The sequence below is a fragment of the Solanum lycopersicum genome, chromosome 11 (genome assembly GCF_036512215.1).
Source record: "Solanum lycopersicum chromosome 11, SLM_r2.1".
Classification (NCBI taxonomy): domain Eukaryota; kingdom Viridiplantae; phylum Streptophyta; class Magnoliopsida; order Solanales; family Solanaceae; genus Solanum; species Solanum lycopersicum.
In genome coordinates, this window is record NC_090810.1 from 9,355,195 (window position 1) to 9,427,283 (window position 72,089).

Below are 72,089 nucleotides of genomic sequence, written 5' to 3' on the forward strand. Positions count from 1 at the left end.
CTAGTACTCCAAGATTTATTATTTCGAGAGATTTTCTCTAATTTTTCAGCAATCTCAACACAAGGACACTCTCCATAAGATCCACCTGCTATAGTGTCCAACACTGCTTTATTATTATCATCCTGTCTCCGATAGAAGTATTCCTTCAGTGACTCATCATCTATACGGTGATTTGGAAAAGTTCTCAAGAATGAGATGAATCTATCCCAAGAACTACTAACTGACTCTCCTGGTAGTGCCACAAAGTTATTCACTCTGTCTTTGTGGTTTAGTTTCTTGGAGACTGGATAGTAGCGTGCTAATAAAACATCCTTTAGTTGGTTCCAAGTGAAGATTGAGTTGTATGGGAGCTCAGTGAACCATATAGCAGCCTCTCCCATCAGTGAGAGAGGAAACACTCTAAGCCCTATTACATCTAAGTCCAAGTCAGGCCTCCCTACACAACTTTTACACACTGCCCTTACCTTAGCTATATGGGCATGTGGATCCTCAGAAGATAGCCCTGAAAACAAACCTCTGGCAGTGAGCATTTGCATCAGGCTACTAGTTACCACAAAAGTATGGCCTGTGGATAGAGCAGGCAAAACAAGTGGCCCATCGGAGTCTGCTATGTTATCATATTGTCCCCTCTGTTGGTGTTCACCCGGAGCATCGGGTAACAACTGACCATGAACATCAACCGGAGCTGGGATGTTCTAGTTTGGATCATCATCATTGATTTCCAAGTTTCGATTCATATTGCATAGTGTACGCTCTAATTCGTGATCGTAGGGAAACAAGGGTTCTCTTCCTCTCCGTGAATTTGGCATACAAGGAGGATAGTTCTAAAAAAATCAAAAGCAATTAAACAGGGTAAATCAAGAAAATATCAACTAAACTATAGTAATAAGTTCAAGTTAATCTAAAAGCAATATTCCCCGGCAACAGCGCCAAAATTTGATACGCTCAAACTTACTTCTCAAATAAGAAGTAAAGCGGTTGTGTCAAGTAAATAACCCAACTAGTGAGGTTGGGATCGTTCCCACGAGGAAAATAGTCTAGACTTAAGTTCAATCTATTATTACTTTTGTTTAGTCAATTACTTCCTTGGAAAGTAAAAACAATAAAAGGGGGTTATGAATGAAAATAACTACCTAAATTGAAAGAGACACTTAACAGCTTCGAATGTTGGATTTTAATCAATTAATCAAAGTAACTAGGGTTTACGTGTTCCCCACAAGTTCATAACTTGATAATTCTAACTATAACAATTTTTTCCTAGTATCTTGCATGCAAAGTGATAAGTTATGTATTTCTAAATCCTTGGTCCGGCATCTAGAAAATCTCACTTCGCACCTTGGTCCGGCTACGTGTGTTGCTATCCTAACCCTTATCTTTACCTCATATTAAGCATCGTATTCGATATTTGACTAAGTTATTATCTCGTACCGATCAATACTAGTCTATTAGATAGTATACACTAAATCTATGTTGATAATTCTTTTCCTATTATCTACCTCCTTGGTCCGGCAAGTAGCATTAAGGCGAGTTCTAACGTTGGCCATCCATTAAAAAGTCTTCTAAGCGAAAGAATTATTAATACATGCAAGACACTATTCTAGAATTGTTATTTTAGTTAGGTTTTATCTCATTATTTGTCTATGGTTCCCACAACCCTAGTTATGGAGTTTAGTTACTCATAGTCATAATCACAATATTTAAATATATTAAATAAGAATTAATGTACTTACTTCAATGAGAAAGAGTAAAATCCAAAAGTTTGCTTGATTATTCACCAATAATCACTTGCAAGAATCTCAAAGTAATCAATAATCTCACAAAAAAGTCTAATGATAATCCAGAATCTAACACTAATACACAGAGTCTAATAATGATCCAGAGTCTAACGATACGGAGTCTAACCTCAAAAACGAGGTTTTTTGAATTATTTATAAAAAATAAAAACCTAATTAAACAAGGACTCTATTTGCTGGAAATCTGCCAAAACGCGGCTGGGTCGACGGACCTCGCGACGGATCGTCGTGGTCACGACGAACCGTCATGGACTCCGTCATCCCATACTTATGCAATTTCTTCTGCTTCTCTCTTCATTACCCTCGATGGCAAGTATGACGGACCGTCATAGGCATAACGGTCCGTCGAGGGTCTTCGTTCCACGGTATATCACAAGTCAACATGCATATCAACATAATTGAGTGCATAATCAAGACAACTCTATCATCAAGTTGTAATATCAACAAGTATGTATAAGAGTTCATAACATAATAACCAAAACAAGACCATCACTCATACACCCCTATTAAGTTCGATAGTGCAATGTCCAAGTAAGGCCCCATAACCTCACTCAACCAAGTATACTCAGCAAGAACCATAAGCAACACCCAACTTCACATATCGTATCATTAAGACTAAACATCACCATACTTTGACAATAGAGACTAACCACATGTTCATAAGTGAAACCAATATAATGGCATTAACATGTTGTATCAACATATACACATCATTTACATTTATAAGCATATAATCATATAGGAACATCCTTTTAAGACTCCCTTCAAGGATAACTAGTGCAATGTATAGGTAGAGTCCCATACCCCTACCTAGACTAAGTCAAACCCTTCAAGTCATCCTAGTTAGAATTCACTTTATTACTTCATTTTACTTTTGGGAACATCTTGCCTTAAACTGACATAGGCCATATGAGCCAATGTGGAATTCGGTGTCGTGAAACCCTACACCAAAGGAAGGTAGATTACTTGTCAAGGTAGTATCAAAACATGAACATAGCACATATGTGGATCCACTAGCTAGTTTTCCTATGTGGACAATATAGTTCAAGAACTAGGAGATATAGTTGGGACCCTCTTTATGCTACATGCATTATAGTCTCCAATCTCATAAGTACATTAGTTTTCCTATCTTACCTATGTGGGAAGAGATGCTCCTCACAGCTAGTTCACTCGGTTCTAAGTTAGAGTCCCTTTTGAAATGTCTTTCATTAATAATCATAACTTAGTTTAGGTCATAGGGTCTACTCCTTATATAGTCATAGTCATAGCTCAAAAGGAATTGCATGAGAACACCTTTCATTACAACCCTCATATGTGAGATTAGCACATTAACGTCATTATATCATACTAAGGCACATAGGTACTTCATCACCAACCTTATATCACTACATCTTAAGCATAATCTAACAATCACATAATCAAGACATTCTAATTCAACAGCATACCAACCCTAATCAATCTTATCATAAGGTATACTTCAATATAACTTCATCACTAAACACAAGTAATCATCTCCTTCACAAGCAATCATCAAGGTCTTACAATCAACCATCCAATTCAACTCAACAATGGGTGTAATATCATCACACAATAGTAATTAACACAATAATAAAGTCAATTGAATCACTACACAATAATTCATCACTAGTTCATAGCCTAGGGTTACGAACTTAGGTCAAATTCATGATCTACATCACAACCTAGGTTAATTAATCAATAATTAGCATAATTGATTACAATACATCATAATATACTCATAATTATTCAAATAAATCGTAAACAAAGCCAATTAGAGGATCAATTTCGTAATAGAAGAAAACCCATCTAAAACTCTTCTTTTCGAAATCAATTTGAAGGAACCCTTTTGGAAAAGAAATTCCAAAGGTGAAAGGAATATCATACCATACTAATTGATGAATTTTGATGGAAAATAGCCTCCTTCTTGCAGCCCTAGAACCCTCCTTTGTTTGGTTTTCTATGGAGTTTCTTTGGGAGAGTGAAAGAAGAGAGAAGGAAGAACAATTGGGTTTTTGGAATTACGAGAGTTAGGTTTAGTTTAATTAGGTTTGGGGTCTTTATAGGAGTCACTACTAACTTAATTAGGCTTCCCTTAACCCCCAACTAATTAAATAACCACTTAATTTACAAAATCTCTTTCCTATTATACGTGCTTTTTTCCACAATTGATATGACTTTTGTCTCCCTTAAACCTCAATTTTTCAACATTAATTCTTAACTCTCCAATGAAAATATTCAAATCTATGTCGAATTGAAGTCTATTGATTTAAGATTTTTGTTGACAGTGAATAAGATTTTAGAATTAATACAAAATTTGTTGGTAGTACAAATTGAGATTGAAACACAAAGTGATCATAAAAAAAGTTTAAAAATTGTTAGCATACATTTAGAATTAATACTAAATAAAAACGAAATACAAAACTTGTTGATATACAAAGTGAGCTTGAAATACAAAGTGAACATAAAAAATCTAAAACTTGTTGGAATACACTTAGAGTTAATACAAAATAAAAAAGAAATACAACACTTGTTTGGCATACAGAATGAGCATAAAAAATACGAAACTTGTTGGAATATAGTTAGAATATATACAAAAAAAAATTAAAATTGTATGAAGCCTATTTAGAATAGCATACAAAGTTTGTAAAACTATTTATCTAATACAAAGTTAAACATATACATAATTTGAAATGAATCCCATCTACAAAATAAATACAAGTTACACCTAAAAAATTCAACTTTTAGCAAGATATACATAAAATTTTTAATGAATACAAAATGAAACCAACAATAAAAACAGTAAAGAATACAATTTGATAGTTTATATACAAAAAGCAACATGTCATAAAGTTATTTTTCATCACCATGATCTTCAACAATTGTATCAATTTTTCAAATATTGACATTCGAAAATAAAACTTCTTCACCTGACACATCTACCATATCCATTTCAATACTTTTGAGCAATTTATCCTAATATTGACACATCAAAAATGATACTTCTTCACCTGATACTTCTTCCAGATCCAGATCCAACATACAAAATATATAAATACTTTTGTATCTCAATATTTCGACAAAAGTTGAAATCTTTTGAATGATTTATTAGATTTCTTAGAAAAATGGAGGATTTTGATTTAAGAAATTAAAGACAAGGATTATATTATTTGAGGATATGGAATAATGAAAGAAATCTTTAGAGAGAAAAAGAGAAATGATAAAATTTGGGTAAAAATATTTAGAGAGTGAAAAGTGGGTAATGTAATCTATTATTTTTAGTCAAAAAGTAGGCCAAATTTAAGAAATAAAAGGAAGGTAAATTAATTATATTAGGATAACTGTATTTGTCGAAATATTGTCATTGACATTTTAAATAAATTTTTTAAAGTGTTTTATTTTGACTAAATATATTAGGTATTATGACTAAATTGCTAATTTTCCCTTTTTAGACTTATATTGTTAAAGTTGGGCTAAAGTGTTGGACTTCAGAAAATAATAAAGTTAAAAGACTTAATTTAATTAAAATTTGACAAAGTGGCACAACATAACACCTCATAGACTAAATTAGCAATTAATAGTCCACTTTTAATTTTTTAGGAAAAAAAAATTCTTTGTTTTATTTATTTGACATAGAATAGTTATTTTTCTTTTTTTTAAAAAGATACTATATTTTTGTTCTCCTTATTTTTCTCAAACACGTTCTCAAAAATTATTGTTTTATCATTCTTATTGTACCTTCTTTTTTTTATTTTGTCAACAATTTTAAAATAGAGTTCTTTTTTTGGTCTCCTTTTTCTTTTTCCAAAATCCTTTTCATACTTCCATATGTAATTCTCTTTCTAATTTCAACTCTTCCCCTTAATTCAATTTGTTTATGAAAATCAGATATAGCAACATGTTTTTTCATGGATACTTCAAAAAATCATCCTTATATATAATTTTGTTCTTGTCAAATTAATTGTTGAATTTCATGATTTGTAGAATTGAAATTCTTTTCAAATTTATTTTTGTGAATTAGGTTATTCGATCTTCTTTTGTTTTCTTTCTAAAATTCTTTTCATATGTAAATTTGATTCTCTTCTAAATTTTCTCTTGTTCTCCTAAATTTACAATGTCTATGCAAATCAAATATAACTGAATATTTATTGATTGATCCTTCCAATAATTTGTTTTAGTAGATAATTATGTAGCATTTCTTGTCCCATTAATTTTGAAATTTCGTCATTTGTAGAATTAAAGTTTTTAAAACTTTTTTTTACGAATATTCAGGTAATAGCTTTTTGGAATTTTTGTTCTCAATTTTATGGTAAGAAAGATTTTCGTAAAAGATCACAATGATGATTTTGATGAATAAAATCAATGAATTCCAATCTCAATTTAAATTAAAGTATACTAGTTTATTATGTGAATACAAATCACTGAATACACGATGAATACGAACTAATGTAACATAGTCCAGTTATCGTATACATAAACAAAACTGAACAAAATTTATATATGTGTTATATTAATATCATTCATGTATTCATTATAGTAATACGTATAATTGATGGTAATATTCTTATGTATACAATATAAGTTTATGTCTACATGCTACAATTATTGTATACATCAATAAAATTTACACGTTTATTTTTATTAATATTTTTGTGTATACATATTCTTTTTTATGTATATATTATGTAATCACAACTTTAATTATTTTATAATTTATGCATATGTATCGTTTCAATTTCTAATAAAATGTAATTTAATATTATTTGATTGATTACTATTGATTATGTGATAATTAATACGCGTTAGAGCAATAATCATACATTTTCTTACCTTAAAAGTAGTCACAATCTTTTAATAAGTTATTTAATGAATTTTAAATAATTTATTCCTTAAAAGTTTGTATAACCTTTTTTTTGGGGAATTTTTTAAAACAATAATATTTTGATATTTAATAGGATCCTTTAGCAATACTTTTAATATTTATTAAAAATGACAATATTTTAGTTTGTTATAAGTTGATTTATGTATTTTGTTTTCTTTATTTTATTTAACATGATATTATTTAAAAAACTAGAAAAAATCAAGGGAGGAAAAATATTTCAAATAAAATTAAATTGCTGAAAATCATTATTACTTTCCTTACAAAAGATTATGAGACCTAAAATAGGTGATCTCTTCCTTCTTCCTAAAGGTCATTATTTGTCCTTATCTTTCAAAACTAGTTATTATATTAAATTTTATAATAATATCTTAGAGTTTTATCTATTAAAAAAATTATTTTCTTAAAATTTACAGATTTAAACACCTATAGTTTGATATGTCATTTGACATACTTTTCTCACAGTGTATTTATTTTATTTACCAGAATTTTGTATCCTTTATTAAATTGAATTCATTCCAATATGTATGTCTTTTGTATTTGTATTCATTCTAGTTTTCATATTGTATTTTTATATGTTATTTGACATACTTTTCTCACAATGTATTTATTTTATCTACCAGAATTTTGTATCCTTCTTAAACTATATTCATTTCAATATGCATGTTATTTGTATTTGTATTCATTCTAGTTTTCATGTTGTATTTTGTATAATTAAACTTGTATTTCTTTATTAGTTCGTATTCATTCCAATAGGTATGTCAAATGAATCTTTAGTTATTTAAGAAACATCTTTGTTTTCATTTTATTTTTTTTATTGTGTATTTTATTTTTCTCTTCAAATATATGTTTCCTTTCCTAAATCGTATTCATTCTAATAGATATATTATTTGTATTTGTATTCATTCTAGTTTTTATATTATATTTTGTATAATGATATAAATGTATTCAACATCATGTTAAAAATTTGTATTTAAATATTAAAATTTATTCAACATCAAACAAAATAAAAATATATATAAATTTCTAGAATCTAAAAAATCTGAAAATTAAAAGAAAATCACAAAAAAATGAAAATTATAAATATATGATGAATATTTAAACAAAATCACATGAAAATTAAAAGATTCGACTGGAAATTTGTAATGCGTGTAATCATTGCTTTAAATATCCAATAAAAAAATAAATTGAGATGATGAATATTATCTTGCCAATCGAGAAATTTGCTTGAATTAATAAATCGTTTTAGTTTAACAATAAAGAATTTCTTTGTGAGCAAAATATTTAGCACCTTGAACTGCAGAGGCGGATCTAAGATTTGGAGGTCGGGGGTGACACAACATTCAACTAAGATAAAGGATCGGTTGCTTTAATTTTGGGTTATAATTCGAATTTTTTATTTATTTATTTTATAAACAAATCGATCAAATATGCATGTTAATAGTATTTTTATAAGACATTTTGTGATTAGAGATAACTAAACAATTCAATTTGTATTTCCTTTTTGAAATTAGATGTCTTATTCGCTCAAACTTTGACGGGGGGGGGGGGGGGGGGATTTTTCACATTAACATTTGAGCTTGTATAAACCATCTAATAGCATTAACATAATATATTCATCTTTCATTGACTTTATGTGTTGTTGGAGATACATAGTAGGAAAAGAATAAAAATTCTGGTACTAACGTAATCATCTTATACTTAGCAAGAACGTCGATGATGATCGAAATAACCTTTAAATTAAAAATAAATCTAACTATAATATTCATTATTTTTTAAGACATGTTTTTTTAAAACTACCATTTAAATATATTCGCAATAATATCTATTTGACGCTCATAAATTTAGTACTCACTAATTGATAAAAAAAAGTTGTGCTACACATATATCAAGAGATTAATTATTAGTGCAAAAGGAAGTAAAAATAACTAAAAATTAATTATGAAAAGGGGTCAATTTGAATTAATAAAAATAGTAAATAAATAAGAATAAATGGAGAAAAAGAAAAGAGAAGAAAAAAAGGAACAAGCAAAAAAGTAGATGTTGTTGGTGAGGTTCAAACCATGGTTGGCTAGGTGTCAGACCATCTCCTTTGCCAATTGAGTTATTCCGCATTATGGGTATTGGGTGGCAAAGGTGATATCTATTCAACTATTATACATCTATACATATATATACATGTTTTTTTCCGAGATCACTGGCGGACCCCCACCTGTCCACGTAGATCCGCCCCTGCTTTGAAAGAATATAAACTTGAAAGGTGAGATATGGTGAAGAAACATGAAATGTGGGGAAGAAAGGTGAATGGTAATGAAAAAGGTAGATTGTATTAGTTTATTTTTTTAGTTTAAGACGTTATTAGTGTGTATTTTAGTCCAATAAATAACTCTTTTCATAAATAAAATTAATTCAAAATACGACGATATGAATACATATTATTTTATAAAAATCTTATCATTCTACCATTTTGAATAAATAATTTAAATTGTTGTTATTTTGACTAATTATGTTAGTAATTATGACTTAATTGCTAATTTATTCTTTTTTAATAGGTTAATTAATAAATATATATATTTCACTTCTTAAAAGTAGGCAATTGATTTTCTAATAAACTAATTATTATTGTTTGGTTAAAAAAGAATAATCATAAAATTGCAATAGACGGTTACCATTTTTTTTAATAGACCGTTAAATAAAGTTGAGTTTGAGAATTTAAAGAAATTGAAAAGTTAACTTCCTTAAAAATAGGAGTTAAAAATAAGGAGAAAAAAGAATTTCACATCTCCTTAATTAATGAGGGTTGATTGCATTAAAAGAAAAAAACTATAAAAAGTTGATTTTTTTGAAGGCTAATACGCGCTAATTTTGTTTTAGACTATTAGTTGTTAATTATTATTTGGCTACATATTGTAAGTCATATATAATGTTGTATGTTTGTGTCAATTCCTCAAAATGAATAATATATAAATAATTATGAAATTTATATATCTAATTTATCAGTTCGATTTGATTATTTTAGTGATTCTTTTTTAGTAAAATCAAAATCAAATTAAATAGTATCGATTTTTTAGTATTTAAAATCAAACCTAATCAAATGAAACCAAATATCAATTTTTTTAAATCAATTTGATTTAATTTTTTTAATCATAACAATAAATCACCCTACTTATAAGTATGGTAATTAAAATTTTAAATTTCCTTCTATTAATAGCACAACTCAATATTATATTTGCTCATGTTATGGTTGTTTATTGTCTTTTACTTCTTTCCTTCTTTATAGTTTTTGAATTTTTATTTCTCATATCATTTCTTTACTTTACTAACTGAAATAAAAGATTGTTTTGGTTTAACCAAAAAAAATGGGTTCAACAGTTAGTGGTTGTTTGGTAGTGTATTTGAAAAAATTAATACGTGTATCATTTATTAATATCTTATTTGATGCTTTTTTCGTCCTTTAAGGATAAAGATTTTGGTCAAGTAATATTAGATCAAGTAATGTTTAATGACCTAATAGATTCATGTCATGTGTATTAAATAATACACATGACATGAATTTATAAGGCGATTTAATATTACTTGACTAATTATACTTGATCAGATCTTTATAGGGAAAGAACTCGAAGATATACTCAAACTTTCATTTTGTGATTGACCTTACCTTTAATATCAAGTTATTCATACTCTTATCCTTTTCATTAATATCAAGTTACTCATACTCCTAAGGGCTGTTCAAAATCGAACTGAAACCAATAAGCTGAATCGATAAAAAAGTTATTGATTTATATTATTGGGTTATTGGTTTAGTGGTTTTGATGACGGTTTTGATTTTTTTTTGTTATCGAATTATCGGTTCTTAATGGTTTAAAGTTTTTTTTTAACGGGTTAACCGATAACCCGATAGTAAATTAAATAATAATATTTATACCATTTTGTATATAAAGTCCTTGACTTAGAGTTTAATTTCCTACTTTTATTTTTGGTTGTCTCAAATACTTGATTATTCTACAATGTAAAAGTGTTTGTTTTTTAGCAAGATATAACTTGTGAACTTAAGTACATGGTTTATTTGGTTAGTCACCTTGTTTCTAAGTGATTTTCAGTGTTTTTTCTTTTGTGTCAAATCTTAACGGTTAAACCGATAACGATCAAAAACCGATAAACCAATAATCGATAATCCAATATCTTAATGGTTCTAAAACGATTTAGCATCTCTACAAACCGATAATCAATAAACCAACCCGATAAACTTTAAAACCGAACCAAACTGGCCGATACACAACCCTACATACTCCTATCAGTAAGAAACTTTATAACCATACCCTCCGAACTAAAATAACGATTTCTCCAGAATTGACTTCAAATCCCCAATTTCAACTCCAATTACCTAATTTCTTTCTTTAATTTAACTCTTTTTTTTGGACTTTCATCAATGAACATTTCCTAAAAATTTAAAATTAAAATCGTTCCTTGATTCCTCCTAACTAACAAGAGTAACAAAATAAAATTTCTCCAACAAGATTTTCACGTAGTTATGATCATTTTATAATATTTTTCATTTCATAAAATCAATGATGCATAAATTATCATATTGTTTCGTATTTACCCTTGTGAGTTACTAATGTTGAAAAATTTATATTTGATCAACTTAGAAATTTAAGTTAATGATTGTTCATTGGTTAAATTAATTAATCAAAATAAATTAATTCATATTCATTGATTGAAAACTGGAATTCAAAAAAAATTAAATAAGGGTAGAAGGTTAAATTTACATTTATTTTGTAATGCAAGTAAAAAGTATAAATATAACATATAAATTGAGACGGAGAGAATATTATATAAGTTTTTCCCATACAATGGAAAGCTTTAGAGATTTCTTAACAAAATTAACTTGTACGATATATTTATATATAGATGAAAGCAAATTAAAAGTGATATTAACTAAATTTTCTTAGGTCACAAGTTTTGAAATTTTTGAACTAAACTAAAAATAAAATAAAATTGATCATTAAAAAGCGAGAAAATAGTCAACTACGGCAAGTAATGGAGGATTCACAAGCCGGCAATTTCTTTTTTAATGAATAACATAAGTTTTTCAAAATATTTTCAATATATAAAATTGAGATTAAAGAACATTAAAAGTATAGACAACTTAAATATATATATATATATATATATATATATATATATATATATATATATATATATATATAATATAAATAAGTAAAAGTAATTTTAGAGGGAAAGACTTTCACTATTCAATATAAAAGTAAAATATGAGTGTATGTCTCCTAATTGCCATTTTCCTCTTCCCCATTTTTTGTGAAACTGTTAAAAATTTTGAAATTCAAACTGTTTAAGTTTAACTGATATTTAAGCATGAAATATTTAAGTTTTTTAAATAATTCTTTTATGTTTTAATATTGTAACACAATAGTTTACAATTCAAAATATTTAATAGATATATGAAAAAAATTATGTTTAAGATAAATTTATTTGAATATCAAAATTTCAAAAATGATTTTACAAAATTACACATGTAAACATAACAAACATATGATGTCATGAGTTTAGGTCACAAACGTAATTTCCTTTTATAACACTGAAATACACGTCTAAAGTTCCTCCTATATATAAACTTGCCTTATCAAAAAAAAAATTGTGTCTCTCATTACTCCTTGCTAAAAAAATTATAAAAAGAAATTGTGTCTCTCATTACTCCTTGCTAAAAAAATTATAAAATTTTAAGAGAAATAATTATAAAGGAAAATGAAAATACAGTTGATGTGGCGGAACACGGCGACATTAATAGTGGTGATGATGATGGTGATGGTGATGATGACCGTCGCGGTAAACGTTACGTATGATGGAAGGTCGTTGATAATTGATGGCCAAAGAAAAATGTTATTTTCTGGTTCTATTCATTATCCAAGAAGCACTCCTGATGTATGTATTTCTCTCTATCTTTTACATAGTTATATGCTTTAAATTTCGTCGTTAAATTACTTTTATTTATTAAAATATTTTGATAATTCATCACTAAATGAATGAGTATTAGTACTGATAGGAGTTTTCGCCCTTAACCGGCAATGCGCAATCTGAATTTAGTCGAACCTTTAATGTGGACTCCGAACACCGAGTGAAAAACTAAAAAAAAAATAACGTTAGTTATTTAAGACTTTATATTTACTCAGAAATGAATTCAGAGCTTTATTGGACGCATAATGTTTATAATAATTCTGTTTATATGAGATATTTATCAATTTTGTTTAATATATTTATAGTAATAGGTAATTTACCATCTAACAAAATTACATGTAATATACTTCCTCTAGTCCGTAATAATAGAACACACCATTTAAGAAAAAAAAATTAAGGACATAAATTAAAACAAATCCCAGCAATTTTTGTAAACTTAAACCAATTTACTTATTTTAAACTATGAAAAAACTTTCAATAATTCAGTTATATGAAACAAAAACGGTAATTAGTTATCTAATTTAATTGACTCTTAATTATAAAAACTGTAACTCTCATCTGCTGCATTTAAGTTTGTTAAAATTATACTTAGTGTAGTATTGTTTAATAATAATTGTTCACTATTGACTTGTCATAGTGTTTAAGAAACAATGAATGATATGAGTAATATTACTATATCATCTTTTGATTTTATTAAAATTTAATGTTTTGAGAAATATGTTAGATGATAAATAATATTTAATAGCACAGGTAAAATAGACGATACAAAAAAATTATATGTTTATTTTTAAAAAATTAAATAAGTATTATAGATAACTATTTTTAGTATAATGAATAACTATTATTGGACTGAGTCAATATTAATTGACTACGTCGCTTATTTGGGTTTTGTGTATCAACATTTAATTAAAAAAAATAACATGTAGATAAATTATAATAAACAAGTTCTTGCTTTTCTAAATTATTGAATATATTTGAATAAGTATATATAAATTACATCGTTGGAAGAATTCATTTGTAAATGTAACAAACAAACAAAATTAATGAATTGTTTTTTTTAAGAGACTTAATAATAAGGAATTTATATTTGGCTCTGCCGTTTGATATTCAAAGTCTCTGGTGATAATTACAAAGAAAACAATAAAGATTTTACTAGTTATCTTAATTAACATAAAAAAAAATCTCTAAATTATTAAATATATTTGAATAAGTATCTTAAAGTTACAATGGAAGAATCCATTTGTAAAATGTAACAAACAAACGAAATAATTTAATAGTTTTTTGAATGAGTGTCAATTAATTAATAAATTTATATTAAATATTGCCGTTTGATATTTAAAGTTCACTAAAAAAAATACAAATTATATGGAGATTTTCTTGTAAATTTCCAAATCAATTTTTGGAAAATTCCCTTTTAATTTCACACTTTTGTTGGAGTGGTCTCTAATGATAATTACAAGAAACACAACAAATTAGACACTACAAATTATCTTATTAAACATCTTAAAATTGATATGTTTTCAAAGTTTCTAATCAATCACAAAACAATCACCATTTCTTTTTACAATTTCTTTATTTTTCAATATTGCAGAATTACAAAATAAATATATATGTGATATTGTTTAATTGGATATAAAATTTAAAAGTACTATTGTTTCAATGCAATCAACTTTAATAACTAATTATATAAAAGGTAACTACCTCAGTCCCAATAAGTGCAAAATATATGTAGGTAATTTCTTTTATTTGTTTAGGATTGAATTTTATATATGTTTTGAGTTATCTTTGAGACATCTTAGAAATAAGAGAAGGGTCGTTTATGGAAAACAAATTAAATTATCTTAATCATTTAAAAATAAATAAATTATATTTATTTAAATATTAAAAATAAATTAAATTATCTTAATCATTTAATTTTCAGATCTAGAAATAACATCTGAATCATTTGAAACCAATTTTACCAACACACTTTGATCACATTCAGTAAATTCGATCAAATTTTATAAACTTTTAATCATATTAATTCAACAGAAATATCCGCAAGTTATTCTAAACAACATTTTCATTATAAAAAATAAATATATGATTGCAAAAAAAAAAAAATATTGAGATCATTCCTTTATCCTCCCAACTAACAAGAATAACAAAACAATTCTTTTCCAACAAAATTTTCATGTCGTCATAATCGCCGCTATTATAGTTATTTTTTTTTCTTTTGTTTGATTCCTTAGAAAAACTTGTACGTCTTTCCAACTTAATTATAAGAACTAAAAAAATATATATTTCTCATTAAATAATAATTAATTTTTATTCTTTCTATATATTGTATTTTTTGTATATTTAACTAGTAATTATAATTATTTTTATTGAACAATCGAAAATGTTAAAATTTATTTTAAAATCCCAAACAAACATTCCGGGCAAATAAACTTTAATTTGGGAGAGGGATTATTTCCTCTTTAATTTAGCCCATATTCAACTATTCGAATCATTTTCATTGTTACATAAATTACTTAACTCTTCATATTAATAAATAAAAATTTTACTACATCGAGTAACATCTTATTAATTAGAATTAATCTTTTGTATTAAAAACAATAAGGATGTAAAATAAAAATGACAATTGAAAATTATTTCTTATATGTATATGCATATGTACATATTATTATATATTTTTTAAAATAAATAAAATCAAACATACAAGTTCAACTAACCGGTACGATACAATCTTGATTCCTTCCAAGTCCCAACTAATGGCAACAAAATAATATTTCTCCAACTAGATTTTCATGTAGTCATGGTTACCGCTATTATAGTTTTAAAAAATTTCTTTTGTTTGGTTAATAGAAAAAATGTATGCTTTTTTAACTTAATTATAACAACTATATATCAAAAAAAAAAAAGAAGATATTTACATGGTATAATTGCTCGTTAAAATAAGCAAAAATGCACAAATATCATCCTAAACTACGATTGAAATCGCAGAGATATATCTTAACTATTTTAAGGTACTATTACCTCGGAACTTATTTTTTTGTAATTTTGTGCACCTTTTTTATTTACGTGGCATCTAAATATCTCTCACGCACCTCAATTGTGTGGAGTGCATGGAGTGTTCCACGTAAAACAAAAGGTGTATAAAATTTTAAAAAAAATAAGTTCATGGGGTAATAGAACATTAGTTTAATTAAGGTGTGTCTCTGGGATTTTGGTCATAGTCTAGGGATACTTGTGTATTTTCCCTTAAAATAATATATATATATATATATATATAAACATATATATTTTTATATATTTAAGTAGCAAATATAATTATTTTGACTGGTTAATTAAATATTTTAAAACCTTTAATTTAGTCCGTATTTAACTTGTTTGAATTTTTTTTATTAAGTGATGCAATATTAAAAGCCAACTTATTAAAAATACACTTGACATAAAAGAACATACATTTTAACAAAATATTTTGCGAGATATTTTTTTTAATGTTTAGTTATTGAATGATTATTTCTTTAACCACCTATATAATCATTTCTCTCAAGTTTATAATAATTAAAATGAAATAGATTTTTATTGAATGATTATTTCTTTAACCACCTATATAATCATTTCTCTCAAGTTTATAATAATTAAAATGAAATAGATTTATCTTACCCTATTTATTTTGTATATAATTTGTAACACTCAAGAAAAAAGGTAATAATTTCTTAATTTGTGATGAGATTTTTTTTTGTATGTTCAAGAGATTGATTGAGAGTGGGGTTTGTTGGGTACTTCATATTTGAAGTGTTGTGGTTAATATTTGAAGCTAATTGATGAATAATTTAAATTCATAAAAAACGAAATCTTTATTTCTTGTAAGTATGTAGAATATAACATTGTATAGTATCATTGTATACTCTGATGTATAAAAAGTTGTATGAAAGTACTTAGGTGTAATGTTTATATTAAATTTAAACTAATCATTATTTTTAGAGAAGTATCGAAAAACACTTCTAAACTTGACGTTAATTATTATTTTCATCCGTTAGCTTTATGACTCACTCGCATTAATATTATTTTGGTTTAATATTTAACACTAACTAAATTCTAATTCTAATTGGATAAGTGGAAAAGTTAGTTACATGTGTGGAGAAGTTACTCCAACTATCCATTAAGTCTTTCACTTTACCAATTACCTCTTCAGCATGATTGAAAGGTGAGAACGATCACTGTTATTTAAAGGATCCTCTCTCTGCCATAAAGAAATAATCTTATGCATCAAAGTTATTCATAAAATATAAAGTAAGAGACAGAAACAACTTCTTAAGAACCAAAAGAAAAGACTTCCGCTCAATAAGTACAGAATTATAATGGAATGGCTGATTTAGGTATATATTCTTGACTGAATTATCATAGTAATACATTTATGTGAAAATCATATAGTTCTACGATCCTGAATTAATTGATATGATTTCTGAATGCTTAGATTGTATATGTTTTCACAATCATTAAAATCCTTACATCATCTCCAAACTATTGACAACCTTAAAAACACTCTTTTACTTGACTAATTGAAGCTAAATACACCCCCGATCTTGCAATATTAGTTAAATATACCCCTAAATTCTCATCAAGTTCAGGGGTGTTTTCAACACTACTCTCAATTTTTATTAAAAACTTCATGCTCCTACAAGAGTTTGAGACCACTTGCTATGTCATGTTGCATATTGAGAGTATATTAAGAGTGTATTTAAGTTTATTATCAAGTACGTATGTTGTTTTTAAGGTTGTCAATAATTCAAATTTGAAACTAACAATTTTCGCCAAATTTAGAGTTATTTTTATACTTCTTTATTTATTTTTAATTTCGCATTGTTTGACTATCATTTTTAATTTTTGTGACATTCAATAAAGACAAAATGTCATATGTAACAAAATGTGTAATGTGATAACTAACTTTCTCTTTTCGAATTTGCTTTTTCATATTTTATGATAGATGTGGCCATCTTTAATATCGAAAGCTAAAGAAGGTGGAATAGATGTGATTGAGACTTATGTATTTTGGAACCTTCATGAACCGCAACCTGGACAGGTATTAGATAAAATGCTGTCATTAATATTATTTTTTCGAATCATTCGTATACGCTAAATATTTTGTGCACTGACTTATTATTATTATTGTTTTTTCATGTGATGTCAAGTATGATTTTAGTGGAAGACGTGATATAGTAGCATTTATAAAGCAAATTCAAGCACAAGGTCTCTATGCTTGCCTTCGTATTGGACCTTATATTGAGGCTGAATGGACTTATGGGTAATAAAAAAACACTTAAATATCAATTATTCGGGAAAAAGGTTCGAAATATATTGAAATTTTGATCAAAGTTATTGCAATAGTCTCAAACTAAGATTCCTGCACTATCTGATAGTCTATTTTAAAGATATATAGGTGTCAGTCATAAATATTACATCATTATAAATAGGAATTTGGCCAAAATTTGGAATTGTTATAAAAATTTTGATCAAAGTCCAAATATATTTCAAGACTTTTTCCCTATTTTTTTTGTTAATCCAAAAAATATTCATTTGTTATATTTTGACCTCTTTTCATTGTATTTGGATAAATTTTTGTTGAATTTTTAGGGGCTTCCCATTTTGGTTACATGATGTTCCTGGCATTGTTTATCGATCTGATAACGAACCATTTAAGGTACGTAACAATACTTTTACCTTTAATTATTTTTGTTGGGTAATGTCAAATTGTCAATATCCTGCCTATAGCAAAGCCTGTGAACGGTTGGGTATTTCAAATCGGAGTCATGATCAAACATGGTATTTACTTGGATTTAGTTAAGAAATAAAATTGCAAATTTGCTATGAGCTATAACTTCTGGCACGATACTAAGTGTTTGATCATAACAAGTGGTACCGAGGCAGGTTTAGGGAGTGAGATTGTTTGTCTGATGGTTTTAGTTAAAAAATAAAGTTTTAACATGATGGTAAGCTCTTGATTCTAATAACATTACTGTTAAATTTGTGACTCGACCACTTTTTTATTTGTTTATTTATTTATTTATTTTTGTTTGAATTGGTAGGAAAATTAACATTTTTTTTTTTTTGGATAGTTTTATATGCAAAACTTCACAACAAAGATAGTGAACTTGATGAAGTCAGAAGGGTTATATGCGTCACAAGGAGGTCCAATTATACTCTCACAGGTTAAATAACATGTTAATTACTAGTTACGTTTTGCTTCACGAGATTTAATTCGAATAATCTTTTAATTTATACAGATAGAAAATGAATATCAAAATAAAGAGAAATCATTTGGAGAAAAAGGACCCCCTTATGTTCGTTGGGCAGCAAAAATGGCTGTGGAACTTGATACTGGTGTACCTTGGATCATGTGTAAACAAGATGATGCGCCTGATCCTGTTGTATGTTTCATTTTCTCTTCTTATTTTTATCATAAAATAATAGGTAAATTGTTTTATTTTTTAAGATCTATAGTCTCACGTAATTTGACCTCATAACGTAAAATAGTTACATAATTTCAGTGTATGGAAATTAAACTCATTATTTATTCATCATGTCAAGTTTTTGCACCACTAATTTTTAAATATGTTTGTGTGTAGATTAACACATGCAATGGAAGGACTTGTGGAGAAACATTTAAAGGGCCTAATTCACCAAATAAGCCTTCAATTTGGACAGAAAATTGGACTAGCTTGTAAGAACTTTCAAACTCTACAAAATTTAACCACTTCGAGCCAAAATTACATATGTATTTTATTTGAGTTGAAGTGTTTAACTTACTTTTTTTGAAGACAAATTAAAAGAATGATTTTGAATAATAGTACAAATAAAAAAAGTTAAACTTTTTTTTACTTTTGAAGCCTTGATAAAGCACGAATTCCTAATTTAATATTGTAAAAACTATTTTTCGAATTAATTAGTCAGATACAAACGACTACTTTACAAAAGTAAAACTTTGCTGAATTTTTTTAAAAAAATTTGTAGCTATCAAGTGTATGGGAAAAATGCAGTAAAGAGATCAGCAGAAGAAATGGCCTATCAAGTTGCTCTATTTATTGCTAGGAAGAATGGGACCTACATAAACTATTATATGGTAATTTTTTATGATAAAATATATTGATTATATTAATTCTATATTACTTGTTCGTCATAAGAATTCAATATTAATTTATTTAAAATTGAGGCGTTATTTCCGTTTTGCGTTCTTTCATGAGCAGTATCATGGAGGCACAAATTTTGGCAGAAGTGCTGCAGAATTTATGATTACAAGTTATTATGATCTGGCCCCACTTGACGAGTATGGTAAGCTATAATCAAATTAATTAAATTACATAGATAAAATTTTACTTTGTGATAGCAAATTATTTACTATTTGTATCGAATCACATATTACTAATATTATGTGCATCGTTCTATGCACCTTTGTTATGCAGGTCTAATCAGTCAACCAAAATATGGTCATTTCAAGGAATTACATGCAGCTATAAAGTTTTGCTCTGAAAACATACTTTCTACTTTTCCCACAATGCATTCTTTAGGTCCACTACAGGAGGTAATACATTACACGAGACTTGCTTCGTCTGATCGAATTTACTGTTTACTTTTTTTCTTTCTTAATCGTATATAAAAATTATACATTAGGTTTATGTATACGGCGAAGATTCAGGAACTAAATGCTCAGCATTACTGGTGAACACAGATCACAGTAATAAGAATATAACAGTAAAATTTCGAGATTTGACATATCAATTACCTCCAAAATCTATTAGCATATTGCCTGACTGTAAAACTGTAGTCTTCAATACAGCCAAGGTACGTACATAGATTTATTTTGAAAGTCAATTTTTGAATGAATTTCATGTATACTATAACACGAAAGTAACAGAGTGATTTTCATGCGTGATATTATTAGGTAAGTACACAATTCAACACGAGAAGTCCGACTACAGTATTCAAGTTTGATAGAGCTGAGAAATGGGAACAATTCCATGAGATAATTCCGCAATTTGATGCAACAACAGTTAGATCAGAGACATTGTTGGAGCAAACAAATACTACAAAAGATGTCTCTGACTATCTTTGGTACACTGCTAGGTAATCAAAATTCAAATAACCATAGTAATATATATTAGTTAACTTGCTTCAATAGGATTAATTTTCGTATCAAATTTAACGAAAATAACTTCATATATTATTATTATTATTATTAGAAATGTCAATAAATTTATCAACTAATTTAAGCTAGAATTGATGTGATATTTAGTTTGGAGCAGGAATCAGAGGAGGAGCAAGTTAAACTAAGTGTGAAGTCATTAGGACATGTTTTGCATGTTTTTGTCAATGGACATCTTGTGGGTGAGTATTTTTCGATAATAAATATTAATTTCACTGGTATGTTATTGTTATAGTTATCGATTTGTTAATTTTCATGTGTTTTTTTTTTGTAGGATATGGTCATGGACAATTTAGAAAAGCATCATTTTTAGTAGAAAGCACGGTTTCTCTACAAAAAGGAAAAAATCAAATCTCATTTCTGAGTGCAACAGTTGGTTTACCGGTTTGTACTTAAATCTTTAATTTTATTTTTTTCTCAAGAAAATATTCACTAAGCTAAAAATAGATCACAAATTTCCTCTTCTTTACTATATATATGCAGAATTCAGGGGCATTTCTTGAGCGTAGGTCTCTAGGTGTACATTCAGTTATGATTCAATTAGACAATAGAGTTCTCAAAAACTTCACTGATTTTTCATGGGGTTATCAGGTAATAACCGCATTGAACTTAACTTATATACACTGACTTACAGCGTAAATATAATAAATAAACATCCATGACTTGTGATTTAAAACAGAGGATCTCTTATCTTAATTTTCAAGTGAATTTTATTTTAATTACATAATATTATAAGGTTGGATTGTTGGGAGAAAAGTTACAAATTTACTCATCAGAACGTACAAAGAGTGGTAATTGGAGCAGATTAGGCTCTTCTAAACAACAACTTACATGGTACAAGGTAAGTAAATGTACATATGCATATAAATTATGTATTTCTATAAACTTTATATGTGTTGTTTTAACTCACATTGCAATTATGCAGTCCATTTTCGATGCACCAAAAGGCGATGATCCTGTTACTCTAAATCTTGGATCGATGGGGAAAGGTGAAGTTTGGGTTAATGGCCAAAGTATTGGAAGATTTTGGCTCTCCTTTCACACACCTCAAGGGGTTCCTTCACAAACTTGGTATGTAACACTTACTATGTACAACAATATTATACATATTAATTATTAGTAGACAGAACTTAATGTTCCAAATGTGTATTGTATTTATAGGTACAATGTTCCAAGGTCATTTCTCAAACCTAAAGACAATGTATTGGTGTTATTTGAGGAGGAAATAGGCAATCCTCTTGGCATAACCATTGACACAATTTCAATAACCAAAGTATGCGCGCACGTCGCAGATTCAAATCCACCACCAGTAATAAACTCTTGGAGAAAACATGGTAGAAGACCTAAAGTGCAACTTAGTTGTCCTCAAGGAAGAAAAATTTCCAAGATTTTGTTTGCAAGCTTTGGAAATCCAATTGGTGATTGTGATGATTATGACATTGGACTATGTCACTCCTCTAACTCTAAAGCCATTGTGGAAAAGGTACATTATATTCTTTACCTGTTTCTAAGAGTTGTTAGAATTAGCTCATAAAAATATGATTGATTAACTCGTTTTAATCTGAATTGCGTAGGCTTGTTTAGGGAAGAGCAAATGTACCATTGCTCATTCAAGTAAGAAGTTTGGTGGTGATCCATGTCCTGGAATTTCTAAGTCTTTGTTGGTTGATGTTCAATGTAAATGACACCACAATTAATCATCTCATTATATATATGTTTTTTCATTAACGATGGAATATTTTTTAAAAAAATAATTAAAGTAAGGTATAGAGTACATTCATTGTTATGCATGTGTACATTTATATAATTACAAATTTTATTTGTTCTCTAGACGAAAATGTCAACTTTGGAGAATAATTATTGAAATTAATTCATTATACTCAATATGTTATAGAAGTGTCGTATAATTTTTTTAGTACGTAATATAAAAATTCATGTAAGATTTAATTTACTCTTTAGGATGTGATAAAAATTAGTATAAAAGTTATTTTTTCTTAATAAAATTTAAAATTTGATGACTTTTATGTGACAAAAATAAAAATATGTGATAAACTTTATGAATATCTTTTATATGACAAATACTAGACAATATCAAATTCAAACAATTTACAACTGAATAGAAGAAGACTGAGTCCAAGAGGGACAAAAAGTTTTGAAACTGTGTTGGCGGTAGTGATGAGAGTCCATTATACTACTCCTTCATTTCAAAAAGAATAGTCTAATTTGACATGAAATAAAATGTAAGAAAAGAAAAAAGTTTTTTAGTTTTGTGATTGTAAATGTCAAATATATCAAAATGCTTTTTAATTTTGTGGTCTTAAACATGTCATGTTGAAAGTTAAAGTTGAAATGTTGCAAAAAAGGAAAATGATCGTTCTTTTTTAAACAAACTAAAAAGGAAATAGATATTCTTTTTTAAACGGAGGAAGTATTAATCAGTTGACCAAAAGATCCATTGCAAACACCGAAATGAGTTGCTACTTAGCGATGAGATTGTTTTACGTTTGATTAAAAGTCTCAAATTTAAATTTGGAGATCAAGAAAATCTTGTTGGAAGCGTCATCTCTAAATAGATCCTGCAGTGTGTATTCAAATTTTTTCAAAGTTCTAATATGGACTCCAAATATTATGAAAAGATCATAAAAAATATTACTTTCTCTGTCTCAATTTATGTGATTTTTTATTTTTCAAAAGTCAAACAGTTTAAATTTGACCAAAAATTTATGCATGGACTCTTCAATTTTCTTGAAATAAAATTTATATTTTTGTAAACTATGTGAAAATACTATAAGTCACAAACTCACAATAATTGACAATTCAAAATAATTAAAAAAGATATAAAAAAAATTATGATCAAAGATAAATTTTTTTTAGTCTCAAAATTCGAAAAGTGCTACATAAAGGAATTACTAAGGTTACTTTTCAAATGTCAGGTTGTGACACACCTTAATTAAAATAAAGTCTCACTACCCTTGAACTCATTTCTTTTCTAATTTTATACATCTTTTAATTTACGTGATATAATATGTGATTTCACGCAGTTGAGACGCTTTGGAGTCTTGGAGATGTTTGAATATCACGTAAGTTAAAAAGGTAAAATACAAAAAATAAATTATAAAAATAATAAAACTTTAATTTAATCTAACAGATACTAATATCTTATCCCAAATTAAATTTACAATTTTGAATTTGTGTTGGCGGTAGTGATGAGAGTCATTTAAAAACACTACTAAACAAAAATGTAATGTCTTCATGTGACTAGTCTTGTCACTTTTTTCTTCTGCCTATATGCATGTTAGTTGGACTCACACTGTCAAAAGGAGGTGTACTGAGAGAGTGACTACTGAGATTTTATTTCTCATATTTATTTAAAAGAAAAATTGGATTCAAATTTTAATACGTCTGAAAAAGGATGCCGAAAAAAAGATTTTGTCGATGTGAGAGGTCTTAGCTTAGACCTCAACTTAAAGTATACACTTGTAAAAAGGGGCCTAATATTGGTGAACAACAATTGATCAGATGGTCCTGGCTCTAATACTATATAAAAATATGACATCTAAGCTTAACTCAATTTGAAAAACTAGCTATTCAAATCTCTCTATATAACAACAAGTTAAAAGTGAAAAAAGAAAAACATTTAATCATCCATTTGTTGAGTCTAGGACTAGTAGTTGGATCATGAAATTTGCCCTCACATGTTCCACGGAAATATCATTATGTTTTTTTTTTTTACAACCTCTCTTTCTTTTATTAAATTAAAAGTAAGTTTTTAAAAAAGAATTTTTCAATTTGAAGTATAAAAGATGAGAAAGGGACACAATAATTTCATTGAGTGTACTTCACATGTAATAGCCCCACTTCTAACTTGCCTTTCCCTCTCTTCATACTCATATTTGTTTTTCTTATACTTTAATTTCACTCCTTTTGCTTCCAAGCCTTTTCAATTATATGTATATATACATCGTCGATACAATAAAAATCAGCTAGTTTCGTGCTAGGTACGCAGCTACGAGACAATGAAAATGTCGTGGTCGGTAGCGGTGACATTAATGGTGGTGATGATGGTGGTGGTGTCCACCGGCAGAGCAAATGTGAGTTATGATGGAAGATCATTGATGATAGATGGAGAAAGGAAGATGTTATTTTCTGGTTCTATTCATTATCCTAGAAGCACTCCGGACGTATGTATTTTTTTCCCTCTCTTTCAGTTACTGAATCGAGCTATATAGTTCAATCAAATTTATTTATCAATATACTCTAAATATATAGAATGGTACTATTAAAAGACATGATATTCCAAGTTTTCGTCAAATTACCGTAAAAATTTTGTTTGTTGGAAACGTTGCACAAATTGAGCATATAAAATATCCTTACAGTAATTACCTATATAACTTAAACCCTATAGACAGAATCAAATGTTTAGTTACTCATAATAGTTTAAGTTAAATATATATATATATATATATATATATATATATATATATATATATATATATATATATAAATTATTAAATCAGTTGGAGAATAATTATTGACAAATCTTTCTAAAACTTAAAATGTGAGATTTGAAATTGTCAAAAAAAAAAATATAGTAACATTTATTCACGATAAGACACGAGTATCCTTAGGCTATGATCGGAATCTCACGAACACTACAATTTAACTAAATTAAGGTCCTATCGCCTTGGTGACCCCTTTTCTTTTAAAAAGGAATAATGCACAAGTACTCCCTCAATCTATGCCCGAAATCTCAGAGACACACTTATACTATACTAAGGTCCTATTACCCCCTGAACTTATTTTGTAAGTAATTTTCTACCCCTTTTCGGCCTACGTGGCACTAGCTTGAAAAAAAAGTCAACCAGCGTTGGGCCCACAAGATAGTGCCACGTAGGCCAAAAAGGGGTAGAAAATTATTGATAAAATAAGTTATGGGGGGGGGGGGGGGGTTAGGAACTTTAGTATAATATAAGTGTCTCTGAGATTTCGAGCATAGGTTGAGGGGGTACTTGTGCATTATCCCTTTAAAAAATAAAAATAAAAATTATGCACCTTTTTAGCTTACTTGACATCCAGACATGCGCTTCAACTGCGTGGAGTCACAGAGTATGTCACATAACCTAAAAAATGTATAAAATTACAAAACAAATGAGTTAAAGAGTAATAGAACCTTAGTTTAATTAATGTGTTTCTATGGATTTTCTATCATAGTATAAGCATTTTTGTGTCTTTTTCCTATATATTACAAGAAGTAAAAATGATGTAACAACATGGAAAATATTTAAGCTCTTTATGTTACTAAACTCTACCTATAATAAAGTAACATATATAGGTGTACTTAATTTGACATATGCTACCGTAAGAAGTGGATTTCCTTGACAACATCTATGAAGGGTCTTTTAAGTTAAATTAACACCTAATCATTTACTAATAAATTAAGGATGATTGAATTAGTAAAATATTTAGTATCCTTTCTCGTTAGAATTTTTTTTAATTGAGCTCATCGTATTGAATTTACCTGGTGCAATTTATATTTCCTAAATATGGATTTATTTAGTGCACATTCAAAAGTATCAATTACATTTTCATAAGATTCAAAAAAATATTTTTAAAAAAATTGAGAAGATAAAAACCAAAAATAACTATCATTTCTTTTTTGAACCAGACATTAATTTTGTCAATTTGTAATTTGTAGCCATGTGCGTAGGGATTAATATATGAAAATATAGGTGAGCAAATTAACTAGTCAATAAGGTTGATTAGGATTAAGACTTTGATTGAAAATTGCATCTAAATCAAACTTTATCTAGGTTCTTTCAACTTCTTTTGTCTGGTTTCCATAAAAAATATTAGTCACTTCGCTTCATTTTATATGACATTTTTTGGATTTTGAGATTCAAATAAATTTATTTTTTATCATAAGTTTTTGTAGATCTCTTAAATATTTTGAATTATCAATTATTGTGACTTATAATACTTTCTACGTAGTTTATAAATATATAAATTTTATTTTTTAATAAAAATAAAGATTCAATGTGCAAATTTCTGATCAAACTTAAATTATTTGACTCTAAAAGAATAAAAAAAAATGTCACGTAAATTTGGAAAGAGGGAGCACTACATTAATCAAGATGTTACCTAATCCTAGTTTGGTGTTTTCATACATAAATTGGGGTAAAGTTCTCCCCAATAAAGGTGATTCAGTACTCCGACTAAGTATGTAATATCGTTTATCAGAGTCCGGAGCCTAAATGGTATAAAATATTAACAAAAATTTCAAAATGGTATACACAATTTTATATCAACTAAAACGGCAAAATTGCTGGAACAACAGCGATTTCCTCCACCGGAAAAAGCAAAATCGTTGCAACAGCAACGATTTTGCAAAATGTCATTTTTTTTATAAAAAAAAAATTCAAATCGCTACCTAGGCAGCAATTTTCAATTATTTTTTTTTTAACAAAAAACAGAATATGGCTGCCTTCATTTTTTTTTAAATAAATTTTTTTAAAAGAAAATTGAAAATCATTGCCTAGGTAGCGATTTGAGTTTTTTTTTTTTTTAAAAAAAATACATTTTGCAAAATTGCTGCAGTAGCAACGATTTTGCTTTTTCTGGTGGAGGAAATCGTTGTTCCAGCGATTTTACCGTTTTGGTTAATATAAAATTTTATATACCGTTTTAAAATTTTTTGTTAATATTTTATACCCTTTAGACTCCGAACTCTTGGTTATCACTTCTAACTTAAAATGTGAGTGTTAATTCAAATTATAAACAGTGTTAAACTGAATTTCACCATCACTAACATTACGTTTGCTCCCCTTACATTATTATTCATTTGTTAACATCAACAACGTACCATTGTAACTTCACAAGTGAGATATTAAGAGAGTAAAATATAAATAAATCTTTTTTCTCTCTCTCGAAGAGTTAAAGAAAGATTATTTTCAAATGATCATCGGCTCAAGTCCAGCAAGCAAGAGTGTTTACATTTGTTTGAAGTATTTGACAACTTGCATTACTATAGTTGTTTTTTGTCTCTCTTTTGTAACCATTATTTAATTTCTTATAGATGTGGCCATCACTAATATCGAAAGCTAAAGAAGGTGGAATAGATGTGATTGAAACTTATGTATTTTGGAACCTTCATGAACCTCAACTTGGACAGGTATTGGATAAAATGTTGTCATCAATATATTATTTTTTTTTTCGAAATTTTATCTGAACTCTAAATACTTTACGCATCGAATCAGTATGATTTTAGTGGAAGACGTGACATAGTAGCATTTATAAAGCAAATTCAAGCACAAGGTCTCTATGCTTGCCTTCGAATTGGACCCTATATTGAGGGTGAATGGACTTATGGGTAATTTTACATGCTTCAACTTTATGATATTTTGCATCCTTGGTCCAAAATATTATCTAGATTTAACTTTTGACCCCTCAATTTTATTTTATTTTGGGCAAATTAACTTAAACTAAATTGTGATTTTTGATGTTTATAGAGGTTTTCCTTTTTGGTTACATGATGTCCCTGGGGTTGTTTTCCGCTCAAATAATGAACCCTTTAAGGTAATATTTTCATGTTCTTGGAAGTTCTTCCTCCCATTCCATGTATCGTATACATATACCTTCCATCATACTTTTGAGATAATGGTGCCCCTGCCATAAGAAAACTAGAATATATATGCCGTTTACTCTAACATAAGACTAAATAGGGACACGTAACACAATTTTATCTATCGATTCAAAATTTAATAAATGTCGAATCAATGGATAAGATTATGACATGTGTATCTTAGTTTTTGGACGGCAAAAGCATCAATATCCCAAAAGTATGATGGAGGATATCTACATATCATTTACGATAATTCAGAATATATTTGTCTTTTTTCCCTTTCAAAAAAGATAAATAGTTCATCGATAATGACCGAGTGTAAATTGTTTGTTGACAGTTTTACATGCAAAATTTCACTACAAAAATAGTGAACCTAATGAAATCGGAAGGGCTATATGCTTCACAAGGAGGTCCAATTATACTATCGCAGGTGAAATTTAACATATAACACACATTATTTCTGATTTTTCATGTAGTTATCTTTTAGATTATACGACTAATGTTTTAAAAAAAAGGATGTATATAGTCAGTGTATAGAAGTTGATTTTTTTGTGTACATGCAGATAGAGAATGAATATCAAAATGTAGAAAAAGCATTTGGAGAAGATGGTCCTCCTTATGTGTCGTGGGCGGCGGAGATGGCTGTTGGACTTCAAACTGGTGTCCCATGGTGCATGTGCAAGCAAGATGATGCTCCAGATCCTGTTGTAAGTTAACTTTCTTCACTCTGAGACTAATTAAACTACTTTATTTATGACATTTTCATAGACATGCTACAGATTAATGCATGCAATGGGTTGAGATGTGGAGAAACATTTACAGGGCCTAATTCACCAAACAAGCCATCTATTTGGACTGAGAACTGGACAAGCTTGTAAGCCATCTAATCGTTTGATAACCAGAGTCATTATCTGATAAACGATCACTAGGAGTCAGACTCAATAGAATTTGATCAATCCTATATTGTAACAGTTGAAGTTGCTAAAAGATATTCATTTTGTTTGTGTTTAAAGCTATCAAGTGTATGGTCAGAATGCAACACTAAGATCAGCAGAAGACATGGCATATCATGTTGCTCTCTTCATTGCAAGGAAGAATGGAACCTTCATCAACTATTATATGGTAAATTTCACACCTACTAACTCCAAAAAAGAAGAAAGTATCGTCAAATATAAGAAGAAAAAAAAAACTTACCTCATACCGAATAGAGCCAACATACTTCACTACCAAGTCCACTGTATCAAATTTTAGCTGTTTTATCATCCATCTTCTAACAAGGTTCTCTGGATGGCTGCATCATTAGTATCATGGAGGAACCAATTTTGGAAGGACTTCTGCGGAATATATGATCACAAGTTACTATGACCAAGCACCATTAGATGAGTACGGTAAGGAATACGCAAGTTTTACTTGTGGTTTCACTAGCTCTGAATGAGAATTCTATGACAGGTTTAATTAGACAACCAAAATGGGGACATCTGAAAGAGTTACATGAAGCGGTGAAGTTATGTTCAGAGACCATACTTTCTGTATTCCCTTCCATGCAGTCCTTGGGTGAACAACAAGAGGTAAATATCCACCGAGTTCACGAGAAACCCTCATTTCAAGGCCCAACTTTTCTCTCTTTCTTACAAAGATAATTTCAATCTCAAAGCTTACAAGCATTATACAAACCAGGCTTATGTATTCAGTAAAGATTCTGGAGCTTGTGCAGCATTTCTAGTCAACATGGATGACACAAAAAGTGTAGTGCAATTTCAGAATTCATCATATGAATTACCTCGGAAATCTATAAGCATCTTACCTGACTGCAAGACTGCAGCCTTCAATACGGCGAAGGTAAACACTGACATACTTAAGTTTCTTTCAATTCTACATATACTTGAACCTTTCCAGATCTACTCACTGGCTCACTACAATCCCAAGGAAATGTAGAGATGCCAAATCATCTCCTTATTCCTAATCTAGAGAAAAGCTAAGATTTGGTTTATAACCATAGAAGACACTAACTATCCGCATATTTATCTGCAATAGGTAAGCACACAATTCAATACAAGAATAACAATACCAGCCATTAAGTTTGACGCGGCTGAGAAATGGGAACAATTTGAAGAGGTTATTCCACAATTTGATGCTACTACACTGAGATCAGACGTATTACTGGAGCACATGAATACTACAAAGGATGTATCTGACTATCTTTGGTATACTTTCAGGTAAATTCAAAAGATCGTACATACACCAGTCAATTTCAGAAGAATAAAACAATAATATTTAGATAAATTAAACCAGGATTGAAGGACATGTTTCAGCTAAATTTCCTCGCACCGTATAAATATAAACAAAATAGTAACTGCATTCTAGGAAATGCCTTTTACTAATATGTGTGAAATCCACATGACAGTATCCAGCAGGATTCAATGGAACAGCAGTCTACACTAAGTGTGAAGTCCTTAGGCCATGTTTTACATGCTTTTGTGAATGGAGAACATGTAGGTAAGCATTTGCCCATGGATGCATTATACAAATGAAAATTGTGTCGTGCAGTTTCAAAAATTGAACTTTTTTGGGGGTTTGTTCCGAGTCTAAAATAATGAAACAAGGGGCAAACATTCGTCCTACACATGAGCAAAGATGTCATCATGAACCCCTGACCTCGATGCACACTCCTCTCAAAGATAATCAGGAAACAAAAACGAAAAAAGAACGGCAATGAACAATTAATTGTTACTAACTATTCTTTGTTAAATGATAGCTGTACCATTGTTACAAGAGTGATAAGATTTCCAGATTCTACACTTCTTCTATGGAAATGGAACTTATGAATGTAGGAACTGGCTTGACCAGTGAAGAAAAAATGCTTCTGTTTCCGAAAAGAACCCATAATTTTAGTTTCTAGAGTTCCTAATCCCAAGCTACTTACCAAAAGAAATATCTCCAGAAAGAAGGTTGCATAACCAGTCATGCTTCTATGTGAAGCACAAATCAAAACTTTATGCAACTCAAACCATCAATTTACAAAACCTGTTTAACTTCCAACTGTTGAGTTCTGTAGGTTCTTTACATGGACGGTTCAGAAATACAGCATTTACATTAGAGGGCGCTGTTTCTCTGAATCAAGGGACAAATAACATCTCATTACTAAGTGCAACTGTTGGCTTACCGGTACGTACTTTCATTTCCTCTGTTGGTTTTCCTGGGTTGCAGCTAATAATACATCACCCATTAGTGAATACATTGTCAATTTCACCATGATATTAGCAATAGAGGAAGTGCATATTCATATTTGGAAGTTGCATTTTTTTTCTTTTTGGTGAAAAGAGAGGTACTACTCATAAGGTAGGACAGTACATTATGAATTGCATATATGAGCTCTCTTTCCCTCTCAATCATAGAAGCATTGTAGGAACAGCATTTCATTTTACTAGCCAAGTTCATGTATTCACATGACTTGCTTAAGCACCACTTCTTTAGATTATTGATTTCTAGTTTTAAGGAAGAAGTATTTAGCAGCAAGAATTATAAAGATAAACTAATTTCTATCCTCATCGTGCAGGATTCAGGATCATTTCTTGAACGCAGGGCTCTTGGTGTAGACTCAGTAATTATTGAAGACAGCAAAGAGGCCAAAAATATCACCAACTTATCATGGGGTTATCAGGTAATTGTCGGGTAAAACATAACCCAAACTTGTTGTTTGGTTAGTCATTGATACTCTGCTCATGCCATAAAATGTAAACACTGCTAACGATAAGTTAACCAAAAACGTTGTAAGGTATTTAACATTTTCTGCCACATTAATCTATCAACCACAGATCATTGTTTAGTAGAGCTTTTTTAAGGCTGAGAACAACAAACCTAACAACCATTATTCTTTGACAAGTGAGTGCAATTTCTAATTAACCTTACATCAGTATAAAACATTTTCTTAAGGTTGGATTATTGGGGGAGAAGTTACAAATTTACTCATTAGAAGAATCAAAGAGTGCTTATTGGAGCAGCTTAGGCTCTTCTCAACCGCTCACATGGTACAAGGTAAGTCTATGGATCCTTTACGGATACCTTTTTTCTATATCATGTAGTGCTACTTGTTTAAGTGACTAATAGATCCTCAGCAATTAAATATGTGCTTATGTTTCGGTTTACAATGCTACAAACAGCTCTTACATATTCCAATATATTTGTTATGTTACTCAACCTATGATATATTGATTGATTGCAATTTGCCAGTCAGTTTTTGATGCACCCAAGGGTGATGATCCTGTTGCATTAAACCTTGGTTCCATGGGAAAAGGTGAGGCTTGGGTTAATGGACAAAGCATTGGCCGATATTGGGTCTCATTTCGAACGCTTGCAGGCATTCCATCACAAACTTGGTATGTAAGGTGACACTAATTCAGATTGATACTTGTACAAACTTTTTGTACTGAATAACTACGATTAATATAGATCTTCAGTATACGCTATTCATAGAATAATAAGGCCACATTAGAATCCATCTATCTTCACCATATGTTATTTATAATATAAGCAGGTCATCTCAGAACCAGTCAATCTTATCTCTTATCTACTTAACAAACCTCTTCACTTAAAGATCTCATGCACTCTTGTTTATCTACGAAAGTTTATTCATTAGTAATTAATGACTAAACCCCCAGCAACTAAAATTGTTCATTTCCAGGTACAATCTTCCAAGATCATTTCTCCAACCAGGGGACAATTTATTAGTCTTGTTCGAAGAGGAAACTGGCAATCCTCTTGACATCACCATAGATACTATTTCAGTCACAAAGCCGTCGTTGAGAAAGTAAACTTCTATTCCTTTTTTGTTACCAAGTTATTACCTCTACGAACTATATCTTCTGAACAAAGACATTTTTAAGATATGAAGGAATAACATGTTGACAAAAAACAGATAATCCAAATTATGGTAATTGATGAAAAAGTCAACGAACACCATACGTAGAATTTCTTCAAAAAACAAATTCCATGATTAGTAACAGATCAATAATCCAATATATCAATTTTTAACACTTAGGAAGTGTGATTTCTACATGAGGCATTCATTTCTCATTGTTGAACCAATATTCCCTTCTTATAATTTTGATCACTCTTCCTAGACTGGAATCTATTAAGAAGATTGTGGTACAGAGCCACAATTTTAAGATTCAAAATTGGCCGAAACTAATACTGTAGGAAGATGGACATTATGTCTTTTACTTACTTCTGCTAACTAAAACACAAGAATCTAACAACACTGATTGCACCACTTTATTTAACAAAAACTAATCTTTTCCAGAATGTTTTCTTTTTCTTCTCAGAGGTTCTCTTAAAAGATCTAATATTTGTGTGTCTATTACCTGTTAATACATTTACAGATTGACTAGTACTAGTTTTAGCTTAATCAACATTTTCTTAACATCTTTAGACTGAAATACCCTTAGAAAGAAAGTTAATTATTGAAAGTATACACATTAAAAAACTGAAAGACCAAATTAAATGCATGTCTAGTAGGATTTGCATTTTCCCCCCACAAATTTACAAGCACTTTTAACTGTGATAGGTCAAGAATTACGACCCAATATGCGTATTTGTTCCAAATTCAACTATATGCCAATCAAAAAAAAGCATGTCCATCAAAAGTCAAGACTATCACTGTATTAAGTGTCATATCAAGTTAGTCGTTGTCCTATCATTTCACTTAATTTACATTTTCCTAATATGACTTTTCCAGGCTTGTGTAGGGATGAAGAGATTTACCATCCCTCACTCATAAAAAACTTTGGGAGTTCCACATAATAAGGTGTCCATAAGACTGGCAATTGATGCTCCGTGGATAAAAGAACAATGTTGACCATTCTTTGTTTGGGTGAAGCTCAGACATGATTTCCATATACATGTTCAAATCATAGAATGTAGAAGTACAGAGCTATATCTTTACACAGGTTATTGATTCAATCAAATGCAGGCACATTGATGTCATCATCTATTTGAAGTTAAATTGCACAGATGAAAAGGTCCCAATTGAAATTTTCAGCTTCCTATTTTCACATCTTTCATTGTCTACGTTCCTGTATTTTTTTAATGAACAAAAACAGAACAAGTGAAGGAAATGGTTTCGAAATCAATCAGGCATTTTATTTACGACCTTTATGTCCTATTAATTTCCAAGAGAACAATTACGACGAAGGTGGGAGAAAATAGACGTAGTCAGACAGATAGCAATGCAAATTGAAGCCTTCAACCAATTTAACACACAACATGTAGTTAATGCAAATTAATACATTCTTACAGAAGGAAGTCCTACACATTTCAATATGTGAAACTTTAGCAGCCTGAATGTTCAAATTGGAACTACTGAAACAGAATAACAAAGACCCTACTTACAAAATTAGGCTGTAAGTCGCCACCGATTAAATAATTATGGAATTCTGACTTCATGCAAAATGCTCACCGGCTAGATGCTTTTTGCCATGCCTGCAAAGGAATTATCAAGTAATTAGTATGGACATTATCATTTGCAAAAAAACTAAGCAACAGGTGCCAGGAATGCAGATAATTAGAATTTCTCCATAAGATGTTTAAGAATCTAAAAGTGCTAGTTAACCTAACATTTCTTCAAGTAGAAATCGCCAAATATATATGTATCATTAATATAAACTAAACAAAAAGTAAAATACGATGAAATGCAGCAAACCAGAAAAGCAAAGCAAACATTTCATGTAGAATCACTTTCTAAGCAATATACATTTTTTCCAACTTTAATACCCATAAAACTGAAAATATTAGCAATTTCTAGAAGAAAAATCTTCTGAGATGTTTTTGATACCTCGGTGGTGAGAACTAGAAAAAACAGTCTTCATCAGCCCTGCACGTAGATTAAATCTAACTTCGAGCATGAAAACACAAGCATGACATATCATTCTTTGGGGACCTTTGTGATCCCACCCAGTTTTCTCTTTCTAGAATTAGGAGACTTTTCTTCCGTAGAATTCAACAGTGCTTTCTGTGAAGGTAGTTCTGCAATGAAAAGCAGAGTTTGAGCCCAACCAGCATATTTTCCATATGTCCTCACAAAAGCATCTGCCACACGATTGCAAAGTTTAGGCGTAAGACTGGTTCCTGCCAGTTCAGGGAGGAGGTATCTGGTTGCGATCTAGCAAAAGATCAAGAAGAAATGTTTGAAAATGATAATAACAGATATGAACAGAAGTACATTTTCTGAAATTTAAGTAACATCAAAGAGCAAAGAGAGCAACATGTTTGCATGTCAATATCTCAATACATGTAACAGGGAACACTTGACCAAATTAGGAAACAGCAGAATCTGGGCCAACATACATCATGGAGAACTGCGCTGCGCTACTCATAGTACTTCTGCTACCCTAATTGGTTCAATTATCAGTTTTTCCTGCATCCAGTGTTTCTCCTCTCTTTTTTTTTGGAGAAGAATAATTGTGTCGTAAAAGCAGCACTGAGGGGATGCTGAAGTAATTACAGGTGATCAGAAAGCAAAAGAAAAAACCCATTCCAATCTTATAGGGACTCCAAGAGGCCAAGTATGGATTTTGCATCATCTATAAAATCTTCCTTACACCAAAAAGAAAAGAAAGTATACATAACCTGTTGGAATGAATCCTTACATCATTTATAAGTATGGATTTGCATCATTTTTTAACTAGATTTTGCATCATTTATATGAGTTGCATCATTTATAAACTCATATTTTCACTTCATTAATAACCGAACAAGCTAATCCTTTCAGGAAAAAGCATCCCCAAAACCATTTGCTTCCTCAAGAAGCTGGCACTACGACAGACAGTAAAGCTCCAAGCGGTTTACATCTTTTAAAGACATAAACCAAAAGTTGGTGCGCATTTAAGAAGAAACATAGGCTAGAAACTATCAATATGCAGGCTCCTATATTCCTTACGTGAAGGGAACTTCATACTCGGTAAGACTATGATAGCTACAAAACCAAATTGCGGATACTTACCAACTGCTAAACTGTGATCACTGTGAAGCATATTTTTTTGTTATTTAATTGGTAAAGGAAAAAGTTTCTTCTGGAGAAACATAAACAATAGATAATTGTTGAAGTGTGTGACCATCTCATCTAAAAGCTTAAATTGTTAGAGAGAGTAAGTTTTAATTATTTAATTATATTGTCACACGCCCACTCATGTATGGCCCTAATTCTTCTTCATTGACCGAACACATGAAATATTTTTTGCTTTCTAGGTGGTAGCGAGATTTGAACTTAGGATCTTTGTCTGCTCTGATACGTATCATGTGATTAGAGGGACATTGAACCTAGTTCAATCTCAAAAGCTAGCTCATCAGGAATAATTTTCCAAGATCATATAAGGAGGTCATAAGACAACCCATTTGTTCAACCAACGTGGGACTTAACCCACTCTCTCCCAATACATTAGGACTAGACAACTAAAGCATGGAATATGAATCGTCGGTCACTTGGTTATGCCTATGATACCATGTTAAAATTGTTTGATCATCTCATCTAAAAACTTAAGTTGTTAGAGAAAACATACTTTTAATTACTTAATTAATAATGGTACAGAGATGCACGCAGAGTAGGCATGAAAAAAATATAAATGAAAAGAGGAGCATAACAGCATCTAGAAAGAGGATCTCCACAATGAACTGAAAATCTTCAACAGCTGCACAACCCTTCATTTATAAATAATCATTCACACCAACAATCTGCTACAAAATTCAATGGATTTCAACTCTCCTCATTATCTTTTCAGTCCTCTCGCCTCCCCCCTTTATTTTTTATAAAGAACTCATTATATCCCATTGTATATACTCTTTTCATAACAAAATAGAGGTCTTGGGAACATATCAAACAAGAAAGGAACAACAACAACAATTACAACAATTATAATAATAATCTTCTTTAGGTTTATCTTAATTTGAAATATTTATAAGAGAGCATATCTTATATCTTATATGTAATCAAAGGAAAATGAATGTCAGAAGATGTTTGTGATCTCTTATACAACAAGAAAATATAAAGCCCTCGAAAGCTAACCTTCCACACATGAGTATCAACTGGAATAGCATGGTGCTGATCTAGAGAGAAGAGAGCAATACATGCTGCGACCTTAGGACCAACACCAGGTAGAGAGCACAGCGAAACAATGGCCTCAGGAAGATCTACTTTGCGAAGTGCAGCAAGCCACTCCATACCTCCACCAGGCTTTGATTTCAGTGCTTCCACAGTACCTACTATATATTTAGCCCTGATCATTTAATACAAGATCAGGAGCGTAATGGAGTGAGTTATTAAGTATAACTATAACTTGACATCAGTTCAACTATAAGTAGAAAGTTGAAACTGTTCTCATCTACACAGAATACTCAAGTTCCTGCCAAAATTGCCCTATGTGAAAATGCAAGGGAATTGGAAAGATGAAACAACCCAAAAGTTGAAGATATAGGATGTATAACATCATCTGTCATTTGATACCACTTTAAAAGGCTTTGGAAATCATTCATCACCATATTGTTAACCAAGCAGATTTTGGTAATGCCAAATAGTGTTTCAAAGCCACTTGAAATCTTAATATCTGAAAATGCATGCACTTCTATAGTGAGAGTTTGAAACGTAAATAGAGGGAAAAGGAAACTTAATGGGATTTGATAGATTTCATAAAGACTGTCTCATCAATTCGTTTGAGATAAAGCTCATCAATTTCACTGCAGTTCCATACACCAGCAACACCCCTTCTATATGTATAATTTTGTACATTCCCAAAAGAAAGACATAAGGACCTATTTGCACCCACAAGCATGGCCTAGTGATCAATGAAGTGGATTAAGAACCATGAGCTTTCAAATTCAACTCCCACCAAAGACAGAAATACTAAAAGCCCATTTGGCCAAAGATTTTTTTCACTTTTTTCCGGAATATTCTTCTTGAAAGCTGTTTGGAATGTTGAATGTAACTAATCTACACTATAAGACCTCACCTCCAATGGTGGATCATAGATACATTTTGAGAGAAAGAAAAGGACAGTTCTTCATTATGTGAAAAGCTTTAAAAAGAAATTACAATGTAACAGTGACTTTTTATACCATGTTTACTTCCTACTGACTAACAACCTTCTTTCAATTCCTAACTGCCTCTAACTAACTTTATACACAGCATTAAGTAATTCCTATCTCATTATCCCCCCTCAAGCTTGTGGGTGCAAAGACATTCAACACACCAAGCTTGCTTATCAAATATTCATGTTGAGCTCTAGGTAATCCTTTTGTCAATATGTCTGCCAATTGCTCCTTGGAACTTACATATTCTGTTCTGAACAGTCCTGCTTGTATCTTTTGTCTAATAAAATGGCAATCGATCTCTATGTGCTTGGTTCTCTCGTGAAACACTGGATTGGATGTTATTTGCAAAGCTGCCTTACTGTCACTGTATACTACAGCTGGTTGTTCAACTTCATTTCCCAATTCCTTCAACAAAGCATCAATCCATACTAGTTCTGAAACTGCATTAGCCATACTCCTGTATTCAGCTTCAGCTAAACTCCTGGAAACTACATTTTGCTTCTTAGATTTCCATGACAATAATGTTTCACCATGTTCAATTAGAAAACCTGACACTGATCTCCTTGTATTTGGGCATGCTGCCCAATCTGCATCACAGTACACATTCAACTTATTGGATTTTTAGCTGCTCAATAGTATCCAAAGTCCTGCCTCCCTCTTGATGTATTTCATTACCCTCACAGTTGCTTCCCAGTGAGATCTCTTGGGTTGGTGTAAAAATTGACTAAATGTCTGAACAGAGTAAGCTATGTCTGGCCTGGTCATAGTCAAATATAACATCTTCCCTACCAGCCTTTGATATTGTTCCCTGTCTTCAAACAGCTCATCGTCTAATTCTCCAGTCAGACAATCCAACTCTTGGATTGTTAGTTTAATGTTGGCCTCAAGAGGGGTCCAAGCTGGTTTAGCATTTCCTAGACCCAAATCTGAAATAATTTTCAAAGCATACTTCCTTTGATTCATCAAAATGCCTTTTGCTGATCTACTAAATTCCATTCCCAAAAAGAATTTCAACTCTCCAAATCCTTAATCTTAAAAGCCTTGTGTAAAATGGCTTTTGTGTGCTCTAGAAGTCCCAAATTACTTCCTGTCACAAACATATCATCTACATAGACAAAACCAGATTCCAATGCTTCACTCAACTTCAAGTTCCATTGCCTGCTTGCTTGTTTGAAACCATAGAGGGATTTGACAAGTCTGCATACTAGGCCAGATTCCCCCTGACTGTCAAAGCCCTCTGGCAACTGCATATACACCTCATCATGAAGATCACCTTGTAAGAAAGCATTGTAGACATCTAATTGATTAACAAACCAATTATGTTGAGCAGCTAAAGATAAAACAGTCCTGACAGTAGCAATTTTAACCACTGGTGAAAGTCTCATGGAAATCAAGACCCTCTTTTTGTGTGTAACCCTTTGCCACCAATCGAGCTTTAAACCTCTCAACATCACCATTAGCCTTCAACTTGACTTTATAAACCCACTTACAACCTATAGGAACTTTACCTTTTGGTAGAGGAACCAAATCCCATGTATGATTATCTTGAAGAGCTTTTATTTCATATTGCATGGCTTCTAGCCATCTGACATCTAAGATAGCTTCCTGGTACGTAGTTGGTTCAGTAACAGAAGAAAAAACATGGAAGTGTTGTTGATAAGTTGGGGACAGATTGGTATATGAAATGGAAGCTGCAATAAGATACAGAACATGATTTGTTGATCGCTTAGAAACATATTCAGATAGCCAAAAAGGTTGCTTAGTAAGCCTGGTGGATCTTCTGAGAGGCATAACAGGAGAAACAATTGGTGAAGGTGGATGTACTGGTTCTACCCTGTACACAGTGGGGGTGATGAATCATGAGATGTTTCTAAATCAAGAATAATGAGATCATCCATTTGGACATGGAGAAGAGATAGGACAGGATTTAGGTTCAGGTAAATGAGATTGAAAAGGAAATTGATCCTCATGAAATACCACATCTCTGTTCAAAAAGAACTTTTGCTTTTGTAATCAAAACAGAAATATCCCTTTGTAACACCTGAGTAACCCATAAATACTGATCTCACAGCCCTGGGTGCAAACTTATTAATTCTACGCAATATGTACTTGCAAAACACAAACAACCAAATGTTCTCAACTGTGTAATACATGGCCTCCTCCCAAAAAATGCTTCATAAAATGACTTTCCCTCAAGAGTTTGTGAAGGCAATCGATTGATAATGTATGCTGCAGTAAGTACACAATGTCTCCAGAATTTGATTGGAATGTGACTTTGGAATCTTAAAGCTCTAGCAACCTCAAGAAGGTGTTTGTGTTTCCTCTTAACAATACCATTCTGTTGAGGGGTATGAACACGTCCTATAATGAATAATTCCTAAACCTCTGAACAAATCCTGCATAGAAGTACTGATGAATTCTCCTCCATTATCAGTCCTGACTCATTTAACAGTCGCATTAAACTGAGTAGCAATCATCTTTAAAAAATGTTTAAGAATAACCAACACATCAGATTTGAGCTTTAATAAGAAAACCCATACTGTTCTCGAAAAATCATCAACAATAGTGAAAAAGAACTTATTTCCATCAAATGTTATAGTGTCATAAGGCCCCCACACATCTAAATGCAACAAATCAAAAATCTTTGTAGATTTAGTACTACTGTTGTAGAAAGGAAGTCGAGATGTCTAGCTAGTGGACATATCTCACAAGTACTTAAAATTATTTGCAATTGTCAACAGAATAGCCTAACAAATCCTTTATGGATCTTACTGATGCATGGGCTAATCTTCTATGCCAAAGCACGATATCCTGTTTGTCAGCATGAGCAGCAAAGCTTGTAACATTGCCAATTTCAGAAACTCTATGTTTTGATGAACTTGTTTGAACCAAAAAATAGAGACCATCCTTCTCCTTACCAATCATCTTCAGTTTCCCACTGGAAAGATCCTGGAACATACAAAATCCAGGATAAAATGATACAAAACAATTGAGCTCCTTAGTAACTTTGGCTACAGACAAAAGATTATATTTAAACTCGGGTACATATAGAACATCATGCAATTCTCCTGTATCTGTGAAATTGCAATTACCCATATGAGTCACAAAAGTCACACCTCCATTGGGTAAATGAACCTTTCTATATTGGTCAGGCCTAACAGTTTGCATATTATGTAGCATGTCTAAGGTAGAAACCATATGGTTGGTTGCACCACTATCAATTATCCAAGGCAAATCTGTAAGTTTAATGACATTAGTGTGAGTCATACCTGCCATATTAGCCATCACATTAGCTGTGGAAATATCTCCATCTAGCATATGTTGAATGTGATCATGTTGATTATCAGTCAGAGGAGGTGCTCTAGGTAGATCTCTTGCACCTGAATGCATTGAAGAGGAATTGTCAGTTTGAACATTATTAGCATTATAGGCAGTGTTACATGTCCCCTTCTTCTTGAATTTCCTCTAGTTGATAACCATGAAGTCGAAAACAATTAGCCTCTACATGTCCTTGATTTTTGCAATAATCACATTTCAACTCCCAATTCTTCTTCCCTTTATAATATTGATTTGAGTTAGATTGTGAAGACTGTGAAGTAGTTCCTTTATCGTAACAAGGAGGTCCTCCTCTTCCTTCCATGAGAGCAGCTAGATTTGTACCTTCTCCACTCATAGATGTAGATGTGATTGATCTTTGGCTCTCCCTCTCAACAAGCATAGCATAAGCTTTGTTAATAGTGGGCGTAGGTTCAACCATCAATATCTGACTACGTGATTGATCATAGATTTCATTCAGACCCATCAAAAATTGCATCAATTTTTGTCTCTTCTTATGCATAGACAGATCCTTAGAATTTGGACAATTACAGGGTGGAGGTGTAATACTAGCAAATTCATCCCATAAATTTCGCAGCTTAGAGAAATAAGTCGGTATACTATCAGTACCTTGTACATTGGTGGTTATGGCTTTATGCAATTGATAGATCCTTGAAGCATTTACTTTGTCAAAACGCTCTTGAAGATCCTCCCAAACAGCTCGTGCACTCGTTGCATAAACAGTACCTGTATGCAAATCCTGAGTTACAGAGCTCATAATCCAGCCTTGAACAATCACATTACATCGATTCCATTGATGCCCTAATTCAGTTCCGAAATCCTCCTTTTTCCAGCTACCATCAACAATACACGGCTTGTTCTTCCCAAGCAATTGGATTCGCATCGCCCTGCTCCAAATGGAGTAATTATCGGATCCTATTAGCTGCATCGGAATAGTGGATGAACCTGTAGTATCGGATGGATGTAAAAATAGTGGATGACTGTGATCAAACTTGAGGTTCGCCATTGATGCCATCAGCGAAGCAGTAATTACAGAAATCAGCTTCAGTAGAACTTGGAATCGCGGTTGTATGGCTCTAATACCATGTTGAATGTAACTAATCTACACTATAAGAGCTCACCTCCAATGGTGGATCACAGATACATTTTGAGAGAAAGAAAAGGAGAGTTCTTCATTATTGTGAAAAGCTTAAAAAAGAAATTATAATGTAACAGTGACTTTTTATACCCTGTTTACTTCCTAACTGACTAAAAACCTTCTTTCAATCCCTATTTGCCTCTAACTAACTTTATACACAGCATTAAGTAATTCCTATCTCATTATGGAATAGAATTGTTACAATTTTCCGAAATTCCAATTCCGAAATTTCTAGAATTCGAAAAACTCCATATAGCTCTATTTTTTTCCACAGTTTTCACTCCAAATCACTCACAAAAATTCAAAAACAACTTCAGCTTCCAAACACCATTTTCAACTTTCTTCTGAATACTACTTTTCTAAATTTCACATTTTTTATGTCTAACCACTTAATAGTGATCTCTTTTCATCTGCCTTGGACTTGTTGGACAAAGTTATCCGGTACGTGATGGGATAAACCCGAACCAAACAGTTATATAAAAATAAAATAAAAAAATATAAGGGCCTATTGATATCATAGGATTCATATGGGCCCGTTTGGCCATAAATTTTCCAAATAATATTTGGGAAAAATTTGGCAAATAATGTTTGTCCATACAATTTGCCATTATTTGGCAAATATTTTTGGCAAATATCCCAAATTTTCAAATACTAGTTTTTTCAAGTATTTGGGTCAAATCTCATTATTTGAAATATTTTGAAAATTAAAATTTTACCCCAATCTTTTATCTTTTACAAAAACACCCTGTCTACTAGTTGCTTGGTTGTATTACATAATTTTTAACGTGAATTCCAAAATAGTGATGAAATATTTAGTGAATATTAAATAATGATATGATTGTTGATGAAAATTATTAAAAATTGGAATCTAGGTAACAAAGTCATGTGCTTTGTCTACTTCACGATGTATGAAATAATTCTTGTTGCACTCACTCCAAATTACCACATTGCTTTAGTGTCATGGACACTATTTGTTATTATTGTAACGAACATACAATTGACTTGTAATACAAACTTTTAGTTAGTTTTGATAGTTTTTAAAAATTGTATGTATAAATCATATTTTTCTAAAAAGGTGAAATATATTTCTCAAATACTATGGCCAAACACATGGTGAAATTTCACCCAAATTTTCACTCAAATAATATTTGCCAATAATATTTGGAAATCTATGGCCAAACGCTAGCATAATTTTAAATTTAAACAGAACTCTGAAACTACCATGATTGGGGGAAACATACCTGTAACCAAAACCAGCAGCTCTTAGCTCTTGTTCAGAAACCATTGCCAACCTTTCCAGTGAAGGAAACTCATAAAACTTGAAACCTCCAACAGCTCCCAAATAATTCCCCAATGATGAAATAAAATCAACCATCATAGTAATTCTCTTGATATTGTTATTAGATGAGCAAATAAACTGAATAAGACACTCAATAGGGTCTTGCCTTAGTACTCTAGCACCCTCCAAATGAATAGCCAATTCAGCAAATCTTTTATCAGAAGCCTTAAAACTCTCCCAAACCTCAGTTAAAGAAATACCCACATTAAGAAAATCAAGAAGGGCTATCCTAGCATCAGCAGCAGATTCAGAGTCAGAGTCAGAGGTAGTGCAATGGAAATAGTACCCAACATCACCATTGTCAAGCTGCTTCAGTGAAACCAAGTGGGACCTACCAACAACACCAGTATACTGAATGGGTCCTGTCTGTTTCCACCTGAATGTTTGGCCTGTTGGGAAGGTGAGAGGCAAGTAAAGTTCTGATCTTGATAAGTTTAGGGGTACCCATTTGGGATCTTCTTCTGGGATTGGATTTGTGAGAATATTTCTTGGTTTTTTGGAAGAAAGGGTTCTCAAAGATGTGGTTTTGGAAGGGAGAGATTGTGGAGATGGTGGAGTTGATGGGGTTGAAGCCATGATTGTTGGTTTCTTCATGATCGACAGAGTTCTTACTGATTGCATCTATGGAATAAGCAAAGAGCTCGCACAATGGAGGCTACTGAGGAACGAGGGGTAAATTTGCTCCTTGTTTTTTTTTATTTATTTATATTATAATACATAATAAAAAATCAAAACTATTTTAACTTTAGGGTAATCATGTGTCAAAAACACAATTAAATTATTTTTTTTTAATTTCATATTTAAATTATTGAAAGTTTGAGTTTCATATATAAAATATCATTTTTTAGTTTGAGAAACAGACATCTCTCTTTTATATCATATTAGTATTATATGTAATTAAAAATTATAAAAAAAAAATATGTTCTTTATAAAATAAAATATAAAAAATAGTTTTCTTACCCCGCATCATTTTTTAAAGTTTTTTATTTTATTTAAATTTCTTTTATAAAAGTATTTCATTTTTTATTTCATCTCCTCCCCTTCATCAAATACTAATTTAGATATTATTTATTTTCTTAAAAATATAATTTTACCCATAACACTTAACTCTCCATTTTTAATTTTTTTTTCCAGTATTTAGATATACATATCGAAAATACTTATTACTTGCCGCCACAAGATTTTTTATATTTTTGTAATTGTTTATGTTATATTCGGCACACTAGTAGAATTTTTTTCTAAAAATATATGTACTTGCATGCATATCTAACACAAAATAAGAAAAACGTAAAAAAAATAAAAATTAGGAGAGGAAAATTAAATAGAATAGGGTAGATTTTTTTAAATAAGATAATCAATTTCTATCGGGGGAAGGGGAGGATGAAATATGAAATTTTGAAAAATATTTTATAAATGATTTTTGTAAAAAAATGATGGGGTTGTCGCGGGGGAGAGGAGGTACGTGGAGGATGTGGTGGAGTGAGAATTTTTTTTTTATATGGATAGTAATCTTTAATTTTTAATTAATATTAATTTTTTATTATTTAGTTTTTATCTAGATAAAATATTTTATCTATGTGGAATGTCATATGTCAAAGTTTTTCCATATAAAAGAGAGTGCGCTACACACACCACTGAGGTGTGTTTCTCAAACTAAAAAGTGATAGCTTAGGTATGAAACTCACACTTTTACTAGTTTAAATATGAAACTAAAAAAAAGTGAATAGTTTAAGTTCGTTTTTGACATTTATCTCTAATCTTTAAGCAAAATAACAAAATATTTCTTTTCCAACCCGCTGTCCGGAGAAATAACAAAACCTTTGTTATTGACTTAATTTGATTCAATTGACAACATAATGAAATAATGTAGTGTTGTAAATCCATTGTATATGTGGATGATCCATTAGAGTTATCCAACAATTAATTGGATTCATGTATTAGTGTTTCCAATGTGATAAGATATCAAGGTGATATGAACCTTGATGATAACTATGTAAATTTCAAGGTGAACTTTGACTATGATATCTCAACACTATAAATAGAGATATCATTCACCATTGTATGATATACTTGAATAAGAAAATTATCTCCTCTATCTTATACTTCTTGTCTTTTTCATCTTATATTCTGAGCTTTATTTACAACACGTTATCAGCACGAAGTTGCTACTTGCAAAGGTATTATATAAATATTTTTATTTGATTCACATATTCTCTCATAATTTCATTATGTCGAATTTATCCAAACTTGAGTTTGTGGCATTAGATATTTCTGGAAAGAATTATCTTTCATGGGTACTCGATGCTGAGATTCACTTGGCTGCTAAAGGTCTTGATGCCACTATTACTCAGGGAAATGAAGCATCGAGTCAAGATAAGGCGAAAGCTATGATTTTCCTTCGTCATCATCTTGATGAGGGCCTGAAGATTGTATATCTGACGATAAAAGATCCACTTGAGTTGTAGACTGACTTAAAGGGGAGATATGACCACCTAAAGGCAACAGTGTTGCCAAGAGCCCGTTATGAGTGGATGCATTTACGGTGTAAGACCGTAATTGAATACAACTCTGCTGTATTCAGGATAACCTCCCAATTAAAATTATGTGGGGAGACTATAAAAGATGAGGACATGTTGGAAAAGACACTTACTACTTTCCATGCCTCAAATGTGATATTGCAGCAACAATATTGTGAAAAGGGTTTTCAGAAATATTTTGAACTAATCTCATTTCTTTTGGTGGCTGAGCAACATAATGCTCTTTTATGAAAAATCATGAAGCTCGTCCCACTGGAGCTGCTCCATTACCGGAGGCAAATGTGGTGGAAGCACGTGATCAATCTGAAGTAAAAAGAGATGATCATCGGGGCTATAATAATGCACGGGGACGTGGCAAAGATAAAAGACGATACACTAATCGTCAAGGTGGTGGTCATAATAAAAGGGAGAACAACATGAGTTCTCAAAATAACCCCTCAAAAAGTAATTGTCGTCGTTGTGGCATGAAAGGCCATTGGAAGAATGAATGTCGCACACATGAACATTTTGTAAGGCTTTATCAAAATTCCTTTAAAAAAAAGGAAATAAAAGTGGTGCTTCCTCTTCCAATGCTCGAGCTGAGTCACATATGACTCTTAAAGATGATGATAAGCCGGGAACATCTCAGAAATATGATAAGGATGTTGAAGCAAATTTGGCTTTAAAGGATGATGTTTTTTATGGCCTTGGTGACATTACTCATATGGAAGTTGATGACTTCTTTGGAGATCGAAACTGATGTTTGATCTTTTAGCTGGGGAATGAAGTTTGTTAATATATTACTTATGTATTTTTAATTATTATATTATTCATGTTGAAGTATTTATATTTCCGTTGTTAATTTTGTTTCTTCCTTCTTTTGATGTATTTTATTTTAATGAAAATTAATAGAAATCCCCAGTTGTCAGTTGGATTCAAGATGAGTAATGGAGATGTATGTCTTCTTGATAGTGCTACAACGCATACAATATTAAAAGAAAAGAAATACTTTTCTAATTTGGTTATGAAAATGGCATATGTCAACACAATATCAGGTAGTACAAAATTAATTGAGGGCTCTGGAAGAGCGACCTTGTTACTACCTGGAGGGACAATATTAAGCATTGATAATGCATTATATTGTAGTAAGTCTCAAAAAAACTTATTAAGTTTCAAAGTTATTCGCCAAAATGGCTATCATGTTGAGACGGCTAATGAAGGAAAGGTTGAATACCTTTACATTACTACAATTAATGTAGAGAAGAAAATTGTGCATGAAAAATTACCTGCATTTTCTTCTGGGTTGTACTATACAAGTATAAGTACAGTTGAATCACATGCCATAGTAAACAAAAGGTTTACTAATTTTAATGATTTTATCATTTGGCATGACCGGTTGGGCCATCCCGGATTTAATATGATGCGCAAAATCATTGAGAATTCATATGGGCACACCTTAAAGAGCCCAAATATCCTTCAATCAAAGGAATTCTTTTGTGCTGCTTGTTCTCAAGGAAAGTTGATCATTAAACCATCAACATTTAAGGTTGGAATTGAATCCCCTGCGTTTATGGAACGTATACAGGGTGATATATGTGGACCAATTCAACCTGCATGTGGACCCTTTAAATATTATATGGTCTTGATAGATGCTTCTACAAGATGGTCACATGTGTGTTTATTATCAAATCGTAACATGGCTTTTGCGAGATTGCTGGCTCAAATAATAAGATTGAAAGCACAATTTCCAGACTATACAATAAAGACAATCCGTCTAGATAATGCTGGTGAGTTTACATCTCATGCATTTAATGACTATTGTATGTCTACTGGTATAACAGTTGAACATCCAGTTGCGCACGTTCACACTCAAAACGGTCTAGCAGAATCATTGATTAAACGTCTGCAATTGATAGCTAGACCATTACTAATGAGAACAAAGTTATCTGTGTCTATGTGGGGGCATGCTATTTTGCATGCAGCAGCACTTGTGCGCATAAGGCCGACCAATTATCATGAATTCTCCCCATTACAATTGACTTTTGGTCAAGAGCCAAACATTTCTCATCTTAGAGTTTTTGAATGTGCGGTGTATGTCCCAATTGCTCCACCGCAACGCACAAAGATGGGGCCCCAAAGAAGGTTAGGGATATATGTTGGGTATGAATCTCCTTCAATCATAAAATATTTGGAGCCTATGACTGGAGATTTATTTAAGGCAAGATTTGCTGATTGTCATTTTGATGAATCAGTATACCAAACATTAGGGGGAGAACATAAGTCATTGGGAAAAGAGGTAGATTGGAATTCATCATCTCTATCTCATTTGGATCCTCGAACAAACCAATGTGAGCAAGAAGTTCAAAGAATAATTTATTTGCAGAACATTGCAAATCAGCTACCAGATGCATTTACTAATCTTCCAAGGATTACAAAATCGCATATTCCAGCTGTTAATGCTCCAGTTCGAGTTGATATCCCGATGGGACAAATTGTTAAGGCAAATGAGTCTAGACCACATTTGAAGCGTGGTAGACCAATTGGTTCCAAGGATAAAAATCCTCGAAAGAGAAAAGGAATAAATGATCAAGATGATCATGGGTTGAAAGAAATTTCTCAAGATGAGACCCAAGTCACAACACATGATGATGAGAAGGTTCGAACTTCTGAAAATAATGAAATTTCAATGAATTATGTCTCGACGAGAAAGTTGTGGAACCGAAATAATGTTGTGATTGACAACATATTTGCCTATAATGTTGCTATTGAAATAATGCAACAAGATGAAGATTTTGAGCCAAAATCTGTTCACGAATGTAGACAGAGAAATGATTGGCCAAAATGGAAGGATGTAATTCAAGCTGAATTGGCTTCACTAGAAAAACGTGAAGTTTTTGGACCGATAATCCGAACACCTGAAGGTATCAAGCCAGTGGGGTACAAATGGTTTTTTGTACGAAAAAGAAACGAGAAAGGTGAAGTCATGAGATTTAAGACCCGACTCGTTGCTCAAGGTTTTTCTCAAAGACCTGGCATTGATTATATGGAGACATATTCTCCAGTGGTAGATGCAATCACCTTCAGATATCTCATAAATCTGGCAGTTCATGAAAAACTTGAAATGCGTCTAATGGACGTTGTCACAGCCTATCTATATGGCTCATTGGACCACAACATTTTCATGAAAATTCCTGAAGCATTCAAAGTGCCTGAAGCATACAAAGATTCAACAGAAACTTGTTCAATAAAGCTTCAAAAGTCTCTGTATGGATTGAAACAATCAGGAAGGATGTGGTACAATCGTCTGAGTGAATATTTGTTAAAGAAAGGGTACAAAAATGACCCGATTTGTCTATGCATTTTCATTAAACGGTCGGGGTCTGAATTTGTAATAATAGCTGTGTATGTTGATGATTTGAACATCATTGGCACTCGTAAAGAGCTTTTAGAAGCTGTTGGCTGTCTGAAACAATAATTTGAAATGAAAGATCTCGGCAAGACAAAATTTTGTCTTGGTCTACAGATTGAGAATTTGTCAAATGGAATACTTGTTCATCAATCAACGTACACAGAAAAGATACTAAAGTGTTTTTACATGGATAACTCACATCCATTGAGTACTCCAATGGTGGTAAGATCGCTTGACATCAATACAGATCCATTTCGACCTCAAGAGAATGATGAAGAGCTTCTTGGTGATGAAACTCCTTATCTTAGTGCGATCGGGGCACTAATGTACCTTGCTAACAATACTCGACCAGATATCTGTTTTGCAGTAAGTCTACTGGCAAGATTCAGTTCCTCCCCAACAAAAAGACATTGGAATGGTGTTAAACACATACTTTGATATGTTCGAGGGACCATGAACATGGGTTTATTCTATTCCAATGAATCCAAATCAGAACTGATTGGTTACGCAGATGCAGGGTATTTATCAGATCCGCATAAAACTCGATCACAAACAGGCTATTTGTTTACATGTGGAGACACGGCAATATCTTGGCGATCAATGAAGCAAATATTGGTAGCCACTTCTTCAAATCATGCAGAAATAATAGCCATCCATGAAGCAAGTCGAGAGTGCGTCTGGTTGAGATCAATGACCCATCATATTCAGGAAATGTGTGGTTTTTCTTTGAAAAAGAATATACCAACCACAATGTACGAAGATAATGCTGCATGTATAGCTCAATTGAAAGGAGGATACATCAAAGGAGACCGGACAAAGAATATCTCACCAAAGTTCTTTTTCACGCATGATCTTCAACAAAATGGTGAGATAGAAGTTCAACAAATTCGTTCAAGTGATAATCTTGCTGATTTATTCACTAAGACATTGCCAACATCAACATTTGAGAAGTTGAGATACAAGATTGGAATGCGCCGTCTCCGAGATATCAAGTAAAGTTTTCATCAGGGGGAGCGAAATACGCGTTGTACTCTTTTCCTTAACTATGATTTTGTCCCAAGTTGGGTTTTCTAGGTAAGGTTTTTAACGAGGCAACATTCAAAGCGTATTATGAGATATGTGTACTTTTTTTTTCCTTCATTAGGCTTTTTCCCACTGGGTTTTTCCTAGTAAGGTTTTAACGAGGCACATAATCTATGGATATCCAAGGGGGAGTGTTGTAAATCCATTGTATATGTGGATGATCCATTAGAGTTATCCAACAATTAATTGGATTCATGTATTAGTGTTTCCAATGTGATAAGATATCAAGGTGATATGAACCTTGATGATAACTATGTAAATTTCAAGGTGAACTTTGACTATGATATCTCAACACTATAAATAGAGATATCATTCACCATTGTATGATATACTTGAATAAGAAAATTATCTCCTCTATCTTATACTTCTTGTCTTTTTCATCTTATATTCTTGAGCTTTATTTACAACATGTAGTAAATTATTGGGTTTTTTCAAATTATTTAATCAAAATTCTACCTTCTAAATTTGTTAATATTACCTAAATAACTGATGTGGCAAATAAAAGAAGTATTTAGCATATAAATGGCAAAAAACTTAATTAAGAGAAAAAAATATGTATGCTTGATGGTAACAATACAACGAAAAATAATCATAAAAACAAGTTATTCCAACGAAAATTGTGATGAATATAAGAGATCTATTGTTTTGTCGAAGTCGAAGGTTCAACATATTAAAAATTCGTGCGATAAAATTTGAGGAATTTCATGTTGCACCATGACACAAACCACTTTATAATTTCATTATTAGACTAGACATAAAATTAAGAGTGAAAATTGAAGTGTATTACAACAAATGAAAAAAAACCTTATTGTGGCAATGGAATATCAGCAAGATCCTCTCTATAAGGCACACGATCTACTAATTCCATACTGTTTATTCCATTTTCCATATGATCATCCTTGATTGGATCAATGTAGGTCACAACTTTATCTTTTCGAAACATAAGGTATATCACAGCTAGAATATATATAGCCATCAATGGAAATACTACGATCCCAATCAATACATTTCCAACTTTAGGCAAATTGTTGCTTATCAGCCAACCCACGAAAGCTGTGCTAAGGTAGTAGATGTTGATCCCAATGATGCCTAGTCCAAGAATCCACGAGATCACGATAATCTACATATTTCAAATATATATATATATATATATAGTCAGTTTGGCTAAACTTTCAAAATTAGCTTATTTAGAAAATAATGCTTACATAAATTGAGTTCTTGTGTGGTCCCAACTTAGTGGAGCTACTGCTGAATTTGAGTAGTGGAATGAGTGCAAATGGAAGTTCAAAGGAAAGTATCATCTGAAAAATATCCAAAAAAAAATGTTAATTTTTTTCGACATGAAAATGTTAAAAAAAAAATTAAGAATAGTAAAATATACAGAAGCAATGATGATTAGTCTTCCCGCTCCTGACGATCCTCCAATAGTTGAAACAACAAGGCTTGGAGTAATAGCAATAAGTCTAGTAAACAAGTTCCTTAACCATGTCTTCATTTTAAGATCCAAAAATCCCTATATAATTCACACAGAAATACGATACTTAGACGTTATTCAGTAATTTAATCATAACAACAACAACAAAAGATATTATTTTGAATTCTAAAAAAAAAAAAAACTTATATCGCTCTATTTCTTTTTGCTAAATAGGATGGATTAAAATTTCAAAACTTACTTGCATGATAAATTGGCCAGCATAAGTACCAGTAATGGTAGAGCTTTGTCCTGAGGCTAATAATGCAATGGCATAAACAGTAGAACTTGATTTTCCAAGTACATTCTGTTAAGTAAAATTAAAAAATTTATAAATAGTTTGTTCTAATTAAATGATTATTTTAGAGAGAAAAAAATTAAATTAGGAGATCGTCGTAAAACCTTGAGAAGAAAAGAAGCAGAGTTCAATGTAATGTCACTACAACTTTCTTTATTTTGATCTGAAAGATTGTCAGCTCCACAAACAGTACCAGACACAGACACAACTGCCACATTGATTAGGAAGGACACAAATAACGCGAAACCGCTCTCTATCAAGAAGAATTTACATGCATCCTACAAAATTCAACATTAATTAATTTTTCATATTTTATTTTAAATAATAAACCTATATTTTTATTTTAACTTTTGAATAAGATGATCATAAAGTTTAATATGATTCATAATAATCAAAAGTCTTTGAATTAGTTGAGCCCAATTAGGAAATGGACCTAAACACACCCATATTGTTTTAAAGGGCTAAATGTTCTATATTTAATAATATATGGACTAAAAGATGAATTACGTAATAGTAAAAGGACTAAACACACAATTTTTTCTTCGGACTCACATTAATGCCACGAACCGAGTTAGGTATCTTCCTAGATAGTACAAGGGCAGAGTGAAGGAAGAGATTGTGTCTGTAAAAGAAAGAAAAAAAAACATGAATTTGATCTCCGATACTCAATCAAACAACGTAAATTTTATCATGAAAACGTACGGCATAACAAGGGCGCCCAACAAGGCGATAGCATCAGCGGTGGCTCCGTCACCGTTGAGCTTAGGAATGAACATTCCTTTGAATAATTCATTAGCAGGAGGTTTTACATAACTCATTTCCCCAAAGAAACAAGCTGCCATTACAAATACTAGAATTGCTATTAACAATTCTAACTTCCTAACCTGCATATACAAATTTAATTAATTAGCATTAGTCTAACAAGACAATAAGAATATGGTTTGTTATTAAGTCAACTAGTTTAATTTAATTTCATTTTTCAAAAGTAAGATTCAAAGGAACAATTATACAAATAACAACAACTAGACAAAATGTTTATTGAATTTAATTTTAGCACCTTCTAATCGATCCGAATAACATAATTAACCCCCTCTATTTTTTAATTACTAATGATATATTTACTAATGATATATTATTCATTTTATTAAAAATATGGTTATAAAATAACTAGATCAGAATACAACCAAGGAGATAATACAAATGATAAAGAACAATTATAACTAGCTAGTGGGATTACGTACACATTGTATTTTTTTAAATTTTAAATATTATAAATAAAATATTTAATAAGTTTGATTGAACATATCTATAGTTACTACAATATTCAATTATTTAGATACCTTATTGAGTGGTTTAGGTAATTGACTTGAATATTCATTTATATATTATATATTATATTATTTAACACAAAAATAAGTGTCAGTTTACATAATTAAAAAAAAGAGTTGGCTTTATTTTTTAAATTATCCTTATCAGCATATCCGTAATAAGGCTTTTAAATTACTCAAATACTCCATGATATCATTAATTGAACTAGTTTGGTCAAAATATCTTTAAAAATAATAAATTAGAAGTTAGTATTGGTTACAAGGGGTATGTTAAAAAGTAAAATATTATTGGATTACGAATAAATTATTTTAAAATTATTAATCACAAAATAAGTTATTTCATCATATATATATTAGATAACTTATTTCATTGCTAAGATATAAAATGTGAAATGAATAACGCGAGAACTATCAACCAAATGCAGAGTCTCTAAATTATATACCTTATATTTAGAGGCATATACAAAAGGGAGTCACGTGACTCATGCCCCTTCTAAAATTATATTATATTTTCAAAAAATATATATTTTAAAAATAAGTGTCAGTTTACATAATAATAAAAAAAGAGTTAGGCTTTATTTTTTAAAATTATCCTTATTTGCATATCCCTAATAAGGCTTTTAAATTACTCCAATACTCCATGATATCATTAATTGAAGTAGTTTGGTCAAATAACTAAAAAATTAACAAAATTAGAAGTTTGTATTTTTTTTTTATATGGGGTATATTAAAAAGTAAAATATTGTTTGGTTAGAAATAAATTATTCTATAATTATTAATTTCAGAATAAGTTATTCCATCATATATATTAGATAATTTATTTTATCACTAAATGCGAGATAAATAATCTGAGTACCGTCAATCAAATGCAGGATTTCTAAATTATCATACTTATATGCAGAGGGAGTATATAGGAGAGAGTCACCTGGCTCACATAAACTGTTGCCCCCTTCTAAAATCATATATAATATGTTATATTTTTCGAAAAATAGATGGACGAACTCATATTTGAATGATCATATAACACATTGATGATTGGTGCACCTTTAGTAAAGTTAGAAATTGAAATTTTATGTATATCTTATTTTTTTTCTTTTTAAAATAGTGCATTCATATCAATCTCGAAATTTTAGATATACCTCTGCTTATACCTCCCACTAGACGATTCCGAATTTTAAAAAAATAGGGCAAAACTTACCCCATATCTCTGCAGGCCAATGAATAGAAGAGTACTAACACCAGTGCAAAGAACTCCAGCCCAAACAGGAATATGGAACAATATATTAAGAGCAAATGCTGTCCCAATCACTGCCGGCAGAAAATACATTAATTAATTATTAAAAAAAGAGTTAGATAAAATAGTGACCTTATATTTTATTAATATAGAAATATGTTCATATATTCATGTAATAATTTTCAAAAAACATAAAAAAAAAAATTATTTATTATATAAGACAAGTTTGGTATAGAACATTATTGTGATAAGTAAACTAAACTTTTATCATTTCTATTTTACAGAGCATTATTTAATGAATTTCACTATAATTAACTCAAAAATTATAGTGAGTTAATATAATTACATCATTAATTAATTTAATTAAAAGGTAATATAGATGTTTTAATTGAATAATTAGAAAGTATTTTACCTTCAGGAATATCTGCAGCTATGACAGCAACTTCAGCTAGCAACCATAGGCAGTACTTAACAAATACTGGATATTCAGCCCTGCATAATTCTGATAAATGTTTCCCTGAAAAAAATAATTTTTTTTAAAATTTAGTGTCCAAAATCCACGTTCAAACTTTAACTAAATTCGAATCACGCATTGCAGGGCTCATTCACAGGTGACAGTCCCAATAGGATTTTCTCCATACTCAAGACTCAAACGTGAAACCTCTAATTAAGAGTGAAACAATCCTATCAGTGCAAACTTACCAGTGCTTACTCCAAGATTAGCAGCAAGTGATTGAATAATAAGAGCAAATATCAATCCAATGAGGATCACCCAAAGAAGCTGAAAATTTAAGAAACAAATAATTATTAGACAAATATATCTCTATAAGCTAATAATTAATTTTTTTGATCATACAATTTTTTTTTATACCTCATATCTATGGTTTGCTCCTGCTTGCAAATCAGTTTCCACTGCATGTATATTAATAAAAAGTTAGTTTAGAACAATTAAAAACAAAAAGTTAGACACGAAGAATTACTCAGATGGTAAATATTTTTCACTTTCAATTCTCAGATCATAAATTGAGTTATTAAAAAAAAATTAAAACAAATGTCCATATGAATTATTTATGTGAGTTCGTGCCTAAAATTGGAGGCACGAAAAAAGAAAATATAATGATGACTTACAGTTTCCGGGATCAAGATATGCCAAGGAAACAAGAAAACCTGGCCCCACATATGCAAAAAAGTTTTTCCAGCCATGTTTCTACATAATTAGACAACTTTTTAATTTTCCATGACAAATATTTGTAAGATTTTATTCTATAATCAGCGTTTCAATTTGAGATTTTTATAAGATTTTATTTTATAATCAGTGTTTGAATTTGAGATCTTTGTTTGTTTGATTAAAGAGATTTTCTAACCTGATGCTCAATATGATGATCATTATTAGAAGGTAATGGACTCTCATTTAGTGCTACAATTCTCTTGCTACCTCCAATCACTTGATTTTGCTGTTGATTCTCCATTTCTTTTTCTCCTTTTTACTCACTTTGACTACTAAACTCTTTGTGTTTACTTATGTAAGACTTAGATTTGTCTCCTTATTTATAGTGTACTAGTTTGAACACATTCTTGTTCTGATGTCAGGTAATTGAGAAGGCAAGGAAAACTATGGATTTTTTTTTAAAATATTTTTTTGGTGGGTGGGAGGTGATATATATTATTACGATAAAATTAAGTCTAAATGTCTGAAATATATCTGAACTTCGATCGAAATTGTTGTAACAATCACAAACTTTGGGCAGAACTTGTTACCTCTTCAATATTTAATTGTGCATTTTAAAAATATAGAAGTATCCAGCTGAACAAGTTACTATTTATGATGATGTCATATTTATGATGTCCACATGTACAACTATATATCCTTAAAATACACTATTAAATAGTGCAGGAGTAGTAGGTCCTGTCCAAAGTTTGGGATTGTTATAGCAATTTCGATCAAAGTTAGGATATATTTCAAATAATTTTCCCTAAAAAATACTCTGCATCTAGTGTTTATATCTAATGAAACAAAATTTAACCTTAATTGTAGTTATGATCAACTAATCAAAGTGAATATATATATATATATATATATATATATATATATATATATATATAATATTTGACCATGTATAAGTGATAAATATATGTATGAAAGAGTACATGTGTGTGTCTAATATTTATTAATTTGATATAAATATCAAGTGCAAGCAACTTCTTTTTTTACATTATATTGATTAATAATTAACAAACATATATAATACCTAGCCAGCCATATAACACCAAGGTAAGTCATGAGACATGCCATAATACCTTCAATTCTTAACAAACTTTAGACATTGATATAGGGTAAATGATCAAGTGTACTAGGTATTTTTTTTAAAAAAAAGTCATTCTAGTGATAATTGCTATTACTACTAAAAAAAAAACCAATCCAGCCAATAGCTATCAACTGATTTGCTGTAAATATATTGGTTGAATCTCCAATAGAATAGGGGATGCATCTTCTTGTTTTTATTTATATATATATGATTATTTTCCCTTTTATTCTTTTAAAAAAATTGACTCAATAGTATGTATTTTGTCAAAGGCTAGTTGTCATAGTTTTGGATATGGAAAGTGTAACATGTAAAATGCTGCCTTATATATGGTTGAGATGGAACATATAAAACCTTCTTTCTTCCTAAAACATTAATGTCAAATCTACTAATGAAACAAAAAGATCAATTTATTCTATTTTATATTATTTTAACGAAAAATGGTTAAAATTACCTTTGCACAATGTGACATAGATTGTTATTATTCTCCGTTTAGGATAAAAAGTGCACTTGCCATTGTCCCAAGAAAACACAAATACCTTCGAGAGTTAAAAATCTAAAATGTTATTGTGGAGTAATTCCTCCACATAAGTATTGTCAATTAGATAGGATTCACTTAGAGGCAACTAAAAGTCGCCACTAAAGCCTATTTTTACAACAAAAATATGATAATTAATTTTTTTATTACAATCTAATGTTCTAAAATCGATATATATGTACTATCAATATAAAAAACATCCAATATTATTACGAAAAGTATCAAAATTACTTCTCAATTATACCATTTTATGCATTTATATATGACATAAAAAGAAAACCTTTATCGACATCATTTGTGATTTTTCAAAAAACAATATCTATGTTACGAAGTAAAAACACAAAATCATTCGTATATTCTAATACTAAAAATCAGTGAAAATCTTTAGTGACGATATTATGAAATTCTTTTAATCCAAGGATAAATAGTATACTAAAAGGATCCTATATCAATTTTCGACAAACGTGATTAAATTTGAGATTTAATAGACATCGCTTAAACTTGGATTTATTGAGCATATGTTACTATTTTTTAATCTATATGTATCTTTATATGATTATTTTCCCTTTTATTTTTTTAAAAAAATTGACTCAATAGTATGTATTTTGTCAAAAGCTAGTTTTGGATATGGAAAGTGTAACATGAAAAATGCTGCCTTATATATGGTTGAAATGGAACATATAAAACCTTATTTCCTCCTAAAACATTAATGTCAAATCTACTAATGAAACAAAAAGATCAATTTATTATATTTTATATTATTTTAACGAAAAAGGATTAACATTGCATTTTCACATTATCCTCCATTTAAGATAAAAAGTGCATCTGTCATTATTCCAAGAGAACACAAATACCTTTCAGAGTAAACCTAAAATGTTAGTGTGGAGTCATTCCTCCACTTTAAGTGTTGTCAATCAGCTAGGATTCACTTAGAGACAACTAAAAGTCACCTCTAAAGCCTATTTTTCAACAAAAACATGATAATTAATTTTAGATTACAACCTAATGTTCTAAGATCAATATACATGTACTATCAATATTAAAAACATCCAATATTATTAGAAAAAGTATCGAAATTACTTCTCAAACTCGATCTCCTACTACGTTGCATTATTGTACCATTTTATGCGTTTATATTTGACATAAAAATAAAACCTTTATCGGCATCATTTGTGATTTTTCAAAAACAATATCTATGTTATGAAAAAAAACACAAAATCATTGGTATATTCTAATAATAAAAATCTGTGAAATCTTTAGTGATAATATTCTGAAATTCTTTTAATCTAATGATAAACAATATACCAAGAGGATCCTATTTCAATTTTCGAGAAACATGATTAACTTTTAGATTTAGTAGACATTGCTTAGTATGATATTTGTGATATGTGGCGATAGGTGATACCATTTCCAAAGTTAATATTAATTTCAGATAAATGAGTTCGAAATGATTAAATTGATTTGATTTTAATTTTAATTAATAATTGATCCGTTACGTATAATCAAATTAAATTAAAGTGTCATACCTAATACCGTGAAGATGACAAATGTTAAGTCGTGTAAGAATGTTAATTCCATAAATATGGCCTGATTAAGGACTCTAGGGTACGTTAGCCATAAATATGTTTTTTTTTAAAAAAAAAATAATTATAGTAAGAAATAAATAAGAAATAAAAGCAAAGCAAAATGTATAATAATATGACATTGGCCATGTCAAAATTTGTGGTGTTACACTTCACCAAAAGCAATAATTTTTAATAGGTAAAGGAATAATAACATCATTGCACTATTTTTATTTTAATAAAGATGAAATAATTAAGCTAGTGGCTGATTAACTATTAAAGTTGCATTATCCATGACTTGCTAATAAATCGATGATGTAATGTAGGTTGGCAAATCAATTACAATTTGTGTTTATATAGTTGAGTTATGACTCGTTTATTGAGTTGAACGCAAATGATTTATCAAACATATAATTCAAGGTAGTGTATTAATCCGCCATATTAAGATATAAAATTTAACTAAGCATATTAAAAATGAATCAGTTAATAGTTTTACATAGGGTGATTCTAGTTAATTAATCTCATATAAATGTTAAATATTCTAGTATTAACTTCGAAGTTAAAAAAATAAATTAAAGTATATACAATAGCTTCACTTATCTCACAGAGTAAGCCAAATTAGTAATCAACTAATCTCAGTATTAGTACATTTTTAATACATAATTTGTCTTCTACCAGTAGCCAGGAACTCTTAATTTGGCAGTATTACAAAATTGAATCTATTTGGATCTCATTTTTTCATAAATCTTTAATTGTTCCATAAATGAACAAAATAACAAATATTATATATACCATACTTGTTATTCTCTTTACCCCACTATTTAAACAATATAATTTATTTAAAATTATTTAATCAACAATTAATTGACAAACTATATTTGATTTTTGGGATATTATAGAGAATTTAATAATATGGTGTTCGAATATAGCCGCCGTTACACATGACTCATCAAAAACTCAACACTATATTTGGATCATTGTTATCCACTTTATTGTATTGTATCATTTCTATACCTACAATGTTTGTTTTGATTGTTACTTAAAATGTATTGTACTGTATTGTTAAATTTCATTGTTACGTAACAATGAAAACCCCTAATTTATGGAACAACCTATTTGGTGTGTTCCCATTGTTACTTAATTTCTTTTTCTAATTATATCTTTACATAATATTTCAAGATACTATTTTACCCTTTACCTTAATTATTTAAATCTAGTCAAACCTCCTATCCTAGAATAATTAAGGATATTTAAGTAAATTTATAAATTACAATACAGTACGATACAATCAAACCAAACAATTTAAATATTACTAAACAATAAAAAATAATACAATCTAACCAAACATTGTATCTACCATACAATACAGTACAATAAAATATAATATATTATGAAAGAATGAGTAATAATGACCAAACAAAGTGTAAAGGAAGAACTTATTTGAAAAAACTAGAACATTTCCCCCCCTAATAATGGTTCATGGATTTTCTTGCCCAAGATCATTTACCTACCAAGGACTCACTTTGACCATCGGCCACTATCAATTATTCTTTTTATTTTTTTATTTTTTTAAAGAATGATCTAATTTGACTTGATAAGAAAATAAAGAAGATTGTTTAATTTTATGATCCTAAATCAAAGTTATGTCAACTATACTAAAATGTTCTTTAATCTTATGATCTTAAATGTATCACATGAAAATTTAAAATCAAAATATCCGAAAAAGGAAACAAGTCATTTTAAAAACAAATCACAAAGAAAGTAAGTTATTCTTTTTTAAACGGAGGGAGTATTCTCAATCGATAATGACCTTAAGGATAGATATATCTTTATATTTGACTCAATGTGGACTATTCAATTTGACATTGTTACAATAGTAGTGCAAGTATGTGAATAGAGTGTCAAAATTAATCGGCTTAGCTCATGGGGCCGGTCCAATCTAATCTTTTATTGGGATAGGGTTGGAATAGAATTTTTCAAACTCATATGAAACTAGACTTATGCGGACCCAAAATTTCCACGAAGTGGTTTAAGATATAAAAAAAGAACTAAATCTTTAACCGTTGAGGCTTGATAAGGGTCGGGCCGAAATTGACTCATGGATTAAAATTATTTATTTAAGAAAAACTTACCTAATCTCACTAGTATATGATCTAATTATATAGATGCACGTTATGTTGTAATATTATGAATCTTACCAGAATTTGGTGTGTCAAAATACATGTATCTAGTAATATATATCAATATAGAGGTCCAAAATATTTTAATAATTTTTTTTTGTGTGCTCCGAGTGCCAGATCCATGAGCTAATACACAAGAAAAATAGAGAAATTGAAGCGATTGCTAAAAAAGGGCTTGTAAATGCGGAGTAGACTTGAAAAAAATTGTGTGAGTTTATACGTGATGGTTCCCCATCTCATTACAAAAATACTCTTAAAGTTTTTCGAGAAAAAAGTTAATACACACGAAAAATGGAGGAATTGGCGTGTCGGCTACAAAAAGGAGAGTAGATGCGAAATTGGGCGTGAAAAAAATGGTTTGAGTCGTGATGGTTCCTCAACTCAATATAGAGGTCCTCAAGAATAATTTTGAGAAAAAAAGACTTCTGGGTGCTCCGCACACCAGATCAATGGGCTAATACATACGAAAATACAAGAATTTATGCGATTGCTAATAAAGGGGGTGTGAATGTGAAAATCATAAAGAAACATAGGGGTTTCAAAAAAGCCTCAGCTAGCAGAATTGCTACAACAAATGATCTTTGCCACAAGTGTAGTAAGCCCAACCATTTTATAAGGGATTGTCCCAGTCAAAAACAAGAAACTCATGAAACAAATTTCGCAAGAAGGAACTGGTCCTATATAATTTTCAGAGGAAGGGTCATGCAGATCAGTTGGTGAGAAAAGTCTTTAATGTTTTAGGAGATTATTCAAGCGAGTCAGAAGTAGATGTTTCAATGATAGCTATTGAAGATGATGAGAGTGTGTTCAACTCAATATTCTCGTTGATGGCAAAATCCAATGATGAAGAAGACTCAAATGAGGTAACTCTTTTTTATCTTAAAGATGATCTAAATAAACTTCCAGCTGAAAATTTGAGGAATCTTGTTGCTCTACTTATTGATTCTATTGATGAACGAACCACAGAAAACTTAATGTTGAATGAAAAATTAAGTTTGTGTAAAGATGAAATTCAGCTCTTTTATTATTTCTGAAATGAATGCTAGAATAGAAGTGCTAGAATCCAACAACCTAAATCCTAAAGAGGACCCTAGTACCCCGGAGAGTGGAAAGAGAAAGCTTAGTATTTTTGAAGAAGAATGACAGAAAAACTTAAAATCTCTGAATCTAAGCTAGTTGCCTCCCTTGAAACTAACACTCAACTAAGGAAGGATTTGAGTAGGGTGAAGGAAGAGTTGGGTCACTCCCAGAAATGGACTGACCCTTGCAAGATACTCTCTAACCTGTCTTATCAGTGTTTTAATGTAAAGAAGAGAATATGATCCAGACCTATAGGACCTCACTATAACACTTACAGTAAATACATGTTTGTAGTTGATAATCTCTTATGCATTCATTGTGGTCGTATTGGTCATCTAAAAGAAAATTATGAGAAATTGAAAAGAGCTAAAGAAAGACATATGAAGTTTGTCAGATCTTAAAACAATGAAAAAAAAGAACACCAGGGACCTAGTGTTCATGTGAAATTTGCGAAATATGAAAGTAATGAAAAAAGGGAATCCAAGGGACCCGGTCCTCGCTATCGTTTCAACAAGAGCACTTTGCCCTCCGGACAGGAAGGTTTCTTGCTAAGCCTTTTGATAGCTGTTGGAAACTCCATTTGAAGTGGGTTCCTAAGACTAATAAGTAATTCTTGTGCAGAGAAAAGGAAGAAGTCAGTGCTGGTACATGGATAGTGGATGCTCTAGGCACATAACCGGAGACATTTTAAAATTTCTCTCTTTGAAAGCACACCAAGAAAGTGGTGTGTCGTTTGGCGGTGGAAAGATGGGTTCTATTTTTCGAGTTGGCAGGATAGATATATCTGCTGACAATTCGATAAACAATGTGCACTATGTTGAGGGCCTCAAATACAATCTTTTGAGCATAACCTAAATCTGTGAATAAAGGGAATGAAGTCAAGTTCATGGCTAGCAAATGTCTGATTACAAATAGTATAATGAAGAGGGTGGTTATGCCTGCTACAAGATTCAAAAATATATATGTTGCAACCCTTGATTCCATTGAAAGAGATGATTTTTCTTGCCTAAATGCTTAAACTGATGACGCTGATCTGTGACACCGGTGCCTGGGTCATGTGAGTTCTTCATTGTTGAACAAACTTGTTGCAGGGGACCTGGTCCGTGGATTGCATAAGCTGAAATTCACAAATGATAAAATTTATAATACATGTGTAAAGGGAAAACAAACTAAGTCATCTTTCAAATCCAAAAAGAGAGTTACCACAACCAGACCTTTTGGATCTCCTTTGCATGGACTTGTGTGGACCTGTTCGAATCCAAAACAGAGGAAGTGAGAAATACATTTTTGTTGTTGTTGATGACTTCTATAGGTTTACATGGATTATGTTCCTGAGAACAAAAGATTAAATGGATGGACAACTGATCATATTTGCCAAAGCCATTTAATCAAAGCTAAACTGCAAAATTGGGAGCATCAGATCTGACCATGAAACAGAGTTCGAGAATTCCTAGATTGATGGGTTCTGCGCTGAAAATGAAATCAACCACAACTCCTCAGCGAAATAGGGTTGTTGAGACAAAGAATAGGACTTTAGTGGAGATTGCTAAAACTATGATGATTGACTCAGGGTAAGACTATGAGTTTCTAGGCTGAAGCAGTCAATACAACATGTTATGTGACAAATAGGTGTCTTATCAAATCTTTGATCAGGAAAACACCCTATGAGCTATTAAATGATAGAAAACCCTCAATCGCTCATCTTAGGCCATTTGGATGCAAATGCTTAGTTCTAAACAATAGGAAAGATGACTTAGGAAAGTTTGATGCCAGGAGTGATGAGAGTCTATTTGTTGGGTATTCATCTACAAGTAAGGCATAACGAGTGTTTAACAAAAGAACCCTTTGTGTTGAAGAAAGCATGCATGTCAAGTTCGATGAGTCAAAGATGATGAGTGCGAACAAAGACTACTACGAGTTCGAGGAGCTGATAAAAAGCAAACAGGATGATCAGCGTAATAAAAAGATGCTGAACACTCTAGGGGACATGGTCTTTCAGGCTCATCACATGAAATTGTGTCTCAAAGCCCTAAAGAAGATAAAGGTGATACTGATGCTGATAAAAAAAGGAGATAACCAGAAATTCCGAATGGAAGCATCAATCTTCACATCCACTGGAGAATCTTATTTCTCCACTTGACTCAAGAATTCAAACTACGTCCAAGTCAAGAAAACTGGTTACGTATTCAACGTTCATATCATCTATTGAACCAAAGAACATCAAATAAGATATGAAGGATACATATTGGGTCATGTCTATGAAAGAGAATCTTCATCAGTTTGAGAGAAGTAAAGTGTGGCACCTGGTCCCCACACCAATTGACAGAACCATTTTAGGGACAAGATGGGTGTCAGAAATAAACTTGATAGTCATGGGACCATTACCAGAAATAAATCAGGTGGTGCAAGGATATATCAAGAGGAGGGAATTGATTATGACGAGACCTTTGCTCATATGGACAGAATAGAAGCTATCATAATCTTGATCACATTTGCTGCCCACAAGGAATTCAAGTTGTTCAAAATGGATGTCAAGAGTGCCTTCTTGAATGAAAATCTGAATGAGGAAGTATATGTTAAGCAGACCCCAGGATTTGAAGATGTAGAACTACTCAATCATGTGCTGAAACTGGACAAAGCTTTGTATGGCTTAAAACAAGCTCCCAGAGCTTGGTATAAAACGCCTGTCAAAGTTCCTCCTAGCAAATGAGTTCATGAGAGGTAAAATTAATAATACCTTGTTCTTAAAACAGAGGTAAGGATTGGTTGATTGTGTAGGTTTATGTAGATGATATCATATTTAGAGTCACCTCAGACTCAATATGCAAATAGTTTGCTAAATTGATGAGTAGTGAGTTTGAAATGAGCATGATGGGCGAGCTCACCTTCTTCCTAGGCTTGCAGATCAAATAATCATATTAAGGTAACTCAATATGCCAAGAGAAGTATATCAAGGAGCTACTCAAAAAATTCAATCTGCTGGAGGCAAAAGTGCTATACACTTTCATAGTACAAGTGTGAGGCTTGATAAAGATGAAAATGGTGTAGATGTCAATCGGACCATGTACAGAGAAATTATAGGATCACTTTATAACTTACTACTAGTAGGCCCGACATAGTTTTCAGTGTGGGAATGTGTGCACGGTTTCAAGTAGCACTAAAAAAGTCACATTTGAAAGCGGCCAAATGAATTCTAAGATATCTAAAGGGAACGCAGGACCTGGTCCTCTTCTACCCAACAAGTGATACTTTTGATCTAACAACTATGCTGATGCACATTATGTAGGTTTTCTGGTGGATCAAAAAAGCACATCAGGCAATGCACACTTCTTAGGATCAACACTAATTTCTTTGGAAACCAAGAAGTAGAATTTGTAGCCTTCTTTATTGCAAAGGCAGAATATGTGGTAGTTGCATCATGTTGTGCACAACTTCTATGGATTAAGCAACAACTAGAAGATTTAGGCGTACTCACATACACTATTCCTCTCATATATGACAACACTAACACAATAAACATGACCAAAAACCTTGTCCAGCACAAGAGGACGAAGCACATAGATGCGAGACACCATTTTCTGAGGGCCAATGTTGAAAAACAATTAACTAAACGTGGTGATGAAATTCTGCAAGACTGAAGATCAGTTGGCTAAAATCTTTACAAAGCCTTTGAGTAAAGAATCCTTCCTAAAAAGCAGGATAAGAGTGGAATTCTCAAAATCACTTGATCTCTTGACAAATTGAATGAAACTACCTCTCACTTGCTATGTTAAGGAGGGCAGGTATATATGATGGTTTTTGTTGGAATTCTGACCCCAAATTTGCCTAAGGAACAAGTATATTCTATATTTTCCTTTGCAGATTACAACATTTATCTTTTGTGAAGCCAATAAAACAATGACACAATATTTTATCGCAGAAAACTCTAACTCATAAGGGTCAAAACCACGACCTACACCACTGTAGGATTTAACTCCACTTAATAAAACTTTGAACCTCAACTAAAGATTACAAGCATATGTAACCTAGGGAATTATAAACTCTAATTCCTAGATAAGAAATTATAAACTCTTATTCCTAGCTATCCAAGACAAAAAACCCCAGGTTTAAGTCTTCTACCGTCCGTCAAGTTTCCCTAACTTGTTAGACGAATCTCATACACACACTCGATTGTAATCAAAACTCTTAATTACAATCTTACAACTTTTTCCTCACAAATTGGAAACACTCCCAAGTAACTCTCGAACCTCTTGATTTGTTTTGATCTTCTCTCTATGTAAGTGTGTCATCTTTCTCAAGAGAAACTATCGCCATATTTATAGATTTGGACTTGAATCTAAAACCTATTTCAACTAGAAATCCTACTTGTGCTTTGCTTACTTTTTCTCTTAAAACTTTGAAGCTCACGCGTAGGATTCCTACATTGTGCAGAACTCGTTTTCGCCGCATCTTCAATTCCTTCTTCAACTTTAACTTTGCCGCATCAAGACTTTGTAGAAGTCAACTTGGATTAAGTAATATACTGTCACAAAACTTCCCTTAGTTAAATAAGAAAAACCTTCCACAAAATTTTCCTTATATACTGCCATAAAACTTTCCTTTATTAAATAAGAAAACATTATTAATCGCCGCCACCTCAATTTATTTCCTTAAGCACATAGGAAATAGTTTTCTTTCTAATCAGATTGGACAACAACAAAAACTTGTCTCCTTCTCCTATTTAGATTAGTTAGCAACACGAACACGACTTGTACAAGAACTTTCAGCAACTTGGCTTTGAATGAATTATTTCCTTCTTCGACTTGGTTTAGACAATTATCTTGTATCATGTGGGCACAACCTATTCTATGTATATTAACATTCGTCAAACCATAGAGTCTTTAACAAATTTCCCCTTTTTTACAATGGCAAACCCATATACTTGCATTGAACAGGTAAGTACACACATACATTCATATGCACGATGCTTCCCCCTTGACCGATTAGGGAGTAGTTTTCCTACATTAAGTCAGCTTTTTAATAAATTATAAAACTACACTTAATTTCGAAATCCAATCCTTCTTTCAGTAGGCCTTGTTAAACTCAGATCATGTTTGCTAAACTTGTTCCATGATGCAGTCTTTGTCACTCTTCAAAATATACATATTCATGTGTACCTATCAGTCTTAATGTTGGTCATAAAAGAATTCACTTTTGGTACCTTAATGCAGGTATACACTCATGGTGTGTCCAGCTGAAGGGATGCTTAAATCACACTATGCAGGGTTGCAGATTGAAAGGAGGACCTGGTCATCATAAGGTTAGTATTACTTATGCTACACTAGTTTTATATTACTGTATTGAGGACCTAGTCCCATCAATATAGATGGACACATACATTCCAACACAGGTAGTGAAAGACGTGAAAATAGGAAGCTGAAAATTTCAATCTACATTCCGATGATTTGAACATTATATGGAAATCACGTATGAGCTTCAGCCAAACAACGAATGGTAACATTGTTCTTTTATCCTCACAAAGCATCAATTGCAAGTCTTATGGACAGCTTATTATGTGGCTCTCCCAAAGTTTTTTTTGTAAGTGAGGGATGGTAAATCTCTTCATCTCTAGATAAGCCTGGAAAAGTCATATTAGAAAAATATATATAAAGCGAAATGATAGGATAACGACTAACTTGATATGACGCTTAGCACATAATGATAGTCTTGAATTTTGATAGACATGGTTTTGTTTGGTTGACATATAGTTGAATTTGGAACAAGTACGCATATTGGGTCGTAGTTCTTAACCTATCATAGTGAAAAGTTCTTGTAAGTTTGTACACTTCTTTCATCGAATTGTCTGTTTTTGGTCAACTTGTTATTCCTTCATATCTTGAATTTTTCTTTGTTAAGAAGATATAGTTCGTAGGGGTAATACCTTGGTAACAAAAGAGGAATAGAAATTTACTTTCTCAAAGACGGCTTTGTGACAAAAATAGTATCTACGGTGATGTCAAGAGGATTCCAGTTCCCTCTTCGAATAAGACTAATAAATTGTCCCGTGGTTGGAGAAATGATCTTGGAATACAGTACAAAAAAAGTTTGTACAAGTATTAAACTGTGTTAGTGTCACCTTAACATACCATGTTTGTGATGGAATGCCTGCAAGCGTTCGAAATGAGACCCAATATCGGCCAATGCTTTGTCCATTAACCCAAGCCTCACCTTTTCCCATGAAGCCAATGTTTAATGCAACAAGATCATCACCCTTGGGTGCATCAAAAATTTACTGGCGAATTGCATTCAATCAATATATCATAGGTTGAGTAAAATAATAAATATATTGAAATATGTAAGAGTTGTTTGTAGCATTGTAAACAGAAACATAAGCACATATTTAATTGTTGAGGATCTCTTCATCGCTAAAACAAGTAGCGTTATATGATATAGAAAAAAAGGTATTTGGAAAGGATCCATAGACTTACCTTGTATCATGTGAGCGGTTGAGAAGAGCCTAACCTACTCCAATAAGCACTCTTTGATTCTTCTAATGAGTAAATTTGTAACTTCTCCCCCAATAATCCATCTTAAGAAATTTTTTTATACAGATGTAAGCTTAATTAAAAATTGCACTCATTAAAGAATGATCTATAGTTGATAGATTAATGTCGTTAACGGTGTATATATTTTATGGCATGAGTAGAGTATCAATGACTAAAAGAAACAGAAATTTTGGATTCATTTTTTGGCCAACAATTACCTGATAACCCCATGATAAATTGGTGATATTTTTGACCTCTTTATTATCTTATCTTGAATAATTACGAACTCTACACCAAGGGCCCTGCGTTCAAGAAATGATCCTGAATCATGCACGATGTGGATGGAAATTATTTTATCTTTATAATCTCTTGCTGCTAAATTTTTCTTTCTTAAAACTAGAAATCACGAATCTAAAGAAGGTGGTGTTTAAGAAAGTTATGTGAATACATGTACTTGGCTAGTGAAATGAAATGTTCTCCCTTGACGCTTCTATGATTGAGAGCTCATATATGCATTTCATAATGTACTTCCAAATATTAATATGAATATGAATATGCACTTCCTCTATTGCTAATATCATGATGAAATTGACAATGTATTCACTAAAGGGTGATGTATTATTAGTTGTTGTGGGTTTTAAAATGTGTGAATGGAAAATGAAGAGTTGCGACTTTTATGAAAGGTTGTGACTTTTATGAAAGGTTGCGACTTTTATGAAAAGTTGTGACTTTTATAGAAAGTTGTTACTTTTATGAAAGGGTGACGACCTTTCTAAAAGATTGTGACTTTTCCAAAGGTCTGTGACCTTTCCGGTAAGGCACAATAGAACTTTTTCGCACTACCCTTTGTTTTCTATAATTGAGGAATTTTCTCTCATTTTAAATATAGAATTTATGAACTTCTTCTTCTACTACTAAATCTAGTATTCTAAGTGTACTTTACTGCTGTTGAGTGGCTCGCTGACACTAGTGTTTTGGGTATTAATACACTGGTGACTGAGATCCCTCTATCCTGGGAGAGGATATATTCCAAATCAAACCTCGGATACCAGAGGAAAATAATTTTCTTAAGGAGACATTGTAGATTTAGTGGGCTTGATCTTCTTCATGTTTTTCCAAATTCTGGTATGCGTTACAAATTTTAGATTTGTGAATTAATTTATGTTCTTCTGTTCTTCACCGGTTCATTAAACTTTGATAACTTTGTCTTTCTTGCAAAGTTTGTTAGAATCAATAAGATTCTTTAAACACAGATTAATAACAATTCTTCTTTAAGAAAAATATTTCATTTATTTTGTTTCTAATTTGTAATTTCTGATTCTAATTTCTCTACTAGTTTTAATTTTCTAGTTGTGAAAATGTTTCAAGTATGATAGGAATACAAGATGAATAACAATCTTAAGGAAATTATTATACTGTTAGTATTTTTTGTATTCTACTGACTGAGAGAATTTAATCATGGAAATAGAAGATAAATGCATTACTTCTTCATAATCTATTGCTTTGTGTAGCAAGATTGAAGTGAGAATGTACTAGAAAAAATTGGTGGTATTCCGAATAAAGCTTACACCCGATAACCTTCTTATTGTTTATCTAAGGAGAAAAATAGTTTCTAAAGGTTAACAATTTTGATATTTATCATGTGTGTATTTGGAAAAAGTTCTGCAAATCGTATATTTTTTAAATGAATTTTGTTTTGGCAAATAGTGTTGCCTTTAAAATTTACTAGTTTTGCAGAATGAGATATGCATATTTTTGTTCGATAAATAGTATGTTTAAAATGTTATAGTTGGAAGACTATTTGAAAAAAAAAATATTTCTATGTGATGGTCTAAGAATATGTTTTATTCTTTTTGGTGAAGGGAAAAAAGATTTTTTTAGTTTTGTACTCCATGTGAAATGTTAGTGTGTCTGATTTTTGTAGACTACAACTTGTGGTTCTCTACTATGGATAAATTGGACTATGCAATTGGTTAGAAAAATATGAAAACTTCACATAATAAGTAAGTGTTGTACTTTTGATTTTCTATAAACTTCAATGTTATATAGAAATAAATTGTACAATTTCTTTTAGTTCTTATTGTTAGTATTTAGAATACTAAGGGTATGTCTATTTGTGATAGGAAAAATACCAGTGACTTAGTTTTTGTGATTTTATGCCTCTATGGAATGAACTTTGACATTGTGTAGACATTGTCAAAGAG

General features: G+C 31.0%; 4 protein-coding genes across 11 annotated transcripts; 2 read left to right on the top strand and 2 right to left on the bottom strand.

Annotated features, from left to right (window-relative positions):
• Positions 1 to 12,344: 12,344 nt before the first annotated feature.
• LOC101267764 (beta-galactosidase 16) lies at positions 12,345 to 22,637 on the top strand. The gene is made up of 19 exons (XM_010314539.4): positions 12,345 to 12,630; positions 17,639 to 17,734; positions 17,844 to 17,956; positions 18,286 to 18,352; positions 18,768 to 18,860; positions 18,936 to 19,079; positions 19,278 to 19,372; positions 19,663 to 19,771; positions 19,896 to 19,980; positions 20,112 to 20,230; positions 20,320 to 20,490; positions 20,591 to 20,772; positions 20,942 to 21,033; positions 21,126 to 21,235; positions 21,335 to 21,442; positions 21,588 to 21,692; positions 21,777 to 21,922; positions 22,013 to 22,334; positions 22,426 to 22,637. Exons 1-19 carry the CDS (start codon positions 12,454 to 12,456, stop codon positions 22,534 to 22,536), a joined length of 2,445 nt encoding a protein of 814 aa, XP_010312841.2. The 5' UTR covers positions 12,345 to 12,453; the 3' UTR covers positions 22,537 to 22,637.
• A 2,030-nt stretch (positions 22,638 to 24,667) lies between these two features.
• On the top strand, positions 24,668 to 34,616 carry LOC101268055 (beta-galactosidase 16-like). Its single transcript, XM_069290740.1, has 19 exons — positions 24,668 to 25,032; positions 27,924 to 28,019; positions 28,105 to 28,217; positions 28,357 to 28,423; positions 28,807 to 28,899; positions 29,033 to 29,176; positions 29,249 to 29,343; positions 29,483 to 29,591; positions 29,773 to 29,857; positions 29,919 to 30,037; positions 30,147 to 30,308; positions 30,504 to 30,685; positions 30,874 to 30,965; positions 31,525 to 31,634; positions 32,026 to 32,130; positions 32,403 to 32,504; positions 32,700 to 32,845; positions 33,151 to 33,276; positions 34,204 to 34,616. Exons 1-19 carry the CDS (start codon positions 24,868 to 24,870, stop codon positions 34,211 to 34,213), a joined length of 2,121 nt encoding a protein of 706 aa, XP_069146841.1. The 5' UTR covers positions 24,668 to 24,867; the 3' UTR covers positions 34,214 to 34,616.
• On the bottom strand, positions 28,866 to 45,050 carry LOC101268340 (N-glycosylase/DNA lyase OGG1). Of its 8 annotated transcripts, XM_069290745.1 has the most exons (8): positions 44,262 to 45,050; positions 42,492 to 42,769; positions 41,816 to 41,926; positions 37,525 to 37,735; positions 35,299 to 35,625; positions 34,857 to 34,946; positions 29,664 to 29,803; positions 28,866 to 29,171 (listed from the first exon to the last, which is right to left on the bottom strand). In XM_069290745.1, exons 1-4 carry the CDS (start codon positions 44,978 to 44,980, stop codon positions 37,722 to 37,724), a joined length of 1,122 nt encoding a protein of 373 aa, XP_069146846.1. In that variant the 5' UTR covers positions 44,981 to 45,050; the 3' UTR covers positions 28,866 to 29,171; positions 29,664 to 29,803; positions 34,857 to 34,946; positions 35,299 to 35,625; positions 37,525 to 37,721. The 8 variants fall into 8 exon arrangements, with proteins under 8 accessions (XP_069146846.1, XP_019066591.2, XP_069146845.1 ...); XM_069290743.1 differs by lacking the exons at positions 28,866 to 29,171; positions 29,664 to 29,803; positions 34,857 to 34,946 and adding exons at positions 41,319 to 41,357; positions 41,465 to 41,495 and having other exon boundaries at positions 35,473 to 35,625; XM_019211046.3 differs by lacking the exons at positions 41,816 to 41,926; positions 42,492 to 42,769 and having other exon boundaries at positions 44,262 to 45,047.
• A 7,122-nt stretch (positions 45,051 to 52,172) lies between these two features.
• Positions 52,173 to 57,167, bottom strand: NRAMP1 (root-specific metal transporter). The gene is given in 13 exon segments (NM_001247389.1): positions 52,173 to 52,487; positions 52,573 to 52,668; positions 52,749 to 52,880; positions 53,041 to 53,145; positions 53,241 to 53,414; positions 53,689 to 53,758; positions 53,839 to 54,020; positions 55,663 to 55,772; positions 56,111 to 56,215; positions 56,401 to 56,479; positions 56,570 to 56,610; positions 56,827 to 56,905; positions 57,063 to 57,167. Coding segments are annotated over 13 exon segments (1,593 nt in total).
• Positions 57,168 to 72,089: the final 14,922 nt, after the last annotated feature.

Excerpts from the sequence above, each read along its gene's own strand:
- LOC101267764 (XM_010314539.4), top strand. The coding sequence starts at position 12,454 with ATGAAAATACAGTTGATGTGGCGGAACACGGCGACATTAATAGTGGTG. Across the intron at positions 19,981-20,111 it reads GGCCCCACTTGACGAGTATG|GTCTAATCAGTCAACCAAAA; the intron begins GTAAGCTATAAT and ends TTTGTTATGCAG. Across the intron at positions 21,693-21,776 it reads AACAACTTACATGGTACAAG|TCCATTTTCGATGCACCAAA; the intron begins GTAAGTAAATGT and ends GCAATTATGCAG.
- LOC101268055 (XM_069290740.1), top strand. The coding sequence starts at position 24,868 with ATGAAAATGTCGTGGTCGGTAGCGGTGACATTAATGGTGGTGATGATG. Across the intron at positions 30,686-30,873 it reads TATCTTTGGTATACTTTCAG|TATCCAGCAGGATTCAATGG; the intron begins GTAAATTCAAAA and ends TCCACATGACAG. Across the intron at positions 30,966-31,524 it reads TGTGAATGGAGAACATGTAG|GTTCTTTACATGGACGGTTC; the intron begins GTAAGCATTTGC and ends TGAGTTCTGTAG.
- LOC101268340 (XM_069290741.1), bottom strand. The coding sequence starts at position 44,980 with ATGCAATCAGTAAGAACTCTGTCGATCATGAAGAAACCAACAATCATG. Across the intron at positions 42,770-44,261 it reads GCTGCTGGTTTTGGTTACAG|GGCGATGCGAATCCAATTGC; the intron begins GTATGTTTCCCC and ends CATTTGGAGCAG.